General features: G+C 33.5%; 4 protein-coding genes and 1 long non-coding RNA gene across 10 annotated transcripts; 4 read left to right on the top strand and 1 right to left on the bottom strand.

Moving 5' to 3' along the window:
• Nucleotides 1-5,018: 5,018 nt before the first annotated feature.
• Nucleotides 5,019-15,537, top strand: POLGAMMA2 (polymerase gamma 2). 2 transcript variants are annotated; one of them, XM_022295293.2, is made up of 12 exons: nucleotides 5,020-5,398; nucleotides 6,553-7,525; nucleotides 7,704-7,895; nucleotides 8,323-9,002; nucleotides 9,258-9,732; nucleotides 10,131-10,226; nucleotides 10,778-10,870; nucleotides 11,063-11,257; nucleotides 13,518-13,610; nucleotides 13,691-13,903; nucleotides 13,989-14,078; nucleotides 14,997-15,537. In XM_022295293.2, exons 1-12 carry the CDS (start codon nucleotides 5,262-5,264, stop codon nucleotides 15,156-15,158), a joined length of 3,399 nt encoding a protein of 1,132 aa, XP_022150985.1. In that variant the 5' UTR covers nucleotides 5,020-5,261; the 3' UTR covers nucleotides 15,159-15,537. The 2 variants fall into 2 exon arrangements, with proteins under 2 accessions (XP_087974938.1, XP_022150985.1); XM_088118812.1 differs by lacking the exon at nucleotides 10,131-10,226 and having other exon boundaries at nucleotides 5,019-5,398.
• A 2,041-nt stretch (nucleotides 15,538-17,578) lies between these two features.
• On the top strand, nucleotides 17,579-19,805 carry GDC1 (Ankyrin repeat family protein). Its single transcript, XM_022295291.2, has 2 exons — nucleotides 17,579-17,989; nucleotides 19,378-19,805. The coding sequence occupies exons 1-2, from the start codon at nucleotides 17,741-17,743 to the stop codon at nucleotides 19,633-19,635; spliced, it is 507 nt and encodes a 168-aa protein (XP_022150983.1). The 5' UTR covers nucleotides 17,579-17,740; the 3' UTR covers nucleotides 19,636-19,805.
• Nucleotides 19,806-19,980: 175 nt separating this feature from the next.
• On the bottom strand, nucleotides 19,981-30,155 carry LOC111019049 (uncharacterized). Of its 2 annotated transcripts, none has more exons than XM_022295338.2 (9): nucleotides 30,005-30,155; nucleotides 23,420-23,604; nucleotides 22,970-23,082; nucleotides 22,765-22,843; nucleotides 22,343-22,371; nucleotides 21,513-21,606; nucleotides 21,006-21,095; nucleotides 20,731-20,920; nucleotides 19,981-20,621 (listed from the first exon to the last, which is right to left on the bottom strand). In XM_022295338.2, exons 2-9 carry the CDS (start codon nucleotides 23,564-23,566, stop codon nucleotides 20,233-20,235), a joined length of 1,131 nt encoding a protein of 376 aa, XP_022151030.1. In that variant the 5' UTR covers nucleotides 23,567-23,604; nucleotides 30,005-30,155; the 3' UTR covers nucleotides 19,981-20,232. The 2 variants fall into 2 exon arrangements, with proteins under 2 accessions (XP_022151030.1, XP_087974963.1); XM_088118837.1 differs by having other exon boundaries at nucleotides 23,420-23,571; nucleotides 30,005-30,142.
• LOC148208515 (uncharacterized) lies at nucleotides 24,713-28,140 on the top strand. The gene is made up of 2 exons (XM_088119091.1): nucleotides 24,713-26,251; nucleotides 27,175-28,140. The coding sequence occupies exons 1-2, from the start codon at nucleotides 24,713-24,715 to the stop codon at nucleotides 28,138-28,140; spliced, it is 2,505 nt and encodes an 834-aa protein (XP_087975217.1).
• Nucleotides 30,156-58,572: 28,417 nt separating the features above from the next.
• On the top strand, nucleotides 58,573-62,753 carry LOC111019013 (uncharacterized). Of its 4 annotated transcripts, none has more exons than XR_015788365.1 (3): nucleotides 58,620-59,915; nucleotides 60,300-60,454; nucleotides 62,107-62,753. It is a non-coding gene; the product is annotated as an uncharacterized LOC111019013 (long non-coding RNA). The 4 variants fall into 4 exon arrangements; XR_002602485.2 differs by having other exon boundaries at nucleotides 62,101-62,753; XR_015788364.1 differs by lacking the exon at nucleotides 60,300-60,454 and having other exon boundaries at nucleotides 58,573-59,915.
• The last annotated feature ends 407 nt before the right edge of the window (nucleotides 62,754-63,160 follow it).

Here is a 63,160-nt window from a genome sequence, read left to right as displayed (position 1 = left end):
ACAAAGTGTTTTTTTTTAAATTAAATTAGCAACAAAGTATTTTTTTTAATCATAGTTATTTTACAATACTGAAAAATAAATGCAAAAGGAGGAAAGAAAAAAAATAAAAAAGAACAGAAAACTACCAAAAACCATAAAAAAAAAGAACGGAAAACTACCAAAAACCATAAACAAAATTCAAGCAATAATTAAATTGAAGAAAAATTAAATAGACTAGAAAAAAGAGAAAACCAACCCCCAAAACTTGATTAAATTTACTTGATTATTAAAAAAAAGGCTGAGTAGCCATTTTTAGGTTTTTAGGCTGAGTAATAGGGTCCATTTTGAAATATGTCTCAACCCCCAAAACTTATATGTTTTCTATACAATTCAAATGATCATTATTACTCATCCACTAACTTTGAGTTAAATTTTTACTTTCCCTCTTCTTTTTTTTTCTTCATTTGGATCTTCCAAGTATTCACTTTCTCTCTCTTTTCCTTCTCTTTCTTTCCCATTTTCATCTTCTTCTCTCTCCCTCGACTCTCTTCATGTTTCCTTCTCTCTCTTTCCAATATTTCTTATTCTCTCTTTTTTAGATTTTTCTCCTTCCGATAAAACATAAAAAAATCAATTTTCTAGATTTTTAGGTTTTCCTCCCTCTCTTTTCTTCTCTCTTTTCAAAATTTCTAGATATTTATGGATTTCAAACTTCAGAATTTTACGGATTTTAAACTTTCTTTCCCTCTCTTCAAATTTTCCCAAAATTGAAATGTGCAGATTTTCCCTACTCTCCCTCCCTCCTTCCTCCGTTTCACATTTTTTCTACATGAATCAACGATTCTTTTTTAATATTTGTTAACCAACGAAGTAGATGAGTTATGTACATGAGGAACTTTACTTTTTTTTCCTTCAAGAAAATCAAGAACTGGAGCTTGGGTGTGGGAGAAAATCAAAGCGAAATTGAATGAGAGAAGAGAGAGAGAAAAGAGAGCGAGAAAAGAGAGAGAAAAGCGCGAGTGAGACTGAGAAGAGAGAGAAAGGGAATCTCGATTTTTTAAATTTGGTTAGGATTTCGTTTTTCCTTTTTTAGTTTACAAATTACAAAATAAATAAATTTTGAAACAATTTGATCAAATTTAAGTTCGAAATATTAGCAAATAATCAAGATCCATAGATTAAAGATTTTATTCAAATTTAAAATTTAATCCAAATTTGTTTCTTTAATTTGTTTTCTCGTCTCTCATTTATTCTCTCCCGTAAGTTTTATTATGATTGGAGTTCAAATTTAAAATTTAACATCTTTTTAATTGTGGAAAGTAGGGAAGAATCTGTACACTTTAATTTTAGAAAAATTTGAAGAGGGAGAAAGAAAGTTTAAAATACGTAACGTAAAATTCTATAAAGTTTGTAGAGAAAGAGGGAAAAAGTTTGAAATTCATAAATATCTAGAAATTTTGAAAAGAGAGAGGGAGAGAAACCTAAAAATATGGAAATTTTGATTTGGTTATGTTTTACCAGAAGGAGAAAAATCTGAAAAGAGGGAACAATAAAGATTGTGAAGAGGGAAGGAAACATGAAGAAATAGGAGGGAGAAAGAAGAAAAGATAAAAATGGGGAAGAAAGAGAAGGAGAAGAGAGAGAAAGTAAATACTTGGAAGATTCAATTGAAAAAAAAAGGGAAAGTAAAAATTTAACTCAAAGTAGTTGAGGGGTAGTAATGGTCATTTGGCTTCTTTGGTGATGTAAGCAAATATTTAGAAAACATAGGTTTTGGGGGTGGAAACATATTTCAAAGTGAGCTTGCGGAAAAGGCTACTCAGCCCCAAAAACCCAAAAAAATGTTTGTCCATAAAGATTTAAATTATAGTTATTAAAATGAAGATAACTATTAGAATAAAAAAAAACTAAGAAGATAGAAGACAATTTTGAAACTAACTTTTTGTCTTATTATCTGCGTAGTAGAAAAGTCTGTTTAGAAAAGATGGTGTATAGAAGAGAGGGTGTAGGTAGGTAAAGTAATAAAACAAAATTAAATTGTTAGTTTTTCTCCTAAAAAAGATGAAAAAATAACAATTTGTTACGTTTAAAACTGAAATCATCACAAATCACAGCTATTTGGAACAAAAAAATAATCGTAGGAGAAACGAGATTTGAAATCGTTTGAGATTTTAAATTCATTTTTTTTAATATCCAAAAGCTGGAAATGATTTCAAAATCTCCCTCTAAATCAGAGATTCCAAATAAGGGTTAAATAATTTCAAACAAAATTTTATCAAATCATGCATAACATAATTTCAAATATTTTCTGAATAAACAAAATATCAATTTCTAAGATATTTAACAAATCTATAATAAAACTTCAATTTCACATGCATTATATCAATTTCAAATCTTCCTATCAAATCCAAAATAATTTTTTTGTTTTGGAAGGGATATGGTAAATTACTTTAGAGAAATCCTACAAATCTAACTAACTTCTCCATTGAGTAGTTGTCAACTTTCCTAGAGGCCTAGAAGGATGTTGAGAAAACCCAATGACCCGAACAGTTGAGTTGAAATTTGTAAGAACCGAAATTTCAGTTTGGTTCACGGGTTCAATAACATTTTGGTCGGTTCAACCCGAACCGAACCAGACCCATGAAATTAACAAAAAAAAACTAAATATATATATATCGTTATAGTTTAGGGTTTTTCTGCCGCCTTCCTCCCCTCTCCCCCTTACTTGCCTCCAGTCCCCCTCCCCTCCCCCTTCTATCTCTTCTGTCTCCCCCTTCGTCTCCTCCCCTTCTCCTTCGTCTCCTCCCCTTCCCCTTCCGTCTCCCCCTCCGTCTCCCTCTTCGTCTCCCCTTACACCGTCTCCACTTTCTACACCGATAACCTCAAATTCTGATTCACCACCAGAAAGCACTCCTAGCCACGAACATCGACTTCCTTCATGCATCCGATATTCATGTCGCCGTCTAATTCAACTGCGTATACATTCTCATCTCTCAGTCGCCCTCATTTTCTTCATCTCACTTTCTCTTACCTCTATCAACCCGACGATCTGACCCGACCCAACCCAAAAATTTTGGGTTGGGTTGGCCACTATGTTCGGTTCCATGATTTGACCAACTGGAAAATTTGGGTTGGTCCAAAAAACTTCTTAAACCCGACCTAACCCAACTTGTGAACACCCTTATAGAACATGATCAATATCCAAAATCAATCATAAAATCCTACATAAGGATTTAAAATTAAATCAATTACTAAGTAAATATTATCTACCCAATTTTCTCATTCAAAACACTTTTATATGTAAAACAATTAGAAAAATATGAATTTAGGACTACAAAACTAGATCAGAAAAACTGAGTTAAGAAGCCTCAAAATTAAAAAATAACAAAATCGGTACTTATCAATATGGGCTAAATTTACAAAAAGTTTCTGGAAAAAACAAGCTTAAAAAGCCTTCTAAACAATTGAAAATTTGGAGATTTTAAATCTGGAAAGTTTTATGTTTTAAAAAATAAAACTTCCAAGAATTTCCACGAAACAATTAACAATTTACTGATTTTTATAGAAAAATCAGATATGTAAAGTGTATAAAAAACCTTTAAAACTGGGTATAAACATACAATTTTTCATGTAAAAATAAAAACAATAAGCCATACCTTATGAGATTCAAATAGGCAAACTTTGTCTAAAAACAGTTTTATAAATAACAAGATTCAAACAAAAAAAATTTGGAAAATTTGTAAGGTAAAAAATCTTCAAAATCTTTTATTTTAAAAACAAAAACCTCAAAAATTTTCCCTACAAAGAACTATATCAAGAAAAAAAGATAAGAAAATACAATAGGAAAGAAAACTTACGGATTTAGAACCATACCAAAATTTTTCATCCTTCTTTTCTTTTTTTCCTCTTGGGAGAAAACTAGGCCTAACCTCTAAAAAAAATATTAATCTAAAGCCTAGGTTTGAAGAACTTTTAAAATAAACCCTAATAAAACATTTTAAAAAAACTAACATAAAAAAGATAAATATTTATCTTTTAATAAAACTCTTTCTAGAAAAAAAAAAAACTAAAAACAAATTTTCTTTTAAAAATTAATTTCTAAAATAAAAGAAAACAACGTATAACAAAAATGTATATACCTCTCTCTCTATATATATATTGGTTGTTACAAATTGCAAGTATATTATAAACTCATTTTAATAGTATATCATATGTATATCACATACATATATCAGTAGTCCGATATATTATAAATATATTATAGATATATTAGAGATATTACGTATATATTACATCGTTTGGGTAAAGTTGTCATTTTAAAATTGGACTTCCGTTTTTTTTAAGAAAAGTGCTATATTTGAAAAAAAAAATCAAATGTGATTGCTATTTTGCTAATTTTACTAAATATTTTTGCCATATTTGCAACTACTACTTATTAGTTTGTATTTCAATATTATAAGATAAAATTTAAAAAAGGTATATTAAATTATATTTTAAATTTCTATTATAATTAAAACTACAATAAATAACTAAGAAAAAAAATTATATATATTATGAAAAATATGGAACCTTTCTAGAATTGAGACCTTAAGCGATCACTCGCTTGGCTATAACTTAAAGCCTAACCCCTGCCTTTATGAAATATTGGTTATGGAATCATTTTCTAGAGAGAATTTCTACTAATTTTACTTCTTAGCTTTTAGGCTAATTGAGATTGGATATCTCGGTATATTTTTTCTAATTTAATACTCAAAAAATTTATGGTGGCATCTACTTAAAATTTAATATCTTTCGTGTTTTGTCTAAATGTAATTGGCTCGAAGACCGATAAAAAATAAAAAATTCAATAGTAAAAAGAAAAAAGAAATAACGGAGAAAAGAAACATTCATGAAATTTGTTATTATTCTTCTTTTTTTTTTTTGAGCAACCATAAATTTATTTTGGCTGTGGGGAAGGCAAAATCAAAATCAAATGTAATGGCTTTATCAAAGAAAAAAAAAAATAATAATAATAAAATGTAATGCCAGCCATGAAATTCGCACGTTAATTTTGGGTTTCTCTCATCACACCACAAGGGTTTAACCTTGAGCCTCTTCTGCTCCGGCTGGCTATCCCCTCTGCCATGGCCGTGCTCTTCACTGCTCCACTCTCACACCCACTTGTCTGAAACCACAGATAAAAGCCCTTAGAACTTTGGGATTTCTCTGGGTTTTGCCCCCAACACTTCAAAACGGCTCCTTCTATAAGCAACTGCGGGGGCAAGCTCGGCAGAGTTGCAGAGATGATGACTTTGGGGGTCTCCACCACCCAAGCCTCTTCGTTGAGAACTTCTTGGCCTTCATATTTCTTTCTATGGCGCTCCAATTCTGTTTCTAACTCTTCTATATCCATTTGCGCCTCCTCCAAGGCTCTGTACAGGTGACTTTTCTCTTGGGTTAATTCTTAACTGGAAGCTTTCTCTCATTTTCCTGTTTTTGTTTTACATTTTGTTTCTAATGGGGGGTTTGGGGAGAACATTTCGCCTTCTACATACTGCAAAACGTGACTAGTCATGTCGGGAATTTTGTTTCTCTACATGGGAATTTCTTGATTTTCTTGTTTCTGTGGTTGTTGGTCATTTCCAGACTCCGGACTTCTATTAAATTTGAAACTGCGAAATGGGTTTCTTTCCCTCTATATGTGGGGAAGAACGTGTTTGGTGCGTGTAATTTCTAAAAATTTTTAGTTATTATCACGACGATTGCTGCAAACGAGAGTTCGTTGTTAACTTCCCATTCAGTTCAGGAAGAACATTATTAGTTGAATAAGGATTGAGACTTTGAATATGGTAGCGGTTCTTGAATATGAGTTGAGGCTTTTGAATTCAGGTTGGTTGGAATAATGATGATAAATGGTATATGAACCACACATTGTTTAATTATGAGACAGTTATAATTTCATTAGTTCATACACACTATTCACATTGGGGAGTCTATTGAGAAATAGTAGAAGAGCTTAAAAGTTTCTGTAATTTCTTTATTTTCTGTAATAAGCTATAATAATATGGAGAGCGTAATTGGAAGTGAAGATAATTTTTGGGACTGCTACCAGGCTGTAGCTTTCTTCATGATAAAGGTATGACAATGTCCTGATATATTTAATTTTCAGTGAGGACGGTTCATGAAGTGGTTTTTGGTTGAAGTGGAAACTGACTAAGGAAGAGTTAAATAGCTTTTTTTTAAGATGATTTCACTCAAGAAATAATATATAGGTTATTTTTCTAGGCTGTACTTTATCTGGCAAAACTTCAGGTCTTTTTTCCTATATCATTTTATGGTCCACAAAATTATTTCATATTATTTGATTTCATCAACGAGGAGGACATTTCCTTTTTATATGAGTGTGATTGATACATAGGGAAATATGAGTAGGCCTCTATCAGAAGCGATACTGGTAACTTTATTGAGTCATCCATTCTGTTTTATATTGTTTGTCTTACATTTCAGAGCATATTGATCAATTGTATGAAGGGGAATATGGTTGTGGAAAGCTTCAATCTGATTCTTAATGTTTCTGAACTGATTCTTTTACAGGTCTGAATTTAGCTCCATGAAGAGTGGTGATGGTGCGTCTCCAACTCTGAATATGTTTCATGCTTCAATTCAGTGTAGAAAAAGTTCATTCTTGAGCACCAATTCACTTGTTGAAACTAGACAATATGACAATGAAAGGGCGTTTCTCTCTGATGTAAATGCTTGGTCTAAAAGTACAATGCAGATAAAGCAAGAGAAGCACTTTAGGTTTATGGAATCTGGGATCCTGACAAAGAGTGACGAGGAAAAGCTAAGAAAAATGGAAAATCTCGTTGGCTATGGGACTGCGCATTCTTATAACCGTCCTCAATATTCTAAGGTTCAGTGTTTCAATGCTAATAAGGATTCTGATTGTATAAACCCTGAAACTAATAGGTTATCAGATGGATTCAGGAAACAAGAACCTATGAATTTTGAACGAAGTGTGAGTGCTGCAACTATAGATAGGAAGACAGATAGTGATAGGGGACCTTCTATTAAGACATTCAAGGTTTCACGTGGTGAATGCAATGGTGACATTGATTCTTTTTCTGGGGGCCGGACTATGAACAAGCCTGAAAATAATGATTTGCATAATCAACTTGTTCCTATGCGAAGTAACAAAAGGTATACCATTTCTCAAAATGGAAAGGGATCAATTTCGCATCATGCACCAAATGTTTCTCCTAATGGCAGAAAGCAAAATATCTCTACAGGAAAGGTGAATAATGTACCAAAATCTTTGAAATTTATTGAAGCTTCTAATGAGATAAAGAGAGGTGTGGACGTGGAAGAATTTTCTGAAATAACCATTAATGGAACTGGCACCAAGATGATGGAAGCACAAGCAAATGATCATAAGCCAGATATAAAGGAGAGGCTGAATTCTGTATATGATAGCGTGCTTGTTGTTGATAGTGTATCTGCAGCAAAGGAAGTTGTTTCAATGCTTACTACTAAGTACAAGAATCTTGTGCATGCTTGCGATACTGAGGTGCTTAAATCTAACTCTATTTGCGAGTACCTTTACTGACTTAAAAAATAGGCTCACAGACCAGACCGATATTGTCTACTTAAATGTATAATTTAAACTCAAGTTCTGTCATGCCATGATAGGCACATACCTGTGAAATTGCCTTCAATCCTTTTTTTGTTTTCTTATTTTCTTTAAGGTGGCCAAGATTGATGTGAAGCAAGAAACACCCGTTGACCATGGTGAAATAATATGCTTCAGTATTTATTCAGGACCAAATGCAAATTTTGGGAGTGGAAAGTCTTGCATCTGGGTTGATGTTCTTGATGGTGGCGGTAAGGAAATTTTGCTTCAATTTGCACCATTCTTTGAAGACCCTTTGATCAAAAAGGTAATTCTTTTGGTCTTCTTGGCCCTTTTTTTGGGAGACTACAGTTGGCCGAATTTTTTGATAAAGGAGATTCCTCTTTGAGGCAAAATTGCAGAGAATAGATAAATAATCCATGGACTCACATCCAGCTAAATAGATTGGACACACTGGGGGGAGATAGCCAAAGCTTTTGCTCCAAGATGTTTTCTTTTTAGTATATTGTTAATAGATTGTAAAACTGATAATGTTCGGTATTCTCATACTTATATTTAATGCAAAAGAATTGTATTTCTTGATAAGATTGGTAAATTATTCTGAGTTCTAGGAAACATTTGGCCCATTCATTTGCTTGTAATAGTTAAATTATGAGAATTCTGTGCGTGCATGTGTGTGGTATGCAGTAACTCAGAATACAGTCTGAAATTGACCAAACCTGCCTTTCTATTAGGTCTGGCACAACTACAGCTTTGACAATCACATTATTGAAAATTATGGGATTAAGGTTTCTGGCTTTCATGCTGACACCATGCACATGGCACGGTTATGGGATTCATCAAGGCGAGCTAATGGTGGATATTCCCTTGAAGCCCTTTCTGGCGATGTAAAGGTCATGTCCGGTGCTAAATTGGGCCATGAAAAAGAATTGATTGGAAAAGTATCCATGAAAACTATCTTTGGCCGGAAGAAGATGAAAAAGGATGGATATGAAGGCAAACTTACAGTCATCCCTCCTGTTGAAGAACTTCAACGTGAAGAACGGAGACCATGGGTATCTTATTCTGCATTAGATTCTATATGCACGCTGAAGCTTTATGAGAGCTTGAAAAACAAACTATCTAATATGCCATGGGAGAGAGATGGAGAAATGATTCCCGATAAAACCATGTTCAATTTTTATGAAGAATATTGGCAACCATTTGGTGAACTTCTTGTCAAAATGGAAACTGAGGGCATGCTGGTTGATCGGGCATATCTTGCCGAGATAGAAAAATTGGCCAAAGCAGAACAAGAGGTTGCTGGTAACAGGTTTCGTAATTGGGCTTCAAAGTATTGCCCTGATGCCAAATACATGAATGTAGGAAGTGATGCACAAGTGCGCCAATTGCTCTTTGGTGGCACTCTCAACAGGTAATTTCTATTTTTTAAATAATATTTTTGTTCTTTTTGAAATGTTATTCATTTAATTGGTTTTAATCAGAAATCAGAGATGAAATTATAAGTTATTTACTATTTGTGGACTTGGACATGTACAAGTTGTCAAGCTCTTTATTGTATAGTTTCATGGTACTGCTACCTCTTTCGGCAATTGGCATGTTCCCGATCCTTTGGCCCCAGATATTTATTGATTAAAAAAAAGTTATATATTTTTTTTCCATGTTACAGTAAGAATCCCGATGAGAGTCTTCCAGCTGAAAGGACATTCAAAGTTCCAAATAGTGAAAATGTCATTGAAGAAGGGAAGAAAACTCCTGGTAAATTTCGGAATATTACTTTACAGAGCATTCTGAAGGACAAGGTTCTTTCAACTGAAATGTACACAGCATCTGGTTGGCCGTCAGTAAGTGGGGATGCTCTGAAGATCTTAGCGGGCAAGGTCTCCGCAGAATTTGATGACTTTACTGATGCCCATGATGACTTACAGTCTGATAATGAGGTTGACAATGATTCTGAGACAATGCCTCATGGGGAAAACAAAAAGCCCGTTATTCATGAAAGTGCAAATATGTCTGATTATGGAACTGCTTTTGAAGCATTTGCATCAAAGGAGGAGGGCAGGGAAGCCTGTCATGCCATTGCTGCCTTATGCGAAGTCTGCTCTATTGACTCTTTGATATCAAATTTCATCCTTCCCTTACAGGTGAAAATTTTCTGCCAAGTCCCCATTTATGCCCATTGTTAATATCCTTTTGAAGGAAGGAGGTATTCATAGTTAATGGTGTTTAGCTAATTTTGACCCTGTTAAGAAGAAGTTTAGAAGCTAGGTGTAAATAACTTTGTTTGCTAATTATGACTTTTATATGTGCATGTAGACGTAGGTAATAGGTTTAAGAAAGAATTAATTCAGTGTATTATTTAATGCTTCACTTGATTTAAGCTTCATCGTCTGAAGACTGCATGTTGATTTTGATTGATGGACATAAAGCTCTGAAAGCATTGGAGCCTCCTCTCTCTGAGAAACACCTATCACTTTATGTTAGACTTAAAATTCTTGGCACGATTATTGACTTCTATTGAAATTGGGTACTTCTATCACAGGGAAGTAATATATCTGGTAAGAATGGACGTGTCCATTGTTCTCTAAATATCAATACAGAAACTGGCCGCCTCTCAGCTCGGAGACCAAATTTGCAGGTTCATAGTTTACTTGTATCAACTATACTAGTATTTGGCGCTGAAGAGATTTATGATGATTTCTGTTAAATTATATTTTTATTTTTTAAAATTTCCTATTGTATTTAAGTTAGGGTTTCCTTGTTCTACTAGGTAAGTGTATCCTTATCCCAATAGGCAAGAGTTTTGTATTCTTTTCTTCTTTGTAGCTACTATTTATAGCCTTGTATCAATTCTTTCAAAGTAAGTAAAACTTATTTTGCTTATCAGTTAACAATTTCCATGGAAAAGTAGGTTTGCTTCTTTGGTTAGATAGTGTCACCACATAGCTACTAGATTCTAGATGCTTAGAGCTTACCATTATCACAGAGGAGTTCTAAATCCTACAACAGGAATGACGTAAAATCTTAGGATTATTGCTAGCTTTATTTTGCATAGATTATTTTACATTTAACCCTTTTTGTGTCTGTGTGTTCATCATTTCAGTTCAAAGAGAACTTTTATGTTCATATATTCCTTTAAAACTATGATTATAATGGAGATTTAGGTTGGTTATGTTTCTTCTGTACTAGAATCAACCAGCTCTGGAAAAGGACCGGTATAAGATCCGTCAGGCATTTATAGCTGCACCTGGAAATTCCCTCATTGTTGCCGATTACGGTCAGGTAATTTTTAGTCATAGATGCTTTGCATGGTTCCCGTTATTGATCTGAGGCGATTTGTTCATGTGGTGTGTAATTTAGGTTTGGACACCTTGTGTTCCCCTGCTTTCTTTTTTTTGTCCGCCTTGCTTCAACCATATTGTTTCTTATTTAGAAAGAAAACATTATTGATTGAAATGTAAATTCATTTTGCAGTTGGAACTTAGGATTCTCGCTCATCTGGCCAATTGTAAGAGCATGCTAGAAGCCTTTAAAGCTGGGGGAGATTTCCATTCTAGAACCGCAATGAATATGTACCCTCATATTCGTAACGCTGTTGAAAAAGGAAGCGTGCTTCTTGAGTGGGATCCTCAACCAGGTGAAGATAAACCTCCAGTTCCATTGTTGAAGGTAAACTCTATTCTTCTTGCTGGAAATTGTTGCTTTGAAGTTATAGGAAAACGTGAGCAGATGTGATTGTTTTGATTGGAGTTATTAGGCTTTATTTCCCAAGTATTACAAACCAGAATATTCCTGTATCTTAGTAATCACAGGAAATGGAAATGCCTTATCTTTAACAATGAAATTTGAAGGATCATATCAAAATTTCTCAAACAACGCATGTCAATTGATGTATTTGTATGCATACAAGTATGCCCACTCACATACTAATGTAGGGAGTCGGTGGAATAATCTGTAATTTCTTTATATAATAGTCGCTGTCCTTTTTAGCTGCAGCTTGTTAATTTTAATAGTTGTTGGTTGGTTTGTTTTGTAGTAGTTATGGCGTGGTAGTTAGTTGGATAGTCATTTTAGTGAGTTTGTTTCGTGTTAATTAGGAATCCACCTCGATGGCCTTTTTATTTTGACACCCAAAGATGCAAAGCTTTTCACATGGACCTAATAATGTCTTGGAAGCATCGATACTATATAGAGAGGTGTCTAACACACAAGGCCTTTTTTTGTAACTACAATCTTATGATGTTATTACCAATGTTTTAAAAAGCTATTGAGGCTTACGCATTGAGGCTCACCTTGAGGCAAGGCTCTAACTTTTAGCCTCGAGACTTACGCCTTCTTTGAACCATAAGAGGCTTACGCCTCTCATAGAAGAGGCTTATGCCTCTTTGAAAACGCAGTGAGGCTTAAAGTCCTTACGCCTCGTGTAATGATTAGAACAATATTAGTAATTTGCCCAATTCTTATAAAATATAAAAGTTTTTTTGCATATGGAATACACTGTAGGTGTGCCTGTGTGGTGACGATTCAATCTATCACTACTTTTACTACCTAGACTTTAAAAACATTGGAGATAAATTTTATAGAATAAGTCAATCTTATTAGTGATAATAATACTAGTGATATTGAGACCTTCTTTTAGGATTTTTATTTAAGTGGCAATTAATAGGTGGTCTTTTTTATACTTTTATATAACTATTATGTTTAGCAATACTTGATCATATAAATTTTAGATTTGTTCAATTCTTTTAATTAAAATTGAGGCTTACGCCTCATACCGCCTCGAGGCTTACACCTCGCCTCTTCAAGAGGAAAAGCCTCGAGGCCGCCTTTTGCCTTTTAAAACCTTGGTTATTACGTGATTGGAAAGCTGTTCTTCATTAGTTTTTGTTTGATGGGGGCCTTCTCATCCCCCAGCCTCTAGGCTGTTGCTTCTGCTCTTTATCAATACAATTCTAATAATTCCTGAAAAAAAATATCTATATAAATATATATATATATATCGAGAGGATAGGAGCAATTGAAGATGCCTCAGCCGGAGTATAAACCCAAGTTCGTGTGTTTTTTGTAAGCAGGCAGAGGAAAGTCAAAACCAACGTCTTTTAGGTGTGCCTTTTGAGTCCTAATGTTGGTTACCCTTAAGGAGTTTAGGTGCAATTGAGTGTTCAATAACCCTACTAGAGAAACGTGATGCAGCTACTAATGGGTTTTTCCAAAAGGAAGGTCATTATCTTTGTAGCCAAATGTTATTAATTAAAACAATCTACAACTCAAAAGAAAGCATCTATTATGAAAAGAAAAGATATCTTATTGTCTCACTACATCGATTCCCTCTCTCTAACTCGCTTTATAGTTTAAGATGTTATCATGAGGTATGAAACAAAGAGGCCCATAGCAGAAATTTTAATTCTTGTGATGAAGAAAAACTGATATCGAGAACGATGTTTTTAGTTTTCCAAACCACCAAAGAAGCAGCTGATCAAACCTGAGTTGGCTGCAAATTCATAGAATGGATCCTTGGGCCTGTGGGTTATTGAAAAAACAGAATTGTCTAGCTTACAAAAGTCAATACACACTATTTAAGTTTTCATTCTGAATTCCAGCACGATAATTTCGTAAGTGGGAAAAATGTAGAGATTTACCCAATCGGTCGAACCCTTTGTCTAAGTTCTGAATATATAATTATTTTACTTGGCCCACAAAGAGTCATATCATTAATTTCATTACTAGTTGATTATGTAACTCTTCTAGAATGGAACCCATTGGTCGAATAATGTGTGCTTTTCTTTGCAATTTTGCCTTAATAGTTACTAAAGGTTTCTGCGTTTCAGAAATGCTCTTGTTGAATAAATTGCTCAAGTCCACTTTTAAATGATCTCTTACTTTTTTTTCAACCTCTTTTACGGGAACATTTCGGCTCTCTCTTCTGCAGGATGCCTTTGGTTCTGAAAGAAGGAAAGCTAAAATGCTTAATTTTTCCATTGCATATGGCAAAACCCCTGTTGGCCTTTCCAAGGATTGGAAGGTACTTTCAAAACTAAATTTCGGTCAAATATTCCAAATATCGTAAGTTGCTAATTGGCAGTGGTTTATACCACCATCCAGGTTACTGTGGAGGAAGCAAGGCAGACGGTTGACTTGTGGTATAATGAAAGAAAAGAGGTTCGAATTTGGCAAGAACTTCGAAAGAAAGAAGCCGATGAGAAATCGTGCGTTCGCACATTGCTGGGACGAGCTCGTCGCTTTCCTTCAATGAAGCATGCTACTCGTGCCCAAAGAGGGCATATAGAAAGAGCTGCTATCAATACTCCTGTGCAGGTTTTTTCATTGACTTTCTTTATTGGCTTTTTCTCGTCCCAGTCTCCAATGTTAAACCCGGTTCATGAACGTCGGTCTGTTACAGGGTAGTGCTGCTGATGTCGCCATGTGTGCCATGTTGGAAATATCTAACAATTCAGGTTTGAGGGAACTTGGATGGAGGCTGCTTTTGCAGGTAATTCATCACTATCTTTTTGCAATTTGGTTGCTTATTACCTATTATGATGCTAAGGCTTGTTTTGGAAGACTGTTTTCAAAATACTCTTTTGCTTTTAAGTTATCATGCAATAACCCAACCTTCTGTGTAAATGTGATCTATATAGTTTTTTTCTTGAGCTACCTCTTTCTATAATTATTGACAACTTTTGTCGAGGATTAATAAACAACCGCTCAACCTAAAAGCTTAAGCTAATGAATTGGGTAAATTTAATTCATAGATTGGATATCTAACACTCCCCTTCATTTTGGGCTTAAAAAATTGCACAAGGTCCAATAAGTAGAGATCAATATAATTGGGAAAGAAACAACAATTTAGGGATTCAAGCACAGGATCGCTTGTTTTGATACCATGTTAATTGATAAGAAAAGAAAATAATTCTTACTTACTTTTAAAGGATTAAAGTATTGATACAAGGCGAGCTACGAAGGAGAAAAGGAAAGAAACCCTTGCCTGATAAGAAAACACTTACCATTAGAACAAGGAAACCTAATCTATTAAAATCTAAATACAATAGGAAATTAAAATATAATTTAACAACTTTGTTAAAAGATGTAGCTGTATATAAAATAAGTTAACATGTGGTGAATACCTATAATCCATGGTTAGTAACAAGCATGCATCTTAAAGCCTAGGGGAATTCTTGGTTTGACTTGTTGGCGAAAATCGGCTTAACCAACCTAACAGATCAGGAAACCAACTAATTGATTCAACCAGACCAACAGAAACTGAACCTGATCAAAATATTTTTGGTTTCAAGATTTTTAAATTTGAATACACCAACTTATGTTGGTCAAATTGGTTTGTGGTCCCTCAGGGCTTTCTATATAAATATAAGAAATGCTTATATGAACTAACACTTCTCCTGGAAGTCAGGTCCATGATGAAGTGATCTTGGAAGGACCGACCGAGTCTGCAGAGGTTGCTAAGGCCATTGTTGTCGAGTGCATGTCGAAACCCTTCAGTGGAAAGAACATTCTCAACGTCGACCTTGCGGTGGATGCCAAGTGTGCACAAAACTGGTATTCTGCCAAATAGATTTCACCAAAAAAAGTTTTCCAACCAAACTAACGTACATCAAGCAACCATCAGTTCAACTCTGGATTCCTTTCATGTTTCTGTTGGGTGGCTGATGTGAAATTTTCCCCACGTTGATCCTCTCCTCCTTGATGTGATAATAGTTCAGCCAAATGGGGCTGGCTTGTGAGGAATGAATGATATGATTCCACACCTCTTGGGGGCAATTCTGTAATTTACATGTCTGAAGGTAGGCCTGTTCTTCTGTGTATAGTAAGGTTTTTGGGTTTTCGGGAGAAATTTTTTGTGAAGAGTTTTCTATGTAACTCGATTCTCCAAGTGTAATATTTTGTAATGGAATCTCTCTTTGTCAATATAACCAATTATCATGTTATTTTCAGATGAACTTGATACTACTGTGAGACTATAGAAAAATATTCTTCTCCTAGTCTAGCTATTGGTACATGAGAATTTTTTTTGTTGGTTATTTCTTTTAAGATTTTTCTCGAGTACAGCATGCTCGAGGATTTGAATATTTGACCTCAAGAAAAACAAATAAATTTATTTACTATTGAGCTATGCTCATATTGACAGGAACATACCAAATTGAATCAAAGCGGACGAGGGTGATTCTTTTATTGATACTAAAATGAATTGAATTGTGACTATAAAATACTATATCTATTAATTGTAAGGTTGAATAATAATTAATAGGTTAAATAACAAGTTTAATCTCTAAACTTTTAAAGATTGTCTAACAAGTCCTTAAATTTTTAACATAGATTATGGATCTATAAAAACACACAATCAAAATTGAAAGTTTTTCAGTCAATTAAAGTCCAAATTGAAAGTTTGAAGAGTCAATTAAAGTCCAAAAAATCGTTAAATAAAATCATGAAAGATGGACTAAAACTGACTAATATAAATTCTACCATTACTTTAATCTTTTTTCACATCTCACAAGCTTTCACAAAGTTTCTATCATTTAAGATCCGTTTGATAATATTTTTTGTTTTTGCTTTTCTGTTTTTAATTTTTGGTTTTTGGTTTTTGATAACAATTTTTTGTTTTTTGTTTTTAAAAAATAGAAAACCAACATGTTTGGTAACCATTTTTAGTTTTCAATTTTTAAAAAGTTAGAAAATTGAAAAGATATATTAAAAATTCTATGTAGAGTAGATGACAGTGGTATGGGTGCAAGTAAATATGCTCTCAAATTTTTAATCCCAGTCTCCACCTCGTTCTTTAGTATGAGAGATGTTCTTGAAAAAAATTATCGATTTTATAATTGTTTTTAGAATTTAAAAAATAAAAAAGGTGTAATAAATATATATTAATTATTTAAAAATTGAATCGAGGACAGGGTCGGGACATGCATTTCCTATTTTTAGGATTCGATCCTGCGGAAAATTTTGTCATTTTAGAAAGATAAATAAAAAGATTTAGAAAAAAATTAGTGAAAGAAAAGTTAAAAAAAAAGAAAAATTTTAGATAAAAAAAAGTAAAGTAGAGGAAAAGATATATTAAAGGAAAAAAAAAGAAATTAGAAAGAAAGAGAAAAATTAGTGGAAAAAATTTAGAGATAAACAAGATTCAAAATATAATTTTTAGAAAAATAAATAAATACAAAGATAAATAAAAATTAGAGAAAAAAAAATTGAACAAGAAATGGTGATATAAATTTCACAGGAAAAAATAGATTAGGAAGAGAAAGAAAAGTTATAAAATGAAATTTTAGAGAGAAATGAAATTGATATGTTAAAAAAATAATAAAAAATAAAAAATATAAATACAAAGGGATGAAAAGTTGTAGAGAGATAAATAATAATAAACTTTCCAAATATGAAATTTTTAGAGAGAGAAATAAATTTTATAGAGAGAAATTTAGAAATAAAAAAAATGTGGAGTGAGAAAGAAATTTTTTAAAGATAAACAGGAGAGAAAAAAATTTAGTATTAGAAGAAAAATTTGGATTTTGAAAAAGAAACCTAGTTTTGAATTTTTTTTAATTTAAGTAGAATTTCAAAATGATTTTTGAAAGACAACAATCTTGTGTTTCAAAAACTAAAAACAAAAAACGAAATGGTTATCAAATGAGCTATTAGTTTTTCCATTAATATACTAGTTGATACTATCGTATTAAATATTCATCGACATTGACATTTTTATATATTTATGGATTTAACATCAAGGAATAAATCAATATTTTCATAGTATTACAAAAAAAAATTGACAAAATATAAAAAATATCAATAAAATATCACTAATAAAAAGGTAATATTAATATCAATTATTTTAAATTTATTTAGAAAACATGAAATACTTAATTTGTTAATTTAAATAGTTGTTACGAATTTTTTTATTTTTATAATTATTTAGAAAATATATATCGCATATTTCCATGATATAAGATCTCGACATTGAATTCACAAATCACAAGCATACCAAGCTTATTTTTTTGGGCCCCCAAAATCTATCCATCCATCATCAGAGAGATGGCCTTTTTCTCTCTCAAACTCCATCCAACGTCCAAGATCTTCTCTGCAATACGGAGTGGATAAAACCTGCAACTGCAACTTCCAAAACTTGCTCAAAACTCTGCCATGGCTTCCGTCTCCTGCACTGCCTCCATAAATTTCACCCCAACATGCTTCACTTCCCGTTCTTCCTCGAAAATGGGTTCCCGATTTCTTGGGTTTCATTCTAAGCTCGGTTGGACCGCGCCCATCGCCATTGGACCCTCCAATGGGTCTAGAGCTACGTGCTGGTTCAATTTTCGCCAAAATGCCGAAGGTGCCGGCATTTATGGCAGCCAGTCCCGAGATGACTTCAACAGAGACGATGTCGAGCAGGTTCTTTTTCTTTTACTGTCTTCTTTCTTCGGTTTTGTGTGATTATGGATTTCTGTTTCCTGTGATTATTGAAGCAATTTTTTTATTTAGTTTCATTGCTGATTTGAGGCTGATTCTGATGATCTGGAAGTTGAAAATGTGCCTTGTCGTTCTCTGTTTTTCTGCTGAGCTTGCAATTTCATATTATTTTTCTTTCTTATTGCTGAGCAAGAGGGTTTTATTTCTTTATAGTTTTATGATAATGTATGTAGGAAGATTTTGGGTTTTAGTGTGTTAGTCACCAATCTGAAAAGCTTGGAGCATGTTGAACAAAGCTATTGATTTTGGTTCTTTGTTTTTCAAATTTATACTTATTCACTAATCTTGTTTGCCAATTTTTTCAAACTAAAAAACAGTTTTCAAAGATGCATTTCTTAACCAAAGTTTCAGAAGTGTTCTTAACAATAAAAAACTGAATAAAGAAAATATAAGTGTAAATAGTTTTGCTCATCTTAACAGGCCCTTTGAGATTTGGATATTGATCACAAGGATACTGTGAAATTAGAAGGAAATCTGTGGAGTTGTTGTAGTTTGAATGTTATTGCCATTGGAGGGATTAGATATGACAAGAAAATTCCAATTTGGCATAACTCAAGAATTTTTTAACCACTCCTTAGTGAATGAAGCCAGCGGAAGGGATTTGAAGTGATGGCAGAGTGTCTACTTTGGTTAAAATTAGAATGCCCTTTGTGGTACTGATATTAGAATATTGTGAGGGAGGGGACCTCAAACTTGTGCAGCCAAATGCTTGTGTGAAAAGTGCTTAGAACTTTCTACTTTCCCTCAAACAAATTTCTTGATTTGCTGTATGTAAGGTAAGAAACTAAAGTATTTCTTCATCCCCGTGTCTCCTTTTGCTTTGGAAATGTGTTGAGTCATAACCTTAGTATGTAATGAGACGAGAACAATACACAATATGAAAGAAAACCCTTAAAAACAGTGGCTTGATTTGACTCGAATTGCACTGGTCAGGACTTGAGACGACTCAAATTATATCATCAAAAGCTGATACGTAGGAGAATCTATTTTGATCTTCTTATTCAATTGTTCATGGTTGGTAAATTTAACTAATGTCTGCTAACTTGCATGCTGTTAAGTCAGCAACTTTTTGTCCATCTGCATACTCTTATAAAAATTGTGTTTACTTTTCAAAATTATTTTAATGTCTGCTATAGATCTGATCTGATTTGAGCCAAACCATTGTATTGTATGTGTCTCAATACTCTCCAAATCAATAGCTGATACCGTGACTTTGAGTCATGATCTCGACATCATCCTTAAATGAAGTTTCGGTTTTTCTAGAAGAAAAGAAAGAAAGAGGATTAACAAGTAAACATTTGGTTGTGCAGTATTTTAACTACATGGGAATGCTGGCTGTGGAGGGTACATATGACAAAATGGAGGCTCTTTTGAGCCAAGACATTCACCCAGTGGACATTTTGCTGATGCTGGCTGCATCAGAAGGGGACAAACCAAAGCTTGAAGAACTATTGAGAGCTGGAGCTACTTATGATGTGAAAGATGTGGATGGACGAACTGCCATTGATAGGGCACCCAGTGAAGAAATCAAAGATTTTATTCTTAATTTTGCTGTTAAGAAAGCATAATTTGGTCTCTCCTTGTTCTTCTTTGGTTTGTTTTTGGGGAGTGGCTATATTTTGATAGGTTTAGAAAGAGGTTTTAAAGATTTGTATTCCACTAATGTTAAATCATATTGTATTTAAATGACACACCTATTTTAATCCATTAGGAAATGGCTTCTAAATTTAAAGTCTTATTTATAAGTGTTTCTATTTCATGTTTTCCACTTTTTTATATATACTAATTTCTTCTGAGTTATTTCTCAAAAAAAAAAAAAAAAATTTCTTCTGAGGTTTTCAATGAAGTCAACTTTTTGATATTTTCTATGTAGTTTATTAGCATGATAAAGTATAAATTATTAGACATCCTCATTCATAAAAATTAGCAATATAAATTAAACAAAAATTGAGAATGTTATCCAGTAGGCTCTAAATCATCTATACAAAATTGTAGCTAACTTAATGGTTCAAGGTTTCAACTTGTTTTCAAGCTCAATATAACCCTACAAAAATTTTACTGCACAGCTTGTTAAAATTTATGAATAAATACTATTGGACAATTTGACATTGAAAATAAAATATATGCTTTTGCAAAAAAATTTAACTGCTTGCTAAAATACTCTGCTAGAACAGACTACTTTTGGCTCCCCCACCTGTGAGCAAAGTGAAAAATTGATCCTCCTCTAACTCACTATCAACTTTTGTTTCATTGAATTGAATTCCAACTGCACTAGACGCAATCGGTTTCGGATTTTTCACTGAAACAAATGCTGGTCTCTTTGAGTCCGATTTTTTCGCACCAACTGAGGAGGGGCTTGAGTTCATGAGCAAACTACCTTCTTGGGGCAACAATGTCTTGCTCGAGGTCTCCGCAGGACAGACCGAACCGTCTCTTGTTGTGGTATTATCTTCCTTGGAGAGGCTTGCTAGCAAGTCATTCTTACTCATTTTCATAAGGTCAACACCTTCAATGCTTTGATTTGCATCTGCCTGCTTGATATCAGATTCATCATCTACACCCAAAATGAAGCAATACAGTAAGGAAGCAAACTTGGGTTTATTTTCTTTTTGAGATGAGACGAAACTAAGATCAAGACTGCATACAAAGAATTGAAATCTTACCTTCAAGAAAAGATTCAATGCTCTGATATCGTACAGCTGAGGTGGCCGAAGAAACACTTGGTCCAGGATGTTCTTCCCAATTCCTAGTCTCAATTTTTTGTTTCGTCTCTTGCAACACAAATTTGTCTTCTTTCCAAACACATTCTAATAAGACAAATTCATCATTTGTTGGGAAGAATTCTCGAAAGACCTGTAAATAGATTTGAAAATAATTTTAAAACTTCTACTTTTTGAAGAGAAAATTAGAAAGGAAGGGAAGAGTGGAGCACGTATACCTCAATTCCTTCCTGGTTTATTCTAACTATATGTTTCTTTTGCGAGATAGATGAAACCATGTTGAATACCGAAACGACATTGAGTAATATCTATACAACAAGAAAAAGGAAAAACAAATGCTCAATGGAAATGCAAACCTCATTCTCATAAGCATAGAGGAACTCAAAGTCTGACAATAGTAATTTTTGTTACAATGTCCGTTGCAGAATAATCACAATGTATGGTCAACTAGTCATGCAAATAAAATCCTAAAAATATTTGCAAGCATACAGTTCTTAAGAAAATTCTAACCTTGACCATTGTCAGCAGGTCCCCCCACCTATTACTTAACCAAGAAATATTTCATTTCCTAAAGACTAGGATTCAAAAACTTTCCCCATCCCTTGAATGAGAGATTCAGCCATCGCTTTTCAGGAAAATGAAATCAGTGATCAGTCAACCGATATACTCGAATACAAAATGCCTTCTGCTTCTCTTAAATATTAAATAATAAAAATGGAACTTACTTGTTGAACTAACACCCGAATCCGCGCCAGTAATGCCAAAATCATAAAACAAAAGCCTGTGAAAAACATTCGAGCAAGCAATATAGATATCTCGCTGTTAAATAGTCAAGGGTGACATTTTGCATAATGCATTTCTGCAAATTAGTTTCCATGATCCAACAACAAATAGCTCTAGCTAAGAAGAAATCATGTCAAAATAACTGTCACTTATGCAGAGAAGTACTAAACAATTGTGCATGATACAAAACATTGGTATTATATACAATAATCTCTAGTGCATCAGGCGGAAGATTTTAAATGCACCAAATTAAAAGCAACGATGAAAATATTAAGAGGCAGAAACTGAAAACAAGGCACTCATTTCACATAACTACCATCTAGTGGGGATCCATCGTCACGTGCAAAATGCAACAAAGATGTAAAAATGAAAAGTAGGCTGGTGCAAGAATCCAAAACAATGAAATATATCGGTATGATAAAAAACCTTTTCACACGCAAATGTCTATAAAAATTGAAAGATGCTGAGATGGTTTGCTGCAGAAATACAAGTTAACAACTTCACATTTTCTATCAAGTAAAACATGAAGTTACATATTGTATTTTCTTGTCAACGAGCTTTTCATGGATAAGTTAACCAAGTAAAATAAGCTAGCTTTCATACATAAAACTGTGTAATGCAGGGCTTGCTAATTGAATAGCTATTGAAGAACTCCATCGAAACACCATTTTAAAGATTCACATGGAAACTATAGTGAATTTGAGCAAATAGAAAGCAGCAAGCAAAACCAACAGAGCCATAGTGCATTGTACCAATAGATAAAAAAGGATACGTAGCTGCCTTGAAAATTGGCTCTACCATCTGCAAGAGATTTGGAAAAACATCCAATCACTACTTTGGGACGAGGTGCAATCCATGAAATAAAGTGAAAATGATTTGTCCTCTTTGGAGTAATTTTCCCGTAACTTCAGGATCAGGCCCCACTATGGTCCTATTAACAAGAATAACTCTTCATTGACCTCTTATGAAGATAGTTGATGGACATTATTTATAGAAAAAAAGCCCAACTACTAGAAAACCAGTTTTTATGAGTGAAAATAGAACGTTTTACATTGAGGAAAATAGTTTTAGTTAAATGAATCTATATCCTTTTTTTTTTCAATTGAAACATAAACAAATAGAAGGGGAATAGAAGTTTTATATAAATGCCCCTAACTAGTCATACAAAGAAGAAAAACTCAAGGGAAAGATCACCTCTGACAGTAACCGTGCAGCCCCCAGAAGCCGTTCCATGAAATTATATTTCCCAACTTCACATTTCCTCCGTTTCAAACTGTAATAAAATGGAAAGTCCAAGCGGAAGATCAAAGGAACAATATATCTCACTTAGTCTAGACATTCTCTTTTTATATTCCTTGGACAGAAAATCCACAGGGAGAAGGAATTCAAAATCTAATACCTTTCTAAAAGATGAATCTTTTGCTTAGGTTTCTTTCCATCGATAACTTGAAAGCAGGAACTTACCAACTCCTCCAACTTGGTAGCCTGTAGAAGTCTTAAATCTCTCCTTACCTAAAAATGTATAGAAGCAAGACAAAATTACAGTCAATGGCAAAAGCCTCAAATTCTTCATGCAACAATTAATGAGCTATCACACAAACTAAACTACAGATGACATCTTGTTTCTGAATCTTAGTGTCCACTTTTCTTCCAACTGGTGTAATCAACATGAACATGTATCTACATAAACTAACATATATATTTATAATCTACCCAAAAAAACACATATACAGTAAAGCAAAATTTGACTACTCTTTTAGAAAAAACCCATGTATTTCTCTTCTTTCAGTTAAGTTTTCTACTCTCAACCATAACAGAAAGCTCCATTAGAAGGGGGAAAAATGAAAACCTGCAAAAGATAACGAAAATAGGAACTCCGGCGGTGCTGGTTCTTATTCTTATAAATCATTTTGTGTAGAATGCCACTTTCTAAGTGGAGCTGGCCAAGCAAAGATGCCAACTTCTCCTCAAGGTTCTCAGCATCAGAAGCAGCCATGGAATCTCCAGAAAAATTAGTTATTAGAAAACCAAAACCTAAGAAATACAAACACGAATTCAAATTAATGCTAGCTGCAGGGTTGTAATGTTAAAGTTGGTTGTACATGATTTACACATCCCGGTAAAAACGCACATCTCACCTCTTGCAAATTTTTTGTCACATTGTTGGCATTGGATTGAAACACAAACAATTTTCACATGCTGTGAAATGATACTGATTTGACTATAAATCAATGTGATTCAAATTAAACTTTGAATATGAAAGCGTGATTAGTGCCAAATTTGAATTGAGTTTCAAGCCATACCGATATGTTCCAAATACCTTGAAATAAATCAAAAGAGTCAAAGAAAAAGAAAAAGAAAAAGAAAGACAAGGCCAATGACTACTCAACATTATGTTTTCTTGCAATATATTGTCATGTATTGTAATGCCAAAATCAAGCAACAAATCATGGAAGCACAAGTTACAAGCCACTGAACAACACCGATACATGCCAAATACCTTGAAATAAATCAAAAGAGTCAAAAGAAAACCAAAAATATACAAGGCCAATGACTACTCAACATTCTTTTCCATTTTTCTTACAATATATTGCAGTGTAGTGCAATGCTAGAATCAAACAAAAAATCATGGAAGCACAAGCTTCAAGTCATTGAATAACACCAATATGTCCCAAATCCTTGAAATAACTACTTAAGCCATTTAGTTTTTTTTCTTGCAATAGATTCCAATGTATTACAATGCAATAATCAAGCAAAAAATCATGGAAGCAGAAGTTTCAAGCTATTGAATAGCACCAATACATTCCAAATGCCTTGAAATAAATAAAAATGGTCAAAGGGAAACAAAAAATTGTTGAATTAGTTAGAAGTTAAGATTATGTGGACTTAGTTAGAAGTTGTTTTAAAGTTGTTTAGATTTTGTGTTTAAATTTAGCAAATAAATCTCCTTTTTTGTTAAGGAAGTTAGGAGGTTATTCCTAGATTTTGTTTCCTCTTGTAACCTATAAATAGTGTCTCTATTCCTCATCTTTGATCAATCAATTTGAGAATTTATTTCTTCTCTCTTTTCTCGTGTATGTCTCTCTGGTGTCTCTATCCTTAGTTTTTATGGTATCAGAGCTAGGTTTAGATTGACACCAGAATGGTTAAAACAGCCATGATGACTAATGTGCGCAAGGATGAGAGTTCCGACGGATCGAATACGACCTCAATTTCTCTCCCTAAAAGCACATCCACGACACCTCACATCTCTATCTCTGAAAACACTTCGCTCCAAATTACCTCTCCAAAACTCAACGGAAAAAATTTTCTGCAATGGTCTCGATCGGCCCTCCTAGTTATTCGTGGCCGCAGTCGACTCGGGTACATCAATGGCATGATAGCAGAATCAGATGAAGCTGACCCTTCTTTTTCCGTGTGGGATGCACAAAACTCAATGGTCATGGCATGGCTCATTAACTCGATGGAGGAGGACATTAAAGAATCCTTCATCTTCTACTCAACAGCAAATGATCTTTGGAATGCGCTCACTATGGCTTTTTCTGATTTTGATAACTCGGCTCAATTGTTTGAATTACGCAATAAGGCACGTTCCTTACGACAAGGTGAATCCGATGTCACCCAATACTACAGCTCATTACATAGGTTGTGGGCTGAACTTGATTTATGTCTCAATCTCGAATGGGAGAACTTGAAGGATGCTGAACGCTTTCGCAAACACGTCGAGAAGGAACGAATTTATGATTTTCTTGCAGGTCTTCGTCAGGAATTAGATGATGTGCGTGGCCGCTTACTTGCCACAAAGCCAATCCCAGCCATTGACGAAATCTTCGCAGAAGTTCGTTGGAAGTCAAGCCGTAAACGTGTGATGATGGGTGATACACACACAAAACCTCTGTCCCTCTCAGTGGAATCATCAGCTCTGGCGGCACGAGGTCCACCACCACCTTCATCCCGATCTACTCGTCGGAACAACCTATGGTGTGATCATTGTAAGCGCACAAACCATACAAAAGATCGGTGTTGGGAACTCCATGGTTGTCCTCAACGGAAGAATTTATCAGGGGATTATCGGCCACCTCCACCTACAAATACTCCATCTTCTCGAACCAGCTCCTCCGACTATCAAGTGGGCCCTAGTGTGTCAAACTCCCAAGATTTGGCCACCTCTCTCCCTCCATTTTCGAAGGCACAACTTGAACAGCTCTATCGCCTCTTAACACCGCCGGTTGAGTCTACTCCTTCGTCAAGTTTTGTGGCACAACGAGGTATTTTTAGTGCAGCTTTAACAAGTCAGCAGCATTCCGATCAGTGGATCTTAGATTCGGGTGCAACTGATCATATGACCGCTTTTCATGATATGTTTACCATGTACTCACCCAACCCGATTCAGACACATGTCAAGCTTGCAGATGGGTTATCGGCCATTATTAAGGGCTTTGGTTCTGTTATTCTTAGCCCAAACATTACATTGCACTCAGTGCTCCATGTGCCTAAATTATGTTGCAATCTAATTTCTGTTCAGAAGTTGACTCATGATTTAAAGTGTCAAGCCCTGTTCATTGACTCTAAGTGTTTGTTTCAGGACTTGATAACGGGAACGACGATTGGCAATGCTGATGGCTTTGAAGGGCTTTACTACTTCCGAGGACCAAGTCTAAGAAATAAACAAGTTCTCCAGGTTGGTAGTGAGTCGAATTCTAGGGAACAACAAATTCTACTTTTACATCGCTGTTTAGGGCACCCGAGTTTTCAGTATCTTAAACATTTGTACCCTTCACTTTTTCATAAAGATGACCTTTTTACTTGCGAATTGTGCAACTTGCAAAACACTCTCGTACATCTTATCCTTCTGTTGAGTATATACCATCCAGTCCATTCACAATGATTCATAGTGATTTATGGGGGCCGTCTCGCATCAAAACTATGTCCGATAAACGTTGGTTCCTTACCTTCACTGATGACCACACTAGGGTTTGTTGGGTCTATTTACTTAAAGAAAAATCAGAAACTGCATCAATCTTTCAACAGTTTCATTCTCTCATTCATAATCAATTTAATACGAGAATCAAAATTCTTCGCACAGATAAGGGGACAAAATATTTTAATCAAATATTGGGAACTTTCCTGTCTCAAAATGGAATCATTCACCAAAGTTCCTGTGTCATTACCCCCCAACAAAATGGTATAGCTGAAAGGAAAAATAGGCATCTTTTAGAAACTGCTCGTGCTCTCATGTTCACCAATTTTGTTCCTAACTGTTTTTGGGGTGATGCTGTCCTTACTGCTTGTTATCTCATTAATCGGATGCCCTCTCGTGTTCTGAAATTTAACACTCCACTAGAAATCTTACTCACTATCTATCCGCAAATCCGATCTGTCCTCACAATTCCCCTCAAAATATTTGGATGTACTGCATTCACTCATGTTTATGATCATGAACGTCACAAATTGGAGCCAAAAGCCAGAAAGTGTGTCTTCCTAGGTTACTCTCCTACTCAAAAAGGCTATAAATGCTATTGTCCATTCACCAATAAATTTTACCCTACCATGGATGTCACATCTTTTGAGTCTCAATCTTTTTTCTCCCTAAATTCCCCTCAGGGGGAGACTGAGCCTATTACAAGTAGTCTTGATGGAAATTTTTGGGAGATTGACGATCTAAATACCAGAATTGAGTCCCCTCAGTCAAAAATACCTGAGATTGATGGTCTAAATACCGAGTCACCTCAGCCAAAAATACCTATCCCGATCGTCCCAATTACTCAGATAGAAGAGTCAGTTCCTATTATTTCCTGTAATAATGAAGATGATCAAGTCAACCCAAATCGAAGTGACAAGCAACCTGAGACTCTTGTTTATTCTCGGCGACAAACGGTTCAAAGAGGAGTGGAGCCACCACAGCCTCAACAGCAAAGTCATGAATCCATCTCGTCCTTAGGTACTGAACAATCTACCCTTGTGCCTCAAGACAATACTAATGATCTTGATCTTCCTATTGCACTTAGGAAGGGTGTGAGATCGTGTACTCAACATCCAATTGCTCGATGTATTGGTTATAGTCATTTATCTTCAGCAGTTCAGACCTTGGCTCTCAATCTGGAAGCCAATGAGGTACCAAAATCCATTCAAGAGGCTATGAGCAATCCACAGTGGAAAAATGCGGTAGATGATGAAATGAAGGCTTTGAAGCTTAATGATACGTGGACAGTAGTTGATCGTCCTCAAGATAAACCAACGGTAGGATGCCGATGGATCTTTACTGTCAAATATAAGGCTGATGGGTCCATTGAAAGGTATAAAGCAAGATTGGTGGCCAAAGGATACTCTCAGACTTTTGGGGTAGACTATCAGGAGACATTTGCACCCGTTGTAAAATTAAACACGATCCGTGTCCTCTTGTCTCTTGCTGCAAATCTGGATTGGAAACTACAACAACTGGATGTCAAAAATGCATTCCTCAATGGAGATTTGGAAGAAGAGGTGTACATGGACCTTCCTCCTGGATTTGACATTGATAAGTATGATGGAAAGGTGTGTAAGCTGAAGAAATCTCTCTATGGTTTATAACAATCCCCACATGCATGGTTCGGGCGATTTTCAAAGGCTGTTTGTAAACAAGGATATACCCAAGCTCAAACTGACCATACAATGTTCTATAGGTACTCTCAAGGTAAGATCACCATCCTCATTGTTTATGTCGATGATATTATTGTCACAGGTGACCATCATGAAGAAATAGAGAGACTAAAACAGGCACTTGGAAAGGAGTTCGAAATAAAGGACCTGGGAACACTTCGGTATTTTCTAGGGATAAGTTGCTAGGAGCAGAACTGGTATATCTGTGTGTGAAAGAAAATATGTACTAGACCTCTTGAAGGAAACCGGAATGCTTGGATGTAAACCATCTGATACTCCAATAAGTCCCAATCATAAGTTGGGAGAGAGCCTAGATGGGGTACCCATTGATAAAGGGAGATATCAGCGTTTGTTGGAAGATTAATCTATTTATCCCACACTAGGCCGGATATTGCATTTGCAGTGAGTGTTGTAAGTCAATACATGCTACTGAAGAACACATGGAAGCCGTGTATCATATTCTTAGATATCTTAAAGGAACTCCAGGGCTTGGATTATTTTTCGGAAAGGATGATGACAGAAAGATTAAGGTGTTTACAAATGCTGATTGGGCAGGTTCTATTCAAGATAGGAGATCTACGACAGGATATTGTACCTTCGTATGGGGTAATCTTGTTACATGGAAGAGTAAGAAACAATCAGTTGTTGCAAGAAGTAGAGCTGAGGCTGAATTCAGGGCATTATCTCATGGTATTTGTGAGATAATGTGGCTGAAACTCCTCCTCCAAGAACTCAAGATCAGGTTTGATAGTTCAATGGAAGTCTATTGTGACAACAAGGCGGCAATTGCTATTGCACACAATCCAGTGCATCACGATCGTACTAAACATGTTCAGGTTGACAGACATTTTATCAAGGAGAAGATTGAAGAGAAAATTATAAATCTGATGTATGTTCCATCATCAGATCAAGTTGCAGATATCCTAACAAAAGGACTCTTGAGACCCGTATTTGAAAGGTTGTTGATCAAGCTGAAACTGTTCAATCTGTATAGTCCAGCTTGAGGGGGAGTGTTGAATTAGTTAGAAGTTAAGATTATGTGGACTTAGTTAGAAGTTGTTTAAATTTTGTGTTTAAATTTAGCAAATAAATCTCCTTTTTTGTTAGGGAATTAGGAGGTTATTCCTAGATTTTGTTTCCTCTTATAACCTATAAATAGTGCCTCTATTCCTCATCTTTGATCAATCAATTTGAGAATTTATTTCTTCTCTCTTTTCTCGTGTATGTCTCTCTGGTGTCTCTATCCTTAGTTTTTAAAAAAATATATATAAAGACCAATAACTACTTAACATTCTGTTTTCTTTCTCGCAATATATTACAATATATTGCAATGCCATAATCACGCAACAAATCATGAAAGCAAGTTTCAAGCCGTTGTATAACACCGATATGTTCTAAATGCCTTGAAATAAATCAAGAGAGTCAAAAGGAACACCAAAAAATAAAGGCCAATACTACTTAACATTCTTTTCTTTTTTTTCCTTGCAATATATTGCAATGCCAGAATCAAGCAGCAAACCACAAGTTTCGAGTTATTGAATAATACCGATATGTTCCAAATGCTTTTAAATAAATCAAAAAGAGTAGAAGGAAAAAAAAAATTACAAGCCAATAACTACTTAACATTCTATTCTTTCTTGCAAATTTCAATGCCAAAATCAAAGAACAAATCAGAGAAGCACAAGTTTCAAGTGGGAAACGGCGACTACAGAGACTGCAACTGCCGCGACCGCAGCCACCCAAGCCGGAGAGGGCGAGGCGGAGGAGGCAGTATATGAAAACTGGGGAGCCGCACCTGAGTTCGCCGTCGCCTGAGGTGGAGTTCGCCGTGAAGGACCGATCTCTCGCCGGAGTGCGCCGTCGCCTGAAGCTGGGAACTGCAGAGATTTTGTTTTAGGTTGAAGGAAGGTCCGTTGTGTTAGCTTTCATAAAAAGGGCAATTTAGACATTTTCCCTCTAAAATGTCCTAACAGTCTAAGGAATAAAAAAGTGGCCGGGAATCCTAAAGTTCCTATCTTATTATCTTAAATATTTTTTTAACGATCACATATTTTTCTTCTTAAAAAAAAATATAATTTAATAATATGATAAATAAATTTCACCTCCTATAACATTAATTATGTAATTATCTTTTGAAAAAAATATTAAAATTAAAATGAAATTTATAATTAGTATTAATAACTTTCTTTTAAAAAAGAGTTTTGACTTCTACCAAATAACATAAAAAATTAATATATGCAGAATTAATATAAAAAAACAAAATATTAAATTAATAAAAATAAATTTATTATAAAAATGGATTATATTAAATTAATATATAAATTATATTAATATATTAATAAAGGCATTTTTGGAACGATTACATAAATTTAAAACATTCCAAGAATAAATCTTCCAAAAAAAGATGTGGCTATTCAAATATTCTCAGATATTTTTATAAATTTTCATGCAGAACAAATATGGCTATCTAAAGATGTTGGACATCCAAAATTCCAGCATCTAAAATTTCAGACGGGTATCTACATTCCCGAAAAACAAACGGCCCCTTAGTTCAAGGTTTCAAAAAAGATGCATGAGATTAAGATGCTTGGGATTAAGATACCTGAGAAACAAAGATAAGTGTGTTTGGTTGTATATATGTGCAGGATTAAGATGTATGAAAATATATATATATGTTTATTTTGTGTGATTACTCTAGAAATATGCATTTTATGTGATTGTAAATATTGATTAATAACAAATCAAATTTAAATCAAAAAATAAATGATGTAAATTAAATTATTTTATATTAGCATTCTAAATTTTAAATTAACAATTTAGCTATATTGACAATTTAGCACAATGATAAATTGAATAATTAATATTAAATGTTATTTAATTAAAATTCAATATATTCATTTTAGCAAAATGATATATTTGTATAAAGCTTTAAAATCAATCAAAATTAAACTCCCAACAGTTAATTTAGATTAATTAATTTATCTTTATTAAGTTAAAATAATTATTATTTAAAAAAATATGTTTTAATTTAAGTTTCACTCGTTAATAAATATATTATAAATAATATATCTTAATTTATGCTGTTGGTTTTATTTAGCAATCAATGTTAATAATTATCATTTTATGTGTTGGACAAAATTAATCATTTTCATCTTATTATTGCATCAATTATATTTTTTATAAAAAAATTAAGTATACATTTTAATAAATTAATTTATTACAATAGAATAATTAGTTTAGTACATTATCGGTAAAATTTTAATGTTGTTTATTAATTATAAATTAAATTTAAATATTTTAATTAATTAATTTAAATAAAATAAAGTAAAAAACATTAAAATAATAATTTATTTAAAAGAAGAAAGATAAGAGTCTGACACAAAACCCATGGACAAACCCATGAAACTGAGAGGGAAAAGAAAACTCTTGTCCATGGGAATAAAGGATACTTGAGAATAATCTATTCCCAAGAAACATTTTCAAATCGGGTTTTACTTGCTCATGCCCATTTCCATCTAGAAAACTCCCCAACGAAATGGCCCCTTAGGGTTTTTGGGCTGACTAGCCCTTTTTTCAGAACAAAAATGGTTTTTACCATTCTTTAAAAAATTCAAGCTTTCTAATCTTATGCTTATGTCATTTTTTTGAAATTAGGGGTGAAAGGATCCAAACCTGGTCGGTTTGGTTCGGTTATGTTAAATATTGATTCGACTCGCTCCGGATCTAACCAACCAATTCGTTTTAAAAATTTTACCCTACTTTTTCTTTGTCACTTATTTCTTTCTAATTTCCAGCTACCTCCCTTCCCTCCCCCACTCCCCTTCCTCACTTCCTTTCCCCCTCTCTCAGGTGGTAGTGATGATGCTGACTGGCGGCAATGACGATGATAGAGATTTACAGCAGCGGCAAAAGAGATCCATGGCAGCGACGAGAGAGACGCCACCTCCCTTTTCTTTCATCTCTTCCTTTTTATTTTGAAGATGAGTTTTATTCAAGGTAGATTTTGATGGAGGTCTCTAATTTCTTATTTTGAAGGTAGGTTTCATTTTGAGTGTGGGTTATTTGATTTTGAATTTTGGTTTTGATGTATTTTGAAGGTGGATTTTATTTGGAAGTTGGGTTTTGATGTATTTTGAATAAGGTGGGTTTTGATGGAAATCTCAGCGGGTTCGATCTTGAAGGAGGTGGATTTCTATGGAAGTAGATTTTGATTTGAAGATTGGAATGTGAGTTTTTATTTTGTTTGAAGGTGGGTTTTGAGAGGAAGAAAGAGGAGGAAAAATCAAAATCTACTTTTTTTTCTTCTTCTTGATCTGCAATTGAAATAACCCATTAGTTTACAAGAGAAACAAAAACAAACCCAAAATCTGTGGATCTTTTTCTCTCTATTTTGTTTGACTTCTAAGAAACTAGAAGGAAAAAAACAACCTTTTTGGCTTACCGATTGAAAATTTTTTTGGGCTTATGAGGTTTTGAAGGGTGGGAGAACATTTTTGGCTTATCGATTGAAGACTTTTTTGGGTTTCTGAGGGTTTGAAGGGTGGGAGAGCGTAAATTAAAGAGACAGAGAGAAATAAAAAAAAAACGACATCGACCCTACCCGAATCGACCAATTTACACCTGTAAGATTTATTAAAATCCAAAATTCAAATTCAATTTGAATTTGAAATGGGGGAGCAGTTAAGTAACTGTTCCTCCCCTAAAATCCCTCATCTCTCTCTCACTGTATCAGAATGTGTATGTGTGATACGTGGGGTGGGAGGGTCTTTGAGAAAAAGCCACAAAGAGAGAATTTGGTAGTGAGATTTTTTATACCCGAGAGAACACAGAGTTCTACTATCTCAAATTCTTCACCACTTGAAGAATTCAGGTTGTGAAACGTGAGATTTTTCCATTCGTGATTGATCTCCGATCGCTACTTGGTTTTTGTGGATTTCGCTGCGACACTACAAAAGGTTAGTATTCAACCCAACGAAAAACCCAACATTGGTATAAGAGCATTGGTTCCTACAAGTTGAACATGCGGAATGGATGCACTCTACTTTTGCATGATGTGTTGTATGCACCTGATATTCGGTGAAATTTGCTTTCTGTTACTGTTCTCCTTAAACTTGGTTACACATTTACTTTGACTGAAAACTTATTAACTTTGCCTTTGAACAGTATACTATGTGGTTATGGTTTCATATTTAATGGTTTTATTGTATTGGAAATTATGCAAGTTTTTCTCTTATAACATCATCTGTTGATGCAAATGTTGACATGACTATGTTGCATGCTAGATTAGGTCATATAGGTCAACATAGAATGATTAGATTAGCTAAAGAAGGTTCATTAGGTCAATTTGACAAAATAGAATTACCTTTATGTGAAAGCTGTCTGGAGGGAAAAATGACAAGAAAACCATTTGGTAAAGAAACTAGGGCCGAAAATCCATTGCAATTTTATGGAAGCACATATTTTACTACTTTCATAGGTGATTTCACACGTTATGGTCATGTTTATTTGAATTCTCACAAGTCTGAAGCATTAGAATGTTTTAGAAAATTTGTAAACTTGGTGGAAAATCAATTAGATAAAAAGGTTAAGGTCTTAAGAACTGATCGAGGGCGTGAATATCTATCTAATCAGTTTAGGTAGCTATATGACGAAAAGGGTATAATAAGGTAGCTAATTACTCATCGAACACCACAATAGAATGGAGTAGCTGAAAGAATAAATATAACTTTTCTTGAAATGGTCAGGTCAATGATGACTCAAGTGAAATTGTCAATCACCTTTTGGGGTGATGTTCTATTGACCGCTACTTATAATCCTTAATCACGTGTCTTCCAAATCTGTTGCTTCCACACCCTATGAGTTATGGACTGGTAGAAAACCCGACCTTAGTGGTCTAAGGCTATGGGGTTGTGCTGCTTATGTACATGAGTCATCACATCCACATGGAAAATTAGGTCCAAAAGGTAAAAAAGAGTATATTTATAAGATATTAAGAACATTAAAAAAGGTATGGTGTATTCATTGGTGAACAAGAAAGTGAGAGTGTAACTGAATTTCAATCACGAGATGCTACTTTCTTGGAGAATAATTTTTCAAGGAGAGGTGAGATCAGTGATGAGATATCTCTATTTGAAAATTATAATCAAAATGATTTGCTTTCATCAAATCCATCGTGTGATAGTCTCAATACTGTACGAACAGTATCTCATCCAAGTAGGAGATATCTGAACACTACATGTGATTTGGACGAACCACAAACCACTCGTGACTCAATTGATCAGTTGTCACGTGATTCAATGGAATCAACATGTGAACAATTAATAGAACCACAAATAAGGCGTAGTAATCGTGGTAGAATACCAAAACGTCGTTTTGATGATGAAATTTATATGATTACACCCGATGATGATGAAGAACCGAGAAGTGTTCAGGGAGCTCTTCGATGCCGCAATAGAGCGAAGTGGATGAAAGCAATGGAAGAAGAAATAGAGTCAATGAAAGTTAATAATGTTTGGGAGTTAATCGATCTCCCAAAATGACGCAAAGTAATTGGCAACAGGTAGATTCTTAAGATTAAGCGCAAGGCTAATAACTATATTGAAAGATATAAAGCTCAACTTGTAATAAAAGGATCCACACAACAGGAAGAAATAGACTATGATGAGACTTTCTTACCTGTTGTGAGGTTTACCTCTATAAGGCTCATTCTAGCCATAGTCGCCGATTTATATTTGGAATTACATCAAATGGATGTGAAAATGACATTTCTAAATGGTGAATTAGAAGAACAAATTTATATGCAGCAATCCATCGGTTTTGTTATTGAAGTACAAGAAGATAAAGTATGTAAATTAATGAGGTTAATTTATGGCCTTAAACAATCTTCGAGACAGTGATACATCAGGTTTCACTAAGTAATCATCTCATATGATTGATGCGGACTAGTATCTCAAAATAAACAAAGATAAGTTTGTGATTCTTTCACTATATGTGGATGACATACTGTTGGCTAGAAAGGATAAGAAGTATGTGTTAGCCATTAAGGAATGGTTGGCCTCAAACTTTCAAATGAAATATATGGGTGAGACAGCTTATATACTTGGAGTTAAGATTGAAAGAGATCGCTCCAAAAGGATGTTAGCCCTGTCACAAGGCCAATACATCCAAAAAATTATTGAAAGGTTTAATATGCAAGATTGCAAACACATTGATACTCCTATCGCAAAAGGCGAAAATTTGAGTTAAAGAATGTGTCTTACAATTCATGAGGAAATATAGCTCATGAGAAAAGTTCCTTACCAGAGTGCTATTAGGTGCCTCATGTACGCTATGGTGTGTACGAGACTACTTCGTATCTCAAAGACACTATGAATTATTCATTGTGCTACCAAGGAAACAATTCAAATTAGAAGGCTACTCAGACCCTGATTGGGGAGGGGATATGGATGAAAGAAAATCCACCTCGAGATATATCTTCTTACTCAATAAATGAGTAATATCTTGGAGTAGCAAGAAACAAACTTGTATAGTCTTGTCTACAATGGAAATTGAATTTGTGGCATTTTTAGCACGGTACAAAAAGCAGTATAGCTTAACAGATTCTTAAGTTATTAGGATTTAAAGAAAGTACATCGGACTCAATATTGGTAAACTGTGATAGTCAGACTGCTATAGCTTTCACGAAAGATCTCGAATATCACTCTAAGACAAAACACATAGATATCAAATACAATTTTGTTAGAGATATGATTGCATAAAATGCAGTAAATGTGTAATATATATCAACGACCAACATGGTTGCGGACCCCTTTACTAAGGCTATTTCTAGAGATGTATTTAATAGCCACATTAAATCTTTAGGATTGCGAATGCTTTAAGTTCGCATTTCTGAACAAATTGTATTGTGTATTTTAAACTATGAAATAAAGTTTTGTACTTTATTATGCATACACACAAAATGTTTAGTACATTTAATGAGAAGTATGTCGGACAGTAGATTAGTTCTCTCACACGAGCAATCGCTTTTATAACTTGTGTGTCAGTTAGAAATGAGATAATTTTAAGCAATTTTAATGTTGTAGTAGTACAATAAAATATGAGAGCAAGTGCTAGCTTAAAATGAGATATCGCCTTGATATGTGATCAAGATGAGATTATATTATGATCGAATATGACAAATCTCATTATTCACCTTAAACTATCTTTGAATGCCAGATGGAAGTCTTGTTATCATTAGTTGATAAATTATTAAGGTAGAGTTGTGGACTCAAGTTAGATATTGAGTATATTTGAACTATCATCTGTACAGTATTTAGTTGAGACATATGCTCTAACGAGATAGAGTAAAATATTGTAACACGTGTTTTATACAACATGTGCACAATTTGACTACCAAGGGTAGCAGAAGTTAATTGATCTCTACTTCTTTGTTGTGTGGTACCCGTGAGATTAAGAAATCTCCACAAGTACCCTTGTGGCCTTTTTGGCTATAATTTTGAAATTCTACTACAATGTTAGCTTTCTTACAGAGATTGCCAATGGTTATGAATGATTCGATCTAATGAGATCTATCTAGAAAGCAGTTATTTGTGAATAAAATCTTTTAGAACTGGAAGATCATTTCAAGCGTCACATTATAGTGTATTCACAGGTCAACCAATTATATTTTTGTAATATGATTGTGAATACACACATATATGTGAAATTAATATTTCAAAAGTGATTATGAGTTGTGATAATGTGACTAAATGACTTTAGGGCACTTCATATTAACTCTACTCAATTATTCAAGTCACTTTACATACTTAATAGTTGTAAAGTGACTCGCTCTCGAAATTAAAGTATTACGGTCACACAATCTGTTTTTCTTGTACGATAGTTGATGCTGGTGAACTAGAATGTGTTTCCTATTTTTGAGACATTAAAAGAGTCCCCTAAAAAGATGAGACATAGTTTTTTTTTTGTGTGGTCCGTCCATAATGAAAGTACATCGTGTGCAAGTGGAAGATGTAAGATTTATTAAAATCTAAAATTCAAATTGAATTTGAATTTGAAATGGGGTTCCTCTCTCTCTCTCACTGAATCAGAATGTGTATGTGTGATACGTGGGGGTGGGATGGTCTTTGAGAAAAAGTCGCAGAGAGAGAATTTGGCAATGAGATTTTTTCTACTCAAGAGAACACAGAGTTCTAGTGTCTCAAATTCTTCACCACTTGAAGAATTCAAGCTGTGAAACATGAGATTTTCCATTCCTGATTGATTTTCGATCACTACTTGGTTTTCGTGGATTCCGCTGCAACGCTACAAAAGGTTAGTATCCAATCCTACGAAAAACCCAACAACACCCCTAGGTGAAATTATATATTTACCCTTCTTCTAATCTACTACTCTTCCTCAAATCACTTATTTTTCTCTTTCATTATCTCTCTCTATCGATTTTCTCTCTCAATCCCAAAATCTTCTTCTCTCTTTCTTCTTCTTGATTTTCCTATAATTTTTTCTTGAAATCTAATTTTATTCTCTCAATTTTTTGTGAGAAAATATTTTCTCGAAACTTATTCTTTTCTTCTCTCGATTTTCTTATGTGATTTTCTATGCTCTCTCATACTTTTCTCTTCCAGTTATTAGTCCAAGTGAGCCACACTTATATTTCCTTTTTTTGTTTTTAAATAAATTAACTTGTAGCTCAGTTCCTCAATTCCCATATGAACGCTCTTCCAATAAATTACAAGAGAGAGAGAACAAAGTAAGTGTCCATAAAGGAACAAAGCAACTGTTATGTAACAAATTCAATATCTATTTTACCCAACCAATATAATAAACATTGACCCATCTATACAACAAACTTAATAACACTTCCAGTAAATAAATAAACATCATAAAAATGTAAAATAAAAAAAACAGTAGGGAGAAATTAGAATCACCCAAAGATGAAAAAGGAAACAGAGAAAATATAAAAAATGGGGATGAAACAATCTTGCTCTCTCTCACATCCTCTCGATCTCAGTCAAATCCTCTCAAACTCACTCATACCTTCACGCTCTCGCTCACGATCTCGCTCTCACTCACACTCTCACTCTCACTCACGATCTCGCTCATGATTTTGCTCTCGCTCACTATCACGGTCTCACTCTCGATTAGATCTAGTCGATCTCAGTCAAATCTTCTCTTGGTCACGATCTCACTCTCGCTCACTATCTCGCTCTCTGTTAGATCCGAGAGGTGGTCTATGTGGAGTGAAAGAGACGTTGGATTTTAGAGAGAGAGTGAGGGTGTAAGGAAGAGGGAGGGAAAAAGGCGCTGGATTTTAGAGAAAAAGAGAGGGGTGTAAGGAAGAGGGAGGGAAAGAGGCATTGAATTCTAGAGAGAGGGGGTGTGAAGAAGACAGAGGGAAAAAAGACAATGGATTCTAAAGAGAGGGGGTGTGAAGAAGATAGAATGAAAGAGGTGGGCGTGGAGCAAGGGGTGTGAGGAAAAGAGAGGGAAACCCAATTTTTAGGGAAAAGGGGGTGTGAGGAAGAGAGAGAAAGATTAATTTTTTGGTTGGAAAATCGAGAGGGAGATGGAAAGACGAAATAATAATAATTACAAAAGAGAGAGAAATAATAAATGATTTGAGGAAGGGTAAATAAATAATTTCACATAAAAGTGATGTAAGCAAACGATTAAAAAACTTAGGTCTTCATAAAAGAGACAAAAATAAAATCTGACTTGGAAAAAATGCTACTTTTGTTGATATTCCAAGTATTTAACACCTTAAATTTGTCTTAGTTTTGGCAATTTATCGTGGAAATTTGAAAAATATATTTCAAATTTTTTTAAACACATAATTTAGAAGGAAAAAAAGTTAAGGGTCGACTTGGTAACCGTTTTTTTTCTTACACAAAAATACTCTTGAATTTTAGGTTGTTTTTAAAGAATTTTAACGAGGGCTAAAATGAAACTTTTTTAAATGATAAGGATATAATTGAAATATATTCTAAATGTTTATTGACATAAATGATATATATAAATTTTGCTACATGTACCACTATTTTACAAGTCACTTTCACGTCATCTTTTTGTCTTTTGTTAATGGAAAAGTTGACGGCAGGGTAGTTTTGAAACAAGTTTTGAAGTTTAAAAGTAAAAATGAAAGTTTTTTTAGAAGTATTATTAAAACTTATTCTAAAGCTCATGGGTATTTTGTGTAATTATCTTTATCTTAAATTGATTTGATGAATAAAGTATAGAAGGAGAGAGAAGAGAATGAGATGAATTGGAGTAGTAGGAATACTGTACATATAGTGATAGAAAGGTCAAAATAGATTTTTATTTTCTAAACAACATACTACGCCTTCCACGTACGCTTGACTGATCTTAACTCTCTCCAAGTGCCCGTGAGTTTGACAGAATCAAAACCTGAAAATTTTATTTAGAAAGAATGTAGTTAACAAAAACTCAAGCCCGTGCCCAAGCTGGCTGGACGACGACGACGTGTATGGGGTATGTTGTGGGCTTACCCCAAACCATATTTACAAGTCCACTATAAGGCTTTAGCATATAAAGTCTCCTCCCAAGGAATAAACTTTCCTATGTGGGACAATGGTTGTTTAAAGGTTTGTTTTACATTGTCATTCCCAACAATCCGCAACGAATGACAACCAGTAAAATAAGAGAAGAGAGTAAAGGATTTTCTGAGCAAAAGGAAAGTAAGTAAACTTAAACATCAATATCTTTCTATTTGAATTAATGTATAGTGAATTAGGGCAACAACCTAAGTAATGAAAGTGAGGTACCTCTTGAACTCTAATAATTGTGGTTGAGACACCCACAACACGTTTAAATCCTTAATTTTGATTCTACGATAGTCATCAAATGCTATTAATGACCATGCACATAAAACCTTGGGTCATCGTAAAATCTTTAGAAAGAGACTTCTTAACTCTTTCATAGAAAGCGACCTCCACCTTCACAGTCACGTTATTGCTTCATCAAGTCTATCATAGATAAACCACTCAAAATTGATCTATGAAGACTTCTTAATATATCTATCAAGTCCATATGTGAACCACTTAAAGAAGTACTGTGGATGCACACAATTTCACTATATCCACCAAGTTCATACACAACCCACCGGAAAGAAGGGTTATAGATTGACACTACATCCATCAAGTATTTCATAAATGGATCATCTGAAAAAATGCTATGAATTTATATAAGTGTGAAACATCATGGTTTAGTCTTATACATCTTGAGACTCTAGAATTACCCTGATTGTTTGGCTTTTGGTGAGAGGATCCGCTAAGTTCTTCTCTGACCTCACATACTCTAAGGAGATAATTCATCTTTCAGTAACTATTTCACAACTCCATGTCTCAGGCGTATATGACGTCTCTTGCCATTGTACACACTACTTTTGGAAATCCCTATAGCAGTGTGAGTCCTAGTGTAGGAATATAAGTACAAATTTCTCCCACAATGACACGTCTGCAAGAAAACCTCTCAGCCATTCAACCTTTCGTCCTGCTAGTTCAAGCGCTATGAACTTAGATTCCATGGGTGGAACGAGTAATATAGGTCTATTTTACTGATTTCCATGAGATAACTCATCCGCCAGAAGTAAACACATATCTAGCAGTGGAACTTATCTCATCATCATTATCTGTAATCCAGTTTGCATTACAATATCCTTCCACAGTATGAAATTTGTTAAAATGAAAACAATAATTAATTGTACCTCTAAGATACCTTAATGAACGATGTTGAGTAGTCCAATGTTCTTTACTAGGGTTATGTGTATATCTAGTCAATTTACTCACGACATATGCAATATCCGATCTAATGTAGTTCATCAAGAACATGACACTACCTATGATTTTTGCATATTCAAATTGAGATACACTATCACTCTAATTTTTCTTAAGATTCATGCTAGCATCATAAGGTGTTCTTACAGATGATTTATCATAGTTATCAAATTTATTCAACATTTTCTCAATATAGTGTAATTGACATAACGAAAACCTATTGTACTTTTTCCTTATCTTAACACAAAGTATTAAATCAGTCTCTCCTAAATCTTTCATTTCAAAAAATGTGAAGATAGGAGTAACTTGGTCTCATTAATGACATCTAAGTTTGCAAAAAAAAAAAAAAAATACACATGTCATTAACATATAAGCATATAATCACATAATCAGCTTCAAATAATTTTGAGTAAACACACGTATCAGAACAATTTATCTTATAGCCATTGTTTACTAAAATACCATTGAAGTTTTTATACAATTGTTTAGAAGCTTGTTTAAGACCATGTAGAGACTTTTTAAGCTTGCATACTTTATTTTCTTGACGAGCAACTAGAAAGCCCTCAAGTTGTGTCATATAGATCACCTCTTTTAAATCCCTATTAAGGAATGTTGTTTTTACATCTATATGATGTATTACTAGGCCACGAATGGCAACAAGAGCTATAAGAGACCTAAAAGTAACTATTTTAGTTACAGTAGACTACGTATCAATGTAATCAATACCATATTTTTTTTATGTAACCCACAACCACTAATATAGTCTTGCATTTTTTCATCGTACCATCTGATCTCATTCTTTTGTAAAGATCTATTTGCACCTAATAGGTTTATTTCCTACGGGTAATTCTACCAATTCTCATATTTGATTCATAACTATAGAGTCTAGTTCACTTTTAATTATTTCTTTTTGTAAGCTAGAATCTAAAGAATTCATCGCTTCTTGGTAGGTTTTAGTATCTTCATCTATCAGATACATGCAAGTAAATTGATCATCTATCTTGTTAAAGTTTTTCACTAGACATATAGTTAAGAAGTCAAGTTCGAAACTTTTACTAACTTTTTGCCTTTTGCTTCTCTTAGGTTCAAAATATATCATATTATCAGAAGTAAAAATCAAAGACATGCATGCTTGTTTTGAAATTCCACAAGATTCACCCCTAGTATTAATCATAGGGAAAATATTTTCAAGAAATACATCATTTCTATATTCACACATTGAGTTATCATTTAAACACATGAACCTATATGCAGAACTATTCTAAGCATAAGTAATAAAGACACAATCAAAGGTTTTGATCAAACTGTAGGTCCTTTGAATGTTGGATATGCCACTTTTGCTAAGCATCCCCACACTCTCAAGTAGCTCAAGTTGGGTGAATATCCTTTCTAGAGTCGTATGGTGTCTTATCCAGCATTTTGTGAGAAACTCTTTTAAGAATAAAACAACATACGTTCATCGTTTCTTTTAAAGTTCTATTTTTGCGTGCAACTATTCCATTATGTTGAGGTAAATATGGAGCAATAAGTTCATGTATAATTCAATTTGATTCACAAAACTCCTTGAGATAATTATCACTATATTCATAACCCCTATCTAATCTAACTTTTTCTATTTTCCTATCTAATTGGTTTTATACTTTAACTTTGAATTAGAAAATATACTATTTGCTTCATCTTTAGATTTTAGGAAATATATTTTCGTATATTTAGAAAAATCATCAATAAAAGAAATATATTACTTTTTACCACATCTACTGGTGGTGTTTTTTAAATCAGCTAAATTAAAATGAATTAATTCTAGCAATTAAGTACACCTAGTAATGATGAGTTTAAAAGATTTTTTAGCAATTTTGCTTCATAGGACATTTTACAGTTTCAAACTGTTTAGAAGTAATCATTAAATTTAAATTTCTAAGCCTTTTAATTGATGCAACATTCACATTTCTTAATCTACCATGCCGTGCACATCAAATGACTCAATGATAAAAGCAGAATGAGAATCAGTTTTATTGTAGAGGCAGAAGTAGTGTTAAGAATAAATAAAAGGGTAACTTGAGATATGACAAAAAAAAGTTAGGAAAATAAGCAAAATAGTAACAAGGTTTGAGTTTTTCAAATATAGAATTTTTTTTTTTTTTGCAAAAAAACAGAGGCCCACATTCTAAATTATAAATATACCCTGCAGCCTAAACGAACAATAAATGTAGGCTCAAAAGCCCAGAAAAATCCTAACTTTCAATTTACCATTGATTTCTATTTGATTACCCTTTCATCTCCTTCCCCCTCACTTCGCGATTTCTTCTTCATAGTAAGTTCGAGATTCACTATTGAAGGCCACGTTCCTTCACAGTAAATTCGAGATTTCTCCTTTACAATAACCACGTTCGATTTCAGTAAGTATCACATTTCTTTCTCATTTTCCATGCATGTCATTTCGTTCACGCTCCTTTCAAGTTTTCTTTCTCATATTCGTTTGACAGTTTTCGGTGTAACTTTTCTTTCGATTTCAGTGAGTATTCATTGTTTAGATTTCCATTTCGATTTCCTGCTCTTTGATTACAATTTTCGATGTAACTTCCCTTCGATAGTTTTTGGTGCAACCTCTCTTTGATTTCAGTAACTAATTATCTACTGTTGCTCCCTTCATTTTGGTCACTTCATTTTGCTTTCTCTTCGATTTTTCTTTTTTTCTTTGCTTCCTTTCAATGGCTTTCATTGGCGTTCAATGCTTTCCCTTCGATTTTTCTTTTTTTTTTTACTTCATTTCAGTGGCTTTCAGCGGCGTTCAGTATCTTCCATCTCTAGATATAAGTTGCTTTAAGTGTCTTTCATTATTAAGTAATTGTTATTGACTGATTTTCCACCATTGAATTTCGATTTCAAGTTTCTTCATCATTTCGATCTTAGTGTTGTTTGTTACAATTACTTTGTATGGCTACTGTTAGTGGCTTTTAGTGTTTTATATCTGATATATGCCTAATATGAGTGTATATCAATATGATATATGGCTTTTAGTGGCTTTTTAGTGTATATCTGATATATTTGATATATGGCTTTTAGTAGCTTTTAGTAGTTTTTTTGACATTCTGGTTCTACTTTTTAATGATTTTTTATGTTTTAATGCAAATCAAAGAAGCCAAAACGAACAAAAAAAAAGGAACGTAGGATGATAAAAGGTGAAACATCCAAAACGAAGAAATAGAAAAAAAGAAGAAAAAGAGAATGATGTATGTGATATACTGCTTCGTGTTTGATATACTACTCACATGATAATTTGATATACGCCTAATATGAGTGTTGCAAATCGATATGTATGTCTGATATAAATGTGATATATTACTAATATACATTTGATATACTATTTGTATGGAGGTCGGATATAACATTTATATCAATATTTATATAGGATATAAATGTGATATATTACTGACATGTTTTTTGTGTGTGTGATATATTACTGATATGTATATCTGATACATATGTGATATAATATTTATACTACTATTCAACGGATATACGACTGAGTGTCTGATATTCTGATAATATTAGTGTTTGATATATATACTACTGATATTAGTGTTCGATATCCAACTGATATACCACTGAGTGCCTGATATACTGATAATATTAGTGTTTAATATACTCTTGATATTAGTTTTTGATATAATACTAATGTGATAATCTGATATAAACCTGATATGAAATATATGTATGTCGATATAATTGTGATATGTTATTATTATTATTTTTTTTTGAATACAACATGTTGGGGAGGGGATTCGAACTTACAACCACTTGGTTGGAGGTATATGCCAATTACCGCTGAGCTATGCTCGCTTTGGCTCTGATATGTTATTGATATGCTATTGATTTGACTCTGATTTACATTTGTGATATAATTCTAATTCCACTCTAACAGGATAATGAGATATGATATTCTTGTGCCAAAGTCCAACAATATTGAAAACTAGAATCCATAGATAATATTCTGAGGATGCTAACACCCAATCAAATAGAAATCTTTAGAAATGGATCGTTCTGACACTTCTTGACATTCAATATTAGGAGATGTCCATTGCAATTATTAGTGCATCTAATTCGACGGATATCAGAAAAGAACCCAAGAAATGCGCTACTATTTAATTTAAATGGAAAATTCGTGAAATTTGGACTGAGGGAGTTTAGCCTGATTACAGGTTTAAACAATTTTGATGAATACCCTACTATTGACCAGATTTATAAGGAAAAAGAGAAAAATACACCTGTTTATGCAAGGATGTGCACAGCAGTGTATATCAGATTGCAGCTCGAACTCGGCCTCCGGACCGATCTAAATACTTGGGCGGACCTGCACAAAAAGGTGAGCACTCCGACGATCAAGTCAGTATAGGTCGGATTCCAGTTTAGTTCGAGGTCAGAAATCATCATACCTAATCGTGGAGTGAAGTCCTCTACTTATGGGTGGTAGCCCCGCTAATCTCGCGACGGTTACACCCGGTAATCTCGGGATCGTCGGTTACACCCGGTAATCTCGGGACCGACGGTTATACCCGATAATCACGCCGCTGACAGTAGCTCACATCGGCCCCCACCGAGCTTCCCGGTAGGTCGGACCTCGGCCAGGTTCACCTCGGCCCTCATACTTAGCATCTGTCAATGCTAGTGGTGGTGATCTCGGCCGTCCGAGCAGGGCATGACTCATGAGTCATCTTGGAGCGCCAATAGGGGTCCTCCACGTGTCCAGGGTATTTTCTTCCCCAAACAACACCCGAGCTTAGAAACACCTTTTTCAAGCTTAGTGAGACCATAGATAGGAGAGATGTACAAGTTGCTTTCAGCATTGGATCTTCAAATGATCATATCATGGTGAAAATTGCTTACTTGTATTTTTTAGAATGCCTACTATTTGCCAAACAAACTCACACTAAGGTGGAATAGAATCATGTTGATATAATGGATAGTGAAGATTTGATTGGCAAATATCCATGGGGTTGATTGACTTATGACCTCACAATTGAATGCATAAGTTAGTAGAGAAATCATCGAGCATTACCTTGCAAGGATTCCCATTAGATTGGTTTGTTGGGCATGTGAAGTTATCCCAAAACTGTTTGATCCAAGAGTGGGGATCGCAACAAAAAGTGCTGAAGATAAAATCCCAAGAATATTGAACTGGGATATTGTATCCCAACCTGATTGGCATCATCTTCAAGAGGATGTTTTCTCCTCAACTAATGTAAGTTCTTATCCTTTGTCCACTGATTTCTTTATTTTGTTCTTACCTTTTTTGATTTACTAATTATTTAATTTGATTAATGTAGTTTTGAGTAATTACTTTTGAGCTTATCCCTAATGAAATTTCTGCTAGCATCTTCATAAAATTGTTGATGCAAGAAGAGGAAGAAAACATAATGCTATAAGATGAAGACAAGTAGAAAGAAAATTTAGAAGAGGAACATAAAGATAAAGGAGAAAAGGGAGAATCAAGTAAAAGGACTTCGTTGACACGACTCGTCCCAAAACACCTACTAGTCATAGAACGAGTCGCACCAACCATATACATCAACTAACTTCAAAGTCAATGATCAATTTCTTCTTATCTTTGACCTAAAATTTGACTAACAAATTCTGAATGGATGCATACTAAAATAAATCAATAATATTTACAAAACAATCATCCCTACATCCATTCTATACATTCTTCTCTATCAAAAGTGAGCAGATAAAATTTCTTACAAACCAATGATATGCAACTCTTGGACTATCCTGAGTGGCAGAAACTTAATTACTATCTCCTTGAGACTCAAAAAGTCAGATACTCAGGTACAGCCTGAGGGGAAAAACAAAACATAAACAGTAAGCTGGGAAGCTTAATGAATGGTAAATTAATAATAAAATAATTTTGTCAACTTTCTTTCATAAACAACTGAAAATTCAATTCTTAAGATAAACTTCATAAAACTGAAATAACAAACTTTCTCATTTAAATCTCATAAAACTTGAGTAACTAAAAATTCATTAAACTTTCTCAAGATCAAACTTGTAACAACAATTTCTTTCTAGGCAAAAGTAAAAAGACAACGCTCCCAAGTCCAGGATTCGGACAAGGATTTGGAATTTGGATTTGGCCCTAATCACCCCGGCATTCCATTGCGTCCCTTGCAACCTAGTTACGCCAACTTCTCAACCTGCTCTAAAACACATTCTAAAACATGTAAAACATTCTTCTTTCAAACATAAAACAGATAGATAAAACTGAACACCACACATGTATCCATATTCTATTTTGGTTTACTGGCGTAGAGTAATCTCGATACACACAGCAGAATAATTCTGGTCTACTAGAATAGAGTAATCTCAATACGCATAGCAAAATAATTCTCTCAACGCGGGGAGTCAAATGGTCCCAAAGACATTCTATTTCTAGGTACACTATAGAAACATATTCACATAGCATACGAGTAATCACCTGGATACAACAACATAGTGGTTTGAAAACTAATCTCATAAACTGTTATAAAATTCTTTTCTTCTTCTTTCTAAGAACTTCTCTAACTTTCTCAAATCATTTTTAAAATCTTTCTTTCTAAGAACATTTCATGAAATTATATAATCATTTTCTAAATCTCTTTCTAAATACCTTTCATAAGCTTAAACATTTCTTCAAAATCAAAAAGCATTTCTAAATTCTCATGAACATTTCTAAAATCTCAAACAAAGACATTTTATTGCATGCTCAACAGAAATGCTAAATCATACATATTATATATAATTTTCCATAAATTCTATGATCAATATCTAAAAACATTTAATAAAATAACCACTCACAAATTCCAACAATAATATCCAAAACGTTTAATAAAATAACAACTCACAAATCCTTCAAACCAGATCGTACGTTGTTCCAAATTCAGCTTGACCTGAAATATCAATTTAATACCAAATTAATTCTCACTTAATTCAAAATCTAAATTCTAAGGTATTCTTATTTCCAACATAAATCACATTGTTTTCAAATTATCCCATAAATCCAATTTTGTAATTCATTCTCTCCCTTCATTAAAAACCATCACTTCTTTCTTACCACCTTACACATGTGGGACCCACAAACACAATTCAATTTGTCTTCCTTTCAACTTCACAGGAGTACACCATTTTTTTCATTTTTATCTCTTATTTAATTTTATCCAAATTTTCTTTCTCTCTCTTCCATTCTTCTCTATCTTCATTTTCTTCTTTCTTCTCCATTATAACCCACACATTTTCTTCTTTTCTTCCCTCCTCCTTCTCTGTTTTCTTTATTTTTCTTCAACCAAGAACCACAATTTAACCTCAACAATTCTGTTCCAACTAGTAACACAATAGCAAATCTCCTTTGTCCAGACAAATTCCTTGAGCATTACATGAAAAACCCACCAAATCAAAGGTTTTCTTTAGAGGAGGAACCCACAATTATACCTTTGTCTTCTCTGCTTAGCATTTTAGAGAACGTAAATCTACCCTCTTCAAGTTTCAATTAATTTCTTGCACATAAACAGAGAGATTCATAAACCCTATTCAAAATATATTTCTTTTTTAATCCTTTAAGAAAACAAGTTTACTTACCAAATCTTGGTACTCTTCACGGTGAAGCTCTCAAAATCAGCATCAACCCAAGATTTTTTCAACCACCATTTGTGAGATTTTGCTCTCTCTCTCTCCCCTGATTTCCTTCGTTCTTTCTCCTCTACTTCCGTTTTCTGTTCTTTTCTTTTTCTTCTTCTCCTTCGTTCTCTCTCCCTCTTCTCTTCTTTTCTTTTCCTTTTCTTTTATTTCCCTTAAGCCACATGTCCACAAGACCACACGTGCCCCTCAAAACCCTAACCAAATTTCTTTTTTTTTTTGTTTTATTTTCCTATTTTTACCAAAAGATCGAAATGCCCTTAAGAAAAATAGCTTCAAAAATCTGAATTTCTTTTTTTTTTCCTTCCTTTTAAAAAAACCTCGGTGCAATGTGTCCTTACATTCGTTGAAGGAGAATATTCAAGAAGTTAGAAGAGTGCAACAAGAGATTCTAAGAATGTTGGGTTCAATTATAGAAGTAATCAACGAAAGACTTCCACCAAAGAGAAACATTGAAAAACAATCCGAAGAATCTCTTTTTCAAAAGAACAAACCTCCAACAGTAAGTCTCAATCTTCTTGATAATCATGTAAACATTGATAGGGTTGTTGAAAATGCAACCATGTATGACAATCAAAACGAGAAGGATGATGAGAATGAGAAAGAGGATAAAGATGAGAAAGAAAATGAGAAATAGGTAATCTAAATTATTTTACTTTCCTTATGCTTTTTTACTTTTCTCACCATTGATCTACTTTCTTATTAGATGAATGAACAAAAAGATGACAATGAAGGAGTAGAAGGTGTCGTAACAAAAGGAGTAGAAGGAGAAGAAGTAGGTGTAAAGGAAGAAACATAAAATATGGAATGGAGATAAAAAAAAAATACAAGACAAAGGGTCAAAGCAAGTAAAATAGTGATTTACTATTATACAACTGATATATAACTGATTGACTTCAGATATACTATTAATTGACTTCTGATATACTAATGATTGACATATATACTCATGATATATATGTGATATATATTTGATATACATATGATATGAAATTGATTTACTTCTTATATAACAATGATATCTACCAATTATTTTGAACATATTACCTGTAATATGTTTTCTGATATACTACTAATATATGAAATAATTTTTTTTAGATAAAAGCAACGGTACAAACACGAAAAATGAAATAAAAAATATCGTCGAAAATGTTGATATCGTTCGTCCCAAAGGACAACAAAACCAACACCAAAAGTGTTGTCTATGAAAAAACGGAAAGCTTCAAAGATATCATCTCCGAAGACACGACAATCACCAAGAACGAAGATTGATGGCCCAAGCTTTGACCTAAAGATTACACAAGAATGAAACTTATGTTTTTCTAGACTATTGGAACTTATGCTTCTTTTGATTTATGCAACTGGTTCGTTTTGGTGTTTAAACCTTTAAGTTTTTGGTTTAAGGATTTTGCTGCTGATTTGATGTTGATGTTGATACCCAAGAATGATATTTAAAACTTTTAAGAATGACATTGCTGTTGATTTCGTTTTGATCTTTAAAACTTTAAATCAAACTTAAGTGTACTAGTGATACATGTACGATGTATACTTGATATATCACTGATATATTACTGATATACAGATGTACTATTGATATAACTCTGATATACATACTCATGTAATGCTCTAAATTATGTCATCAACTTTGACTTACAGAAGCCAAATCATATAAGCAAACTCCATTGGGTACAAACATTGGGTACACACATTGGGTTATAATAAAAAAACTACTTCATTGTAAAATTCAAATAATAAAAGCAATGTTTTGATATACATCCTTGATATACTGCAAATGTTTAATTATAAGTATATACTTATACATCATTGTTCAACAGGTGCAAATTTACAAAGTTCTATGACTGTGTCCAACATGTTGACAACGTCCGCATCTTGTGTGCTTTCTCACCTCGCCAATTGAAGGAATCCTTTGTTTTTTAGGTCTTCATGTTGGACGTTTAAACATATGAGAGGTAATATAGTAACATCGATCACTACAGATCCCCAGTCATAATAGTTACCAACAAGACGAATTGAACCATTATAAGTATATGACAATTTCATAGAAAAATAATATTAGTATATCGATCAACAACTAACATAGAATAAAATAGCGATGATAAACTATAATTTAAACAACTAATATACCACCCAAAATTAAAAAAATAATCAATGTAATACTAAAATTAAAAAACGTGAAATACTTCATTTAAGCAGCTGATACATTATATATTGATTATATCACTACAGATATATCATATATTGAGTATATCAGTTATAGATAGACCTAATATAGAATATATATAAATGTGATATACCTCATTGATATACTTCATTCAATATAAATGCAAAATCCCAAAAGCTAATCGATAACTAAAAAACCCAAAAAATTATCAATTCATGGATCATTGAGTATTACAATTCCTCTCTTAAATATCTATCAATTCCTCTGTTAAATATCTAACAATTTAATCATATCAAAAATCTAGTAAAAACTCAACATAAATTAGTTCAAAATCGAAGCTAAAATCGAAGAAAATATTGAACTGTGAATAAAATCGAAGCTAGAATCTGAAACTGATCAACATGCAATTTGAAGCTAAGAATAATAAATTCGAAACTAAAGCTAAAATCGAAGATGAAGAAAACCAAACAAAGAAACTTCTATTGAATCTGAAGCAAAAATAAAATAAAGAAAAAGAAGAAGAACGAAGAACGAAGAAAGGAGAATGAAGATGAAGAGCTGCAAGCGAAGAATGAAAATCGAATGAAATTGAAAATCAAACGAAGAACGAAGAACGAAATTGAACAAAGATGAAGACCTTCAGCGGTTTTTTGTGCTTCGGAGAGAGTATCAAATCAAAATAGAATAAAGAAGGAAAATAAATTGGGGAAGTTTACGCGCGAGATTTGGAAAAGGTAATTTGGGAATATTGAGATTTTATAAATCAGGATTTTCAAAAAAATGCTATATCTAAATATTTGAAAAAGACATGTTATTTTGTTAAATAAAGAAAAATAATATGCTACCCAATACAAATCCCCATAAATAAACCATCAACTAGATAGCTCTTACCAACAAAGTCACAATTTTTTGTGATGATAACCTTGTCAGCTTTAAACACAATTCTAACCCAGTCCAGTTCAGTAGACCTCCCGACACCAAATTTCTACGCAGTGAAGGAATATATATCACATTACTCAAGGATAAAGTTTTGTCAAAGGTAAATGTTAAGAAAATATTCCCTTTCCCAAGTACTCTAGCAGTGGCCGAGTACTCCATAAAAACACATTTACCATCAGTAGGGTCTTGGAAGTCGTGGAAGAGGTCACAATTCGAGCAGAAATATCTAGATGCTCTAGTTTCAAGAATCCACTTATTTTCCACTAGATTGTTGGGAATGACTAATTATAATTCAGAGGGAGGTGGATTTTGTTAAATATATCTTTTGTTAAATTTAGAGTTTACCAAATTAAACTTTGACAAATTAAACTTTACTAAGTATAACCACTAGTAGAAAGTCGGCCTTCAATGACAGTTAAATTCTGTCATTAACATAATTCATGACAATTATCTAATTGTCATCTATTAAGGCATCAAGAAAGAGGAGAAGATGACAAATTTGAAAAATTGTCATAAATGCATTTACAACTACAGTTATACTTTGTCATGAATAGATTTTCCATCACAATTAATAAATGTCACATAAAGTCATTTAATAACAATTTATAAGCGTCACTAAAACAATCAAATATTTTTGTCCTTCTGTCAATAAATACCTACAGACGACAGTTTATAAATTATCATGAACTAGTATTTAACGACAATTAAAGATTGACATGAATTTATTTTAACGATTATTTATAATTGTCCTGAAAACTTTTGTAGTGATAGTTTTAACATTCAATATTGTCAGTTTTAACTATCACGAAAAATTGTATAATGACAACTTAAAATTGTCATGCAACATTAAATAATGACATTCGATATATGTCACAGAAAGATTTACAATGACGATTTAAAACTATCATGATATACTTAATAATGTCAACATTTAATTGTTAAGAAACGGTTTTGAATGTTTTTTTTGTCACGAAGCCTATTTTGTTGACATTTATAAATGTAACTTTTCATATAAACTTGTTTTGAAATGTTTTTAAAAATCGCTTTCCATAGTTGTATCTAGTATCTGTTAATTGTGACATATTTTACATACAAAAACATATATATCCCTTAGTACACCAAACCACTTGCAAATATAAAGTGTATACACATAATAAATTATATATACATCAACCAAGGTTTTTCATGTCCATCAACCACGTACATAAACAAACTGTACTAAGTAACTGCTAACCCAACAAAAAATGGCCAACAATCATCTTTTACATATTCCAAGTAGCTACCCATCATGGTTCTCCAAGCTCTTCTTGAAAGACCTAAGCAATGGAAAAAACCTCAAATATTTCACAATAGTATCTGCGAAAGGTCAAACTATAACAAATGTACCTAACATATTACTATTATATGTTGTTAGAGTTCATACCGTGTAAACGTGAAAGGTCAAACTACAAAATGTAGCTAACATATTACAGAAACTCTCGGCCCTGCTTCCTTCAACACTCGCTCCCACATGCTGAACAACATATTCAAAACAAACAATTAAGAAAACATGAATCTAACTTCGGCAAATATACACAAAAGTGGATAACCTAAACTTTCAAATCTCTTACAATGAGTTTACTTCCTTTTTCTACTCATTGTAAAGGTTAACATATTAGAAAAGAAAATTATATTTCAGACATTTGAGTAAACTTCGTGAAAAAACAACAAACACATTTTAAGCTAATTTCAACACTGTTAACAAACACATTTTCGAAAATCATAAGTTTGTCTACAATTGATAAGAATGTGACACTTATCTATAAGAAACTACACCTAGACACAAATTTTTGGATATGATAGATACAAATTTTTTGTTCAATCCATAAAGGATCTACATCCATTTTAGGTCATCCTCTATGTAATCAGTTTTAACAATTACAAAATATAAACAAAAGACCAGCAAACATTATTTTTGGAATCAACACACTTTCATAGCTTTTATGTAGTGCCTCAACAGAGAGCTAACAATCACAATAAGCACCTAAGATCTTTTTCTTCCCTTCAAATCACTCACACTAAACACTTATTTCACAAAAACAAAGACGCAAAAAGACAATATCAAACAGTTTTTAAATTCTCAAAATACTAAAGACTTTACCTAAATAAAACTGATTTAGGAACAACACAGATGTTGAACACTAACAAACAAAAACAATCTACTTATCTAAATCGTAATTGGCTATCTTTGCTGTAAGATAGCCAGAAAATCATCCAACTAGACTTTTAACTATATGCATGACACAAATATAAACAATAAGAACAATAAGTCTTAATTGACTATCTTTGCTGCAGGATAGCCACACAATTATCCAACTAAACTTTAAACCACACAATTATCCAACTAGACATTATACTATATGCATGACACATATAAACATTAGGGGTGTTCACGGTTTAGTTCGGTTCGGTTTGGAGGCCGAACCGAAACCAAAATCGATTTTTTTAAAAAAATTTCAAAATCGAACCGAACCGAAATACACATCAGAATTGAACCGTCGGTTTTGGTTCGATTCCTGTGGTTTCGGCCCTGGGTCTGCTAATGTGGGCCTGTGCTTTTGGGCTTATGGGCTTGAGTTTCCAATTTGTTTATTTAATGTTTTTTTCCTTATTTTGTTATTATGATAAACTTATTCATTTATTTTCAACTTTTTTTTTTCAAGTAATAACTGAATAATTATTAATTTAAAAATTCATTATTTCTAAAAGGTTTAAATATGTAATACAAAATATAGATATTTTATTTCAAACAAATATGTTTTTAATTCTAACATTAAACGTTAAAAATACAATTTCAATTATAACATTCATTCAAATTAAGAATATGTAAATAAAGGTTTAAATATGTAAGCTGTTTCGCTAGCCCCAAGTTCTAAATTAAGAATTCAAGATAACAAATAAAACACACAAATTATAAATATGGAAGATGGAATGTTCTAAATGTTAAATAAAATACATATTAATCCTTCTCTTTCTCCTTTGCAGCTTCCTCTAAATTAGTCTTGAACTCTACAAAATGATAATAATATTAATAATAATAATAAATAAATAAATAAAATAATAATTAACCATTATATATAATCATGTGTAAATAATAAGTATGGTTACTAACCTTCTTCGACGGAGGAAACATCTTCCAAATATGCAAGAAGATCAACACTGATTTCATGAGAACGTAACCAATTTTGTGTACATACAAGTGCCTCAACGGTGGTTGGAGCCAATGTAGATCGAAAAAGATCGATTATTCTCCCACTAGTACTGAATGCAGACTCAGAAGCAACTGTGGATACTGAAATAACTAAAATATCTCGTGCAATTTTACTAAGAACCTTGTATCTAGAAGAATTGCCCTTCCACCAATCTAAGATATCAAAATTCTCCTCACGCTTTACACGAGGCTCCAATAAATAAATATCCACCTTTGTATCCAAACTTTGAATATCATCATCCATATCATCAATACAACGAAAAGCATCTGAAGCAGACAAACATGACGAACTACTCCTTGAAGCAAACAAAGAAGATGAACTACTCCTTGTAGCAGACAAGCTATATCCATTAAATAATCCTCTCAAAACATCTCCCACCTTCCTCATTATGACACTTGCCACATCACCCCCTAATAATTGATTCAAACAGTAAACCAAAGATTTCATCTTATAACGAGGGTCTAAAACAAAAGCAACATACAATAAGTTATTCGATTTTTCACTACTCCCCCAATACTTATCATATTTGCTTTGCATTTTTGCCGTCATTTCACGAAGAAGTGCATTGTCATTTCCACTCTCACGTGAATACTGTCTTATACAATTTTGAATAACACTAATCTTATGGAAGACGGTATTGGAAGTAACATAAAGAGACCCTGAAAGCCTACACGTCACTTCATAAAATACAGATAAGAATTTGATAAATATCCGAGCAACTTCCCAATCTTTTTTAACCGTTTTATCCTCACTCATGTATGTTGTGTCATAGTCTTCTAACCTCTCAAATGGCTTTTCAATCTTTTCAGCTGCATCAAGCATCAAATATGTAGAGTTCCATCGAGTTGGAACATTGAGACATAACAAACTTTTACTAGTTATGTTCTCCTCTTCAATACACTTCCTAAATTTACTAAGTCGAGCAGAAGAAGATCTAACAAACCTAACAACATTTCGAATTTTAGCAACCGACTCATGCACATCTTTTATTCCATCACATACAATCAAATTAAAGATATGTGCACAACACCTAACATGTAAGAAGTCACCCTTCAACACCAATCATGATTAAAACGCTTAACTAGATAGGCAATGGCAGTATCATTTGATGAAGCGTTATCAACTGTCAATGTCAAAACCTTTTCAATCCCCCGTTGCTTCAAACATTTCTCAACTTCCCTTCCTATAGTCTCTCCTTTATGATTCTCAATCAGAGAAAAATTAATAATTCTTTTATGCAACTTCCAATTATTATCAATGAAGTGTGCAGTCGGAACCATATAATTAATATTTTGAATTGATGTCCAAGTATCGGTCGTAAGTGAGACCCTATACCCTTGTTCCACAAAAGTGTCCTTCAAACTTTGTTTCATACTAGCATATCACTAGTAGAAAAGTGGTCTTCCATGACAGTTGTGAACAGTAAAAATGTTTGGAGGAAAAAAAAAACTATCATAAATGATAGGGGTGCGTTTTTGGCGGGAAAAAACACTAATTTTCAGATTTTGTAAGTTTTATGACAGTTAAAAACTGTCACGAAAATCGAATTTTCAATGACAGTGAAAACCTGTCATGAAATGGTGGAGGCACGATTTTGGCGGGAAAAAGCAGCAATTTATGAAAATTTTCATGCTTTATGACATTTTGTAATTGTCAAGAAAAATAAAAAATTTTCAAGTATTCCATGACAATTACCTAGACCATCTTGAGAATGTATGACATACAAAAAGTGTCACAAGTGTTTTGAGCGCGTTTCATTTCAGTCGGAAAAACTGCAGCTTTATTAACGATATTAATTATTTCGGATTGTCCGGTTGCATCGAGTATAGATTTATGCTTAATAGTTTCCCCAAATACTCCATGAAACAAGTAGAAAATGGTATTTGGTATAGTGGTATGCTTATCGTGCGTAATTGTACCATTTCTCTCTTCGGTCCCGAGTGCTTAATGATTATGCTAAACGTAGTTTTTATGTTAATGATTTTTTCATTCTTATGGAATGAGTAATATTCAGTGTAACGCCCCGGCGTTTAGAGTAGTGCGACCCTCGAACTTTCGTGGACGAAAGATTTTTTAAGGTAGGTAGTCTGTAACGCCCCGCGTTCTCTGGCTAATTTATTTTAAGCTTTAGATTTGTGCTTTTGGATTTCTCCCTTTTCGTTAAGTGAAATTCTTGGATCTTCTTATTTTGGAGTTTCAATTTTGGGAAAATTATAATCAAGTTTATTTTCGTTGGATTAAGATAGATTAAGTTTCGAATTTTGAGAAGAGATTTTTAATTAAATCTTATTTTAAGAATTTAGAAATTTAATTTCCCTTTTGGATTTTGTTATTGGGGTTCAAGCTTAAGTTAATCTCTTAATTTATTTTCCCAAATCCTTTTTTAAGTCGGTTTTATTTTGAAGAAAAGGATTAAGAAAAATCTCTACTCTTCTGAAAGGGCTTAGTCTATTCTTATTATCTGTTTCGATTTATTTGGACCCAATCATTTTTTATAAAAGAAAAGAAAATTTAAGGAAAAAAAAAGAACACAAAAGAAAAAGAAAAGTTGCTCTGCTACCTTTTTGAAGTCGGGTTTTCATTCATCTCAATAGAAGCTCAGCTTTTCATAATAAAAAAACTACCCCTTTACCATGTGTAACTGTTGAAAGCGAGGAAAGTTGCTTTGCTACCTTCATAATACCGTGAATTTCTTGAAGTATTGTACACATTGCACCCAACTGCAGAATTGGCTCATGATCCTTTGTTCTGTATTTTATGTAGGTATGATTATTCTGGCTATGGACAATCAATTGGAAAGGTACGGTGTTGTTTCTCCATTCGTTCCAGTTTGTAAATTTATTTTAGTATTGTCTACTAAATATCTATTTATTTTGGATGTTTCTTTCTAAGGAAGTAACAAGTAATGAGTTAATGTCATGATGTAGTTGTGCTTTGATATTTATAATTTTATAGATTCATTTTCCATGTTTTGGTGCTCACTTATTTTAAGACTATTAGCTAATCCTACTTCTCATCCCTTTTAAATGCTTAATGAGACTGTTGGTTTGTTCCTCTAGTGAAGTGGATATAAAAATTTGTTTATGTTTCGACTTATAATAATAAATAGTTAATATTTTGTGTGTTCACTGTTAAATATAATTTTTTGATTAGATTGTTTTCTTTCAACTCTAATACATTCTAAAGTCTGGACTAATAGGTTTGAGTATGTAACTGAGCGTATAGCTGTTTTGCACATGAACTTCATGAAAATGAGTTCATTCCCTTTGCGCTTATTTCAATTGTATATTCACATTATTATCTCGTATAACATATATTTGTACAGGACGTTGCCAGTAGAATTTAGCCATTCACTTGAATTTCCCTATCTTATTTTAGTTTGGGTTGTCATGGTTTTTGTCGTGAGTTTTACTTTTATCACTGAAGTGTATTTTTGGGCTTTCGTTTTAGACCGTTAGTTTTTAGTCGGGGTCCTTCTTTTAAAATTGAGAATTGAGCTTTTTAGTTTTCAAACAAATTAAGAGGGCCTTCTTTTAAATTTAGAATTTGAGTTTTAGTTTTAAAAACAAAATTAAAAGGAAATAATATTAAAAAAAAAACCCTAAGTGTATCTGTCCCTCTTCCTTGTACGCGTGAACCACCCTCTCCCCCCAAATCTCCTTCTTCTTCGTTTCCCCTTCCAATCGCCAGCCGCATCAACTCTGGCGACCTCTCACTCCAACGACCAACGACGTTCCACAGCGGCATAACTGGTAGAGCACCAGAACGAGATTAGAGCCCTGACGACAGCGCGACTTCGACTTTATGTTTTCTTACCAGATTCGACGGTCTCGATGGTGGCTTCCCCTTTCCGATGATCGCCTTCCTCCGAGAATCTAGATCCGACGCTCTTCCACGAACTGAGCGGCTGACGACCCGATTGGTTTGTCTTCCATGGCAACGCAGTTCTCTGACAACCCAGATCCGGCGACGCGCGACTTCTTCGGCCGGTAGTGACTACCGTGTGGCGCCCAACATCGAGAATCCCAACTCACCCATGTTTTTCGAATGCCTGAGCTTAACCTGACACCCTCTGGCGGCCAGCGGCGGTTCTGGCATGATATTCGTTCCCTCCGACGATCGCCAACATTCCATGAGCATAAAATTTCTCTACAGCACCCCTCTCCGACGCTAACAACAACGTTTGGTGACTCTCGACACTTACCCACGCACAAAAGAAGCCATGATACCCGCAGATTGTTAGCATTAGTTATTCAAGCCCCAACACTTTTGCCATCGTTTCGGCAAGGTTTGGTGGGTAACGACCCTTGAATACCCTTTTAGATTCAACTTTAGTTGTCATTTGTAACATGCTGATTTTACCTTGTTTCCAAGGTTTCAATCTGACTCAAGAAGTTAGGAGCGTTTAGGTGAGTTGTAAGTAGTTTTTTACTTGAGGGATTGTTTGTTGTGTGATGCTATGAATGGATTGTTTGCTTGTGTGCCTATAAGTGTTATTGCATGATTGCTTGCGGTTGTTACTAGTTTATACACATTGCTGTTGTTATATTGTGAGTTGGATGTGTTTTGACTGTTATGAAAATTTATTGAAGTGTTGGATGTGTTTCTAGGTCTGTTAATCATATTATTGTATTGTTGTGTTCACAAAAGCACACTGAGTTTTTGTGAGAATGGCTATATTGTGCGAGCATGTTGACATATTATTTTCGTTGTTAGAATGTTGTTTATGTACTAGAATCGTGCTGGACTATTATGAGCTGAACATTGATTTGTATGTTGCATGTTGAATTAATTATGAGTGAATATAGCATTCTTGATCAAGCTCTTCCCAGACCTAGACGAATGGATGGAAAATTTGAGTTCTCAAATCTAAATGAGGAGGTATGTAACTGTGTTAAACATCCTGGCTCAACTATTTACTCTCTTGCATTTTGAAGTTGGGGCTTTAGCTGGATTTTTTCTCAAGATATTTTTGTTGAAATATGGAATCAAAACTTATTTTTATGAATAATATGTTTGATCAAGCTTAAATAGAATTGAGTTTTTGTAGCGGTAGAGTATGCATTCTATTGAGTTCCAGTTATTCTAGCTTGGTAAGAGATAATTCTTGTAGGTTCTTCTTTAGTGAGCTTTTTCTGTTGCTCTTGTATCTATGCATTTGGTAGAAAGCTATCATTTGAAAGTCATAAAATCCAAAAAAGAATAAGTAACTATGTCTTTTCTTGTTATTATATTTGCTTCCTTGAGCTTGTGGTCGTTCTTTAGGAGTTTGAAACAACTACTTAAAAGTAGAAGTTGGAGATAGAGGAACTTTTTAGCACGACACAAAGAACTACTATTATATGTGAGTTAGGTTACACATTCACCCATCGCATCCCTTGTTTAGAAAGGATATAAAGTTGGACCTTCACTATGCCCAGGTTGGTTTACGGCCTTATCTTTATTTTTTACTTGAAATTTCAGCTTTACATTTATATATGTGTGGTTTGATGTTATAGATAAGAGTTAATGATCAGGTTAGTTTGAGTTTACATATGAGTTCATTTTCACATAATATATAATTTTCTCTTATTCATTTAGCTAACTGGATATTGTTTTCTTCTTTATTTATTGCACGAACTTAAAACAGTTAAAAACCATGATTGCGACTAATTGATTTATGGACTTTGTTGGGTTAGTACGTGAAACATATATATGTTAGTTAGATATTGACATTTGACTCCCTCCAAATTACATATCGTGGGATGATTTAGATATTTGTATAAGATTGATATTTGTTGTGAGTATTTCAAATATGTATATCTATGTAATTGTCATTCTTGTTAAATTTAAAGTCTAGGTGGATAATTGTGTGGCTATTCTGCAGCAAAGAAGCCAATTAAGACTTAATGTTTATATGTGTCATGCATATATAGTATAAAGTCTAGTTGGATAATTGTGTGATTTAGGATATTCGTAGTAAGTAGTCTTTTTATCTCTCTTGGCTAAATTAAGCTTCTTGTTAATTATTCTAAAATATTGATCTTGTTGTTGGATGCATTGTGAATGATATACTGAATATAGTAACTTTAAATGTATTTATGTCTTGTTGATGGAAGTTGTGTTAAATGTTCTGTTATTGAGAGTGAATATGTATATGGCATGATATAGTGTTGAGGTTTAGTATTTGGGTTGAACTATTGGGAGTATATTGTTGGATATATTACTCGATTATGGATAGTTATGTTAGTTGTTGTATTTATGAAGGCATATTGAATTTTTGTGAGATTTATTATATAGTGAAAGCAAATGACATTGTTTCATGATTAGTATGTTTGTCTGCTATTATGATTGCATGCTGAATTTTAATTGTGAACTGAATGCTACATAGGTCATGACTTGGAAAGCATGTATATTTTATTATTGTTAGTCTTTTGGACGGTTGAGTAAACCTTCGAAAAAAGATTTATCGAATGTTTATTTTATACTTTTTCAAAGGTTGTGACTTTGAAAATACTTAATTTTCTTGTAGTGCTTGTTGGTTCTTTATCATGTTCTAAGTGCATCATTTAGCATTTGGGTGACCGGTTTCAATGTTAATTTTTTCATGATTTGTTTTATGTAGAATGCTAGAATGCTAACATTTACAGAATACTTGGTGAAACTAGAATGCTAACATTTACTCACTTGTGATTGGTTTTATATAGTGTTTATATTTGTGCTATGCGTATAGTTTAAGTCTAGTTGGATAATTGTGTGGCTATCCTACAACAAAGATAGTCAATTAAGACTTAGTGTTTATGTGTCATGCATATAAGTTTAGTTGGATAATTGTGCGGTTTAAAGTTTAGTTAGATAATTGTGTGGCTATCCTGTAGCAAAGATAGTCAAAGACTTAGTGTTTATATTTGTGTCATGCATATAGTTTAAAATTTAGTTGGATAATTGTGTGGTTATCATACAGAAAAGATAGTCAATTAAGACTTAGGGGTTATATGTGTCATTCCATAATGCATGTTGGAGTTAGAAAGAAAATTTGGGAGTTAATATTAATATTTTCTTAATTGTTCGTTTTATTTTGTTGAAGGAGTAGCTTGTGGGAGCAACATTTTGAGGAGAATGTATAGGGAAGAGTTTCGGCATACTTTCGACATGTACGAGGTTGATGTAATGTGAATATAGTTCGTTGGGCATTCTCTTATTGTAGTCCTAGACTTATTGTGACGCCCGAGAGGAGGGGTACATGAATAAACCGATACCACATCCGAATGAGAGGGATCCTGAGATTATTGAAGAATGATCAAGAAAGGATTAAAAAGAATTGAGTCACTACCTATACAAACAAGGTGCACCTTCCTTTTCGGTGGCTCAATCGTAAGAACTTCAAAGTTAAGCGTGCTTGGCTTGGAGCAATCTTAGGTTGGGTGACCTCCTAGTTGCTTTACTAGGAAGCATGTGAGTGAGGACAAAACATGCTGGAAGGACTCGTGTTGGTCTGTAGGGGCAGTCTATGCTCTTCTAAGTGGCTTCGAACTTGATGGTGGCGCAGCCAGGTCACAGGGGAATGCCGGGGCAGAGAGGTGCCGAAATCGGATTCCGAATCCTGGGCCTGGGGCGTTACACTTATAGTATAGTATTTGTACAAAATATCATAATGTACAAATTTGATCAGACTTTGATCTTATTATATGCAACTTTGTTACATTTTATAATTTATAGATATAGAGAATTTCTTTTAAACGTGTACAGTGTTATTAAAATGTATTTCATGGATGTTATGACATTGTCATATATAAAATTTTATTGACATTATAAACCTTTATTAAACACAAATTGTGACATAAAAAACTATCACAATTAATCAATTGTCATATATAAAGTTTTCGTGATAGTTAAAATTGTCAATATAAATATTTTAATGACAGTTAAAAATTGTCAATATAAGGATTTTTATGACAGTTAGAACTACCAATATTGACCGTTAAAACTATCACTATAAAAGTTTTCGTGACAATTATAAATAGTCGTTGTTACGTTTTTATTGACGTTTATCAGCAGTCGTTAAAAAATATTTCGTGACATTTATAAACTGTCGTCATTAAGTTTTTATTGACAGGAGAATAAAATCTTTCATTGTTTTAGAGACA

Source organism: Momordica charantia, assembly GCF_013281855.1.
Source record: "Momordica charantia cultivar OHB3-1 chromosome 10 unlocalized genomic scaffold, Mcharantia_2.0 BLBB01000010.1, whole genome shotgun sequence".
In the NCBI taxonomy this organism is placed as follows: domain Eukaryota; kingdom Viridiplantae; phylum Streptophyta; class Magnoliopsida; order Cucurbitales; family Cucurbitaceae; genus Momordica; species Momordica charantia.
Note: the sequence above shows the minus strand (reverse complement) of the source record. Positions and strands in the feature narration are given on the sequence as shown.

Bases quoted from the DNA above. Each gene is read 5' to 3' on its own strand.
- POLGAMMA2 (XM_022295293.2), top strand. From the start codon at position 5,262: ATGATGACTTTGGGGGTCTCCACCACCCAAGCCTCTTCGTTGAGAACT. The intron at 9,003-9,257 runs GTAATTTCTATT...TCCATGTTACAG, and splicing joins TTTGGTGGCACTCTCAACAG to TAAGAATCCCGATGAGAGTC. The intron at 10,227-10,777 runs GTTCATAGTTTA...CTTCTGTACTAG, and splicing joins CTCGGAGACCAAATTTGCAG to AATCAACCAGCTCTGGAAAA.
- GDC1 (XM_022295291.2), top strand. From the start codon at position 17,741: ATGGCTTCCGTCTCCTGCACTGCCTCCATAAATTTCACCCCAACATGC. The intron at 17,990-19,377 runs GTTCTTTTTCTT...TTGGTTGTGCAG, and splicing joins ACAGAGACGATGTCGAGCAG to TATTTTAACTACATGGGAAT.
- LOC111019049 (XM_022295338.2), bottom strand. From the start codon at position 23,566: ATGGCTGCTTCTGATGCTGAGAACCTTGAGGAGAAGTTGGCATCTTTG. The intron at 21,607-22,342 runs GTATCCTTTTTT...ACTATTTAACAG, and splicing joins CCAATTTTCAAGGCAGCTAC to CGAGATATCTATATTGCTTG. The intron at 21,096-21,512 runs GTAAGTTCCATT...CTTGTTGTATAG, and splicing joins TTCGGGTGTTAGTTCAACAA to ATATTACTCAATGTCGTTTC.
- LOC148208515 (XM_088119091.1), top strand. From the start codon at position 24,713: ATGGTTAAAACAGCCATGATGACTAATGTGCGCAAGGATGAGAGTTCC. The intron at 26,252-27,174 runs GTTGGTAGTGAG...AATTCCCCTCAG, and splicing joins GAAATAAACAAGTTCTCCAG to GGGGAGACTGAGCCTATTAC.